General features: G+C 32.4%; 2 protein-coding genes across 3 annotated transcripts; one reads left to right on the forward strand and one right to left on the reverse strand.

Moving 5' to 3' along the window:
* Positions 1–23,496: 23,496 nt before the first annotated feature.
* LOC136982844 (uncharacterized) lies at positions 23,497–30,661 on the reverse strand. 2 transcript variants are annotated; one of them, XM_067279371.1, is made up of 5 exons: positions 30,410–30,661; positions 28,139–28,246; positions 27,919–28,071; positions 26,281–26,423; positions 23,497–24,563 (listed from the first exon to the last, which is right to left on the reverse strand). In XM_067279371.1, the coding sequence occupies exons 1-5, from the start codon at positions 30,564–30,566 to the stop codon at positions 24,378–24,380; spliced, it is 747 nt and encodes a 248-aa protein (XP_067135472.1). In that variant the 5' UTR covers positions 30,567–30,661; the 3' UTR covers positions 23,497–24,377. The 2 variants fall into 2 exon arrangements, with proteins under 2 accessions (XP_067135472.1, XP_067135473.1); XM_067279372.1 differs by lacking the exon at positions 30,410–30,661 and adding an exon at positions 29,067–29,099.
* Positions 30,662–34,009: 3,348 nt separating this feature from the next.
* On the forward strand, positions 34,010–55,704 carry LOC136982845 (vesicular glutamate transporter 2-like). Its single transcript, XM_067279373.1, has 12 exons — positions 34,010–34,080; positions 43,020–43,257; positions 43,588–43,706; positions 43,777–43,891; positions 43,952–44,039; positions 44,114–44,200; positions 44,278–44,414; positions 44,487–44,636; positions 44,717–44,849; positions 44,915–45,025; positions 55,130–55,257; positions 55,341–55,704. Exons 1-12 carry the CDS (start codon positions 34,058–34,060, stop codon positions 55,596–55,598), a joined length of 1,587 nt encoding a protein of 528 aa, XP_067135474.1. The 5' UTR covers positions 34,010–34,057; the 3' UTR covers positions 55,599–55,704.
* The last annotated feature ends 3,388 nt before the right edge of the window (positions 55,705–59,092 follow it).

Consider the following 59,092-nt stretch of genomic DNA (forward strand, 5'->3'; position numbering starts at 1 on the left):
GTTGCTCTTTCTATTGTTAGAGTGCGATTTTTCGAGAGTTATTGCAAAATGTTCTTTAATTCTGGTGATTATCAACCCTTGCCTCAACCTTTGGGGTAAGAAATTTTACATTTTATTGACATTTATTCAAATAAGAGATTCATTCGAAAAATTAATGGATTTAAAGAGAAATTTCTCGGTGCAAATTATAATTAATTCAATTTAATGTAAAGATTTCGAATCTTCGATATTTCTGGAGAGTCGAGCCCGCAAGTAAAATGCTTAGGAGCAGGAGGCCCGAATTATATACGAACTTTCGGTATAAACCGGAATTCACGTTATTTCAATTCAAATGTTTTCCCCCGAAGGCCTTTACAAATCACATCCCAAGGCTTTTTGAGGGCTTAGGATGTGATTTGTAAAGGCCTTTTTCTTCTCTCAAATAAATTTAAAAGCACGAGGCTCTAAGGGGTGTTTGTTTAGCTTACAGTTAGATAGGAAATTTTGTCAGGGATTATATAATAATTTTATAAAAGCTTATGAAAATATTCATTGATATATTTTTGTACATTTCATTTTAAAATCAGGAGAAATGTTTCGGAATTAATTAAATATTTATTGTTTTATGAATTTTCTCTTTGCATATTCAGGGCGCGGGTGGATGGATGTACGGGGTTGGTGAATCCAAACAATTTGGATCATTTTAGATTTCGTGGCAAGAAGAAAGGCTTCTTGGAGCAGGAGGAACCCGTACAAAGTGGATTTGAAAAGTCCATCTTCGAACATCGTATTAATCCTGCTTATAAACGGGCTTTGAAGAAGATTCGGCCATTTTACGAGAACTCGCGCCATCGTTTTAACAGGTAAACTATATTACTGTTTATATCTATTTGTATGGCATATTCTATCATTATATACAATCAAAGCTCGATATTGGTACTAAATCGAGTTGGCACTATACCGAAGAATCTCGGCGATAAGAATTACATATTGTAATGTGTTCTACAAACAACTTTGAGTTAGAATTAGGGGAGGTCCTACATTTTTATTAAATAGTAATAACTTTAATAACATGTTTTTCAAGTATTATAATTTTTCTTTAACTTTTATAAATGTTTATTGATGAAGTTTCATATATTTGGTTTCAAAATTGTATATATATTGTATTGTAAATTCTTTCTTACCACGTTTAGCGAGCGATTGGTCGAAGACGAGGAGGATCACGAACTCAATAATGACATTACGGTTCCTCCAACAAACATCAAAGTGAGTAAAGGGCTCGCGGAGTATGAGGATTGCGTGGAAAATCTACGTGGAGATACAAAGGCATTCAAAACAGTCGGATCGTTCTTCAAGGCTGTATGGAAACCAGTCAAGAGGTAATTGATTTAGCTTCATCATTCGTTTGCCTCTAAAATTCTCACTAAATGGAGTGTGGTGCTATAGCGTTTTAGCGAGGTTCAGCTGTATTTTTATACAGCTGAACCTCGATAAAGCGCTTTCAATATGTTTTGATAGAATTGTAGTAAGTACTTATACTGTTTTTTCTACATTCAGATCCGTTAAGAAAGTGTGGAAAGGTGTTAAAAGTGGAGAAACAGAGTATCTCCGGTTTGAATAAGGCTCCGTTTGCTTGCATCTTTGAATCGAGTATAAGATCGATTTGCTTGATTTAATCCGAGTTCGTATCGGGTAAGTGTTTATCGTAACATTTTTTGTATTTTGTATCAACACTTAGGAGATTTTGCACTCCCAGTTTAGAAATTAAACACAATTTCTATTCCCCGATGTACCGCCAACAGGATATTAGTGGCCAGGTAACAGAGCAGAAAACGTTTATGTATTAGTCTGGAAATACATTATGTTCTTCGTGTGATTGAAATTTTACATACAGACAGCATAGGCTTTTAGGACATCAGGCTCTCTATATATATATATATCCTTGTCCAAGTATGGACAAGAATATATTCTGGAGGTGTACTAATCTCGTAACGCAGTTCCCTGTGTTTTAGCAAATATTAAAATAGAAGTTAAAATTTTCAGTAAATTTATATCAATATGAGTAGACGAAGATTTCTGAAGTAATCAAATTAACAATAATAAATGACACAACAGTATCGAATTAATAATTATGCACTGAATAATTTCCGTTTCATTCGTGTGCAATTGTTTTTGGAAGAAAATAAACTTACTGATTTAAAAATTATTTAAGCAATTGAATATTTTGGATAAAAATCTTGATTATTTTCATTTTATTTTTGCAGATTTTTGAAGAAAGTTTGAGATTTTCATCTCTGTACAAAGAGTTTTTTTTAAAAATATCTATTTTCCCTTATTGGTATTTCTTGTTTTTTTTTGACTTCCCAATTGTGACTTATCCAAGTTTGACTAATTTTACTGATTGCGACTCCTGAAAATTGGACATTTCTCCTAATTGTGACTCTACCGAATTGGACATTTCTCCTAATTGTGACTCTACCGAACTGGACGTTTTTTCCTATTTGCGACTTCTCCAAATTCGACTTTTTTTCCTAATTGTGACTCCTCGAATTGACTTCTCAATTGTGACCGTACAAATTTTCACTTCCAATTGTGTCTTCTCGAAGTTAGACTCTTCCCAATCGTGTCCATTCTTCGCCAACCCGTATCCTCGATTATTCACCGATTTTGTCCATTGTTGATCAACGTTTACACTCAATTCGTGTCGAATTCGGCTGCAAATTGCATCTAAGTGAATTTCTCAATAATAAGCAACGTCAAATCTACAACGTTATCCAAGTCCATTGAATATTTGATGAACACGAAAAGACAAAGAAGAGTTAAAGCAGAAAAGACAAGAAGAATTATTCTGAAATTCTTTGTGAAGAACAATTTAGTGAATAACATGATTTTCAAAGAATCATCAGAACAAATGAATTATCTCTGTAAACAAATTTTGGACTTTTAATTAATAAAGACTTTTTTTAATTCGATTTTGCATCAAATCATTTCAAAATCATAAGAAATTGTCACGAATTTTGCATTTTAAAATTAAAAGTAAATTTAAATACGATTAAACCTGTATACAATTACTCATTTTTCAAATAATCTGCACGATAGAGGTGTTAGATTGTGCGAGGCCATTATTAAATACGTCTGGATGTATGCAATGTAAAGGACGTATCACGCGATATTTAAGTTTCTTTCCGCCCTGTGAGCAGTAACAGAGCCTTTTCTATGAAGTCCCTCGTGGATTCGGCCAGACTCACAATGTGGTGAGTGACCAACTCCAATACATTCCCGGGATTTTTCGATCCCGGGTTCTTCAGAGGTAGTGTGCCACCTTAACCGGCCGTCTTTATTATAGATAAAGCGCGATGTTAACGTTAAGAAGCAAAGACTTTTGGCAAAAGAAATAAGTGCCAATAAAATAAACTTCAATGCATTTTCCATCATAAAACAAGTGAAAGGTTGATATTTTATTCGATATGATTCAATGACGACAATGCATTCTAGCATTGTGCAGTAGAGATTGTAGTCCTTCCAAGATAAGTTGGCAGTTGTCAAGCCAGACTAAACCATTTTTAAACCATTTATGGGGGAGGAGTACCCAATGCTCCAGGTCTGCAATTTACAACTAATAAAACAGTCTCTCCCTAAAAGTGGTTTAATCTGGTTTGAAACTACCAACTTTATGTTGGAAGGATTGATGGAATAAACTCAATACATGAACAATCTATTGGGGGAATGCCTCCCAGGAGGACTTCTATGAGAATTTGGCCTCTATTTAGATGCGAGACACTGAAATCCCGGAAAATTCCCGTGGTTATTCTGAAATCCCGTGGTTATTCTGTTGTTGAAGTGCAAACCTGCGACCAATGGCCAACCAATGTTTAATGATTTCAGCATTGTTCAGCTGCATTTTACATTTAAAATACATTGAAGTTTATTTTATTGGCACTTATTTCTTTAGCTAAATGTGGATGCTGCGATTTCAGCTGAAATGCAGCAAAAATATAAATTGTAATATATATTACCAGGGCCGGATTAACCCACTTTGGCACCCAAGACATTTTCTTCTTTCCGGACCCCTCCCTCTAACACAAGAAGAAATATAAGAACATATTTTCTTTAGATTTTAGAATTCACAATAACCATGTAAAAAGCAATGTATTTTTGTTTATTTGTTTATTATATACAGTTGTGCAACAGAAAAGTAAACTATCTTATTTACAAGTCTTTTCAAAATAGACAGTTTGACAGGGCCCTTCAAAAAACCGCGCCCTAGACATTTGTCTTATTTGTCTATGCAATGATCCGGCCCTGGTCATACCTGATGTGTCAAGTCCCGTTTCATACAGTCCGGCAGCCCGCATTGTGGATCTTAAAAAACCAAAAATGGGTAAGATTAAGACAGTTCTCGATAAACGAAACCAGCTGCCATGTTGCAAGTATGATGAAATATACGATAAGCACGAAGATCCTTAATGATCTTAGGTAAGAGTTAGCAATACTGAAATACGAGCGAGATTTGTGCGCAGATTTCTTACCACACTTAATTTAACAGAAAAATTTATCGCAAAACGATTATTGATGCTAATGTCTAAAATTCCATTCAATCGATGCAAGATGTGTGATTACCAGAGTCCCTTCAGCCGCCAATTTTAATCTTTAAAATTGGCTGTTTCCACTTTCCGGGACGAAGACCCAGGGGATTTGTGGGAAGCGCGTGTTCGGGTTGTTTCATTGTGTCAAATTACACAGAACGAGGCGCTTGACGTGTAAGTGCGTGAGTGCGAGAATTCGAGTTAAGGTTAAACGGTGTATATCTTCGTGTACAATGACGTTATGTCCGTGCGTGTGTATGTGTGATCGAAGATCATCTTTGGCATGTCTATAAACAAGAAAAAACAGTAAATTACGATACGCGAATAAGATATATTAAACAATGAAACGAAAGAGTTCTTGCCATCGGAGATTTCGGAAAAAATTCACTTGTACGATAAATGGCCACTTCGTCCTCTTTGTGGTAAAGTTAGAGAGGAAGATTCTTCTCCCTCCCAAATGTTCCTACAAAACACAAAGACAGTGAGAAAACGAGAAGTTCATTCATTTATTACCTAAGGTCAACATTATTACCTTTATCAGATAGTCTTCCTTCCCGAACGGTGTCATGAGGAGTGAAGGACCTGGCCTAGCCTATCCTAACCTAACCGGAAGCTCAATCCTCATAACAGCTGTTTAGGAAGAAAGATCGGCCGAATGTTGCGTCCGGTGAAGAAACGTGTCACGTCCGGGTGGTCACAATCGGGAGTCAAATCCGTTGTCGTCGTCCGAGTGTCAAGTTCGGGAGACAAGTCCGTGAGAACATCCGAGTAACAGAAGGTCACGTCCGAGTAAAAGTGTCATGTCCGGATGAAAAGTGTCGCATCCGGGTGCAAAACTCGAGTTAGGGAAAATCGAAGAGGATCACCGCCTAGGCCAAGGGAATCTCAGCCACCCGCAGCAACAAAACCGCGGTTCCTCTACTTCGGCGGCTCTCTCCTCCGATTCTTCCTCGTTCCGACTTCTTAAAGGCATTGGCTCCATCGTGATCACGACGAAGAGGCAGACCCCGCGGAAATAGGAAGTGACATCGAACTTCGAGAAGAAATGCTGTCTTTCCCTACGTCTTTCACAACAAGGTTTGTGGCCGGCTGATCCCTGACGACCTTGGCCAAGTGGAATGGACTCAGATCTCCCGCCTCCGGAAGAGTTCCACATGCACTCGGGGAAGGTCGTCATCACCCGCTGCCTCTCGCTCGACGGTCTCAAGCGACACCGAACTAATCCATTCGGCAAAGATCCAGTCGAGCCCACGGTCCTCGAACGTCTCATCGGAGCCGTCCGAGGCGTCCCCTCCCTCCGGCGCCACCGCATTCTTCCGTCGGAACCTCCGGCGAAACACGCCAACATCTTCATTCTGAAAAAAGAAAATTTGCAATTAGTCGATTAAAACAAAAGCTTAAATTAATGCTTAAATTCTCCCGAGAAAAGCAAAATGCTCACCGCACTTCTCCTTTTAAATCTAAGAGATTCGAATCCGAAGCGCAAACTGTCGAACATCGAACGATGTGCCGAGATGTCTTCTGGGACCGATTCTCCAAGTAATATTAAATAAATACTTACGTATAGGGTCAATATGGACTAAGACTTACCTGAAAAATGTTCAATCTTCTTTCGAAAAGTCCGCAAACAGCAAAAAATAGCACACAATTTACGAGCGCAACAAAAACGCATCCGATTCCAAGCAGAAACATAATCGAACTGCGAATCGTCATGTGTGACGAATTTCGAACAAACGTTAAAAAACGCGTCAACAATGTTAGAATTTCGTAAAAATTAGAATAAAAAATCAATTTTATTTTTTTAAAAATTAATTTATAATTTTTTTGCTTTTTTAAATTTTGCTTCAATCATTTTCTTGTGTTCGCAATTTGTTTGGTAAATAAATTATCTTCTGCACTTACGTGTACATGGTGCTGAATGTCCACCGTGGAGAGATAAAAGACGATCTTTTTAAATTCTACGTCTCGAGGCTTGATCATCTCCGAAAATTGCCCGAAATTCGTTTGAATAAGTTGATAAATATCTTTTTCGTCCATTTTCAGCCATCGCATGAAATAAATCAAATTCTTAGAATTTCAATTTATTCCGGCCGATATTATTTCTCTTTTCGGAGAGATTCGTCGGTGGCCATCGGGGTTGCACGTTTCGCATATTAATGCAAAATCAAACTAAATAAAGTTAATTTTCAAAAACGAAAAAACCTTTCTAATACGGCCGAACGAAAATGAAGTTCGAGACAACAGGAAAACCGACAGAGAATAAACAGATTGAGTTAGGGAGGAGCGACGATTCTTTCTCCTTGAATTTCTGACTTTTAAAGCAGGCGTGTCAAAGATACGGCTCGCGGGCCATGACTGGCCTGCGAGACAATAAGTTGCGGCCCGCGACATCAGTTCAATAATGCTATTTGTTTATTTTTTATTATCTTAATACCAGAAAAAGTGCGATATTTTGAACTTGTTTAAGTACAAAAGATCGCATTTAAATAATACTTAATAAACAAAATTGTTGAACTCTGTTATTATTATGTTGGGTTTAGTGAGTTATACCCGATTGACAGCGGTGGCTGTGTACTGTGGGACCAGAGTCAAGGCATAGTAACCAAAACAAGACAAAAATTAACAAGAATAGGATTCATTAGAGAAAAACGTATACTTAAAAATTTAATACAGTACTTCGTATTCGCTTGTGCCAACGATCGATCTGACACCTAGCGGTATTAGCGCGAACTACATAATGGCGGCTGCTATGGGTATAAAGTCTGTGGTCAGAAAGAATTAGAAAGTGTTTAACCTACAATGGTAAATAATAAGTATTGCTGTGTATTTGGATGTAAGTCAAAGGTGCATCAAACTCAGTACATATGCACACATTCCCAAAAGATAAATTACTGAGAGAAAAGTGGGAAATAAAACTGAAGTTAGGAAAGCAATCAACGAAATCTACGTACGTTTGCAGTTTGCATTTTGACAAAGACGATTAATATTTGCCAGGTAATAACAACATTTCTTATAAGTATATTTTAACTATTATCACATACGATACTTAAGTTTTCATAGGTTTACCATGTGCTCGTCATTATTTAAAACCTAATTCGCATCCAATTAAAAACATACCGATATCGAAGTTTGATACAACATAAAGTAGATACTAGCTCAGCCAATAATTAGTCTAATTCACAAAATAACACCTTTTACTTATAGCTGAGATAATTTTATTGAGAAAACAAACGTTTGATACAACCACTCAAAAATTGCTGAGCAAAGGTCCATTCGTGCACAAAAAAAACAAGAAATACGGATTAAAGGTTTGTTTCGTAGTTTTCATATTTCAACTAAAGCAGTCATCAGAAGTAATAAAAGCCTTATAATTTATGTCAGATGCGTTTCTTTAATAATGCTATGCCAAAACAAGATCTTATATAGTAATATTCGTCTTAAACTGAACAGTAATACACTGACGATGTATTTTCTTCACAGTTTATAAATAAAATCTCGCTATGTACAATACCAAAATTATTACTAAAAATATGTTTGTCGTCTTTTTTAGTGAATTTTGGCATGTTTATTGCTATCTGTTTGGTCCTGTATGCTCTCTGTACGCAATTGTCTGAGTTCTAAAGAGAACAGGTTATGGAAATGAAGCAATGCGGTAAACGAGAGCACGAAGTTTTGTTGCTGTAGGATGTCCGAACATTGTTGTGAACGCCTTCCTACAAAATCCAGCTGACTATGGAACAAGAAAGTGGCCTGGAAGACCGTCAGCGTTAACCAATCGCCAAAGAAACCAAGCAACATCTCTTGCATATTATGACAAATGCTTCTCTTCGGAAATAGTGGCATGTCTGGACCTTTCATGTATTTCCAGAACAGTCCAGTCTTAATTACTGTACCAACAAAAACATTACACTTTACAAAATTTAAAAGCTTCTCTCTAACTGCATTCGCGTGTGTCATCTGCTGGTCAGCGCAGATAACCTTAGGTGAGAAACGGAACAATGTTGTTTTCTCAGACGAAAAGTTCAACTTAGATAGACCAGATGAGTTCCGATATTATTGGAATCATATTCGTGACAACAAGTACTGTAGTATTTTTAAAAGCATCAGTTTGAAGATGTCAGTGATGGTCTGGGGTACACTTGCTGCTGCTAACTGTGATGACTTCTCCATTATATCAGGCTATGCGTGCTGAACATTTGCTAACATAATCATTGCTATGTACAGTACGTCCGGAGAAGAGATCTTTTTAATTAGATAACGATCCATGCCATCGACCTGCAAAAACCAAGAAATTGTTTTCAGTTAATAATGTTACCTTTCTGAGCTGGTTAGCACATAGTACAAATCTAAATTCTATGGTGAATCTATGAGGCTTATTGTCAAGCAACATTTATGAAAGTGTTGCTTGAGAATAAGCCCCACAGATTTGCTTCAATTCGATACAAAGGAAGAACAAACAAATTCCATATGGACTTCATAGGAGAACTTGGGGAAAGTTTGTTACAAACCTTCGCAGTCTCCTTGTCGGATAGATTGCTGCAAGTGCTACGTAACCCTCTGAGGATTTTTTTTTTTTTTTTTTTTTTTTTTTGCAAATCTTTACGCTTTGAGATCACATGAACGCAAAAAAAAGTAAAAAATCCAGGAAAAAAATTTCGTGGATATGTATGTTGACATGTATATGGTTTAATATCTCAAGATGAGGTAAAGATTAAGGAAGGAAATTTGGCATGGTAACTTTTGTATGGTGCATTGATGTTATTAAATTTTGGTGGTTAAAAGTCAGAGGGGGGAAGATAGAGTTGGAGCTTGTGTCATATTTATAGGGATCGTCGTACTTAATGATGATTTTACTCGTTAGTGACATTTACAACTTTTTTATAAACTTTCTTCATCCTCAAAATTAAGCGATTTGCCATTTTATAATAATTAATAATATAAAATCTCATAAGAAATGACGCCACTTCCAATTTAATTATTAATAGTATGATTAATAATATAAAAGTTATTTTTTTCAATAAAATTTCTTAACAGCCGTGAAAGTTACGCAATTCGTTGCTAGATTTTTTTACACATTAAATTATGTAATTGTTTAATGAATTTGCTTTAGTCTTTGTTTAACTCTCACAGCACTCTTAGTGCCCACAGGGCGGAAAGAGTTAAAAAAAAAAAAAAGTCAATTGCGATTTTACTTTTTGCAAGGATCTAAAAACACGAGGCCCTAGGGAAAAGCTTAAGTTGACTATGGCTAAAACAATCATTGTTTAACATTGTAGGGTTCCTCGTTAACAAATAAAATAACGGAACCACTAATTGTTTTGATAAAGATTTTTTAAAATTTTTTATTTGATTCCTGTTAATTGTTACACTGATATAAAAATTAGAATTAATTCGTACATTATTGTAGATCAAGATATAAATTTAAACTTAAATAAATAAGCATTTCAATTTTTAAAAGGAAAATGCTTTTCATTTAGAAAATGTTAAATCTTTACTGTAATATAGCCTGCATTTAAGTTACTAAAAGGTGAAACAACTAAATGGAAATTACTTTAATTTTAAATTATTCTTGAACACTTTATTGATTTAGTGGTTTTAATTATCTAGTTCTGATTATTTATTTAAAAACTGAAAATTTTAAGTAAATAATCAAAATCAGAAACATAATCGATAATTTAATTTATGCGTAAAAATATCGCAAACGATTTCAGTTTTGGTTTGGACTTTCTATGAGAAATTGACCCCTATTTGGGTGTTAAATGTGTGAAGGAAACCGAAAAACTTCACATGGTCTGCCCGTTTGTCGGGCGCTAACCAGCTACAAACTATCAGTGTTTAAATTTTATCCACTTGACCACTGTTCAGACCATTCAGTATCACTATAGAGAAGAATAATATGACGGCCGGATGAGGACAGAGAATGTTGAAGGCCGACGCTTCAGTTTGGTTCATCTGTCCGCCATATTATTTCTCTGGTATATTTTTTTCCTCTTTCTGGCTTGTGGCATTAAGAGAGCCTTATTACAGCACGCCCATTATGGGTTCAGCCAGGCCCACAATGGGGCGGCCGGATGGGGAGGGACGAGGACCGACATATCCGAACGGATCACACCCGAAAAATTCTTGGATTTTTCGACCCGTCCGGATTTGATCCCGGCTCCCCCAGAGCGGTAGGCTGCCAACTTGACCGCTCGGCCATCCGGCCGTGATTCCTTTAGGGTACTAAAGATAAATCCGGGAATTTTTCGTGGGTAGTCTGTCCTGGATTATTTTAGGTTCCGTTTCTCACCACCCGGCTGCTCTATTGTGGGCCTGGCCAAAATCACAATGTGTCTGAAAAAATCCTCTTAGTTACCAGAGGGCGAAAGAGTAAAAAATAAAAAAAAAATAAAAAATACTGACTTGCAAAGGAAAATACTTTTCATTTAGAAAATGTTAAATCTTTACTGTAATGTAGCCTACATTTAAAATTAAAACATTGATTAATTTAATAAATAATAATTTTAATCTATATAGTTTATTTTTACTTTTCCTTCGTTCAATTCATCTTGCAAATTTTAATTAGTTAAATGCTATCATTGAATTATATTATACAGTATATATTTTAATACATATTTTATTAATAAAGGTTTAGTTTACATAATAATGTTATTTATATAAAAACTAAAAAAGAGGATAAATAATATGAGAACAGTATAGGTTTGCTGTTATGTAAAATTGATAAGTGAATACGATTTTTCTTTGACTATCTATATATATAAAAACGAATGTATGTATGTCTGTATGTCTGTTTGTCCTTCATGCATTACCTTACCATTTATCCGATTGCCATGAAACTTTGGGAAGTTGTTTAATACATTCCCGCGAAGGTTTCTGGTATATGTGAAGACCACCATTTCCCCCCTTTCAAAAATATATTTATATATGGATTAAGGCTTTTATGTCCAACAGATGGCGCTAACTTCCGACGACCTAAGTTTGCTTTTCTTTGAGGCATTATGTTTTGCTGTGAGAATTGACTAAAGCAGATCATTTTCTATCTATCTATATAAATAAAATATAACGTTTGTTTGTTCCTACCGATTCCTTTGAAATTTTGACACCACGTTGCATTCGAATACACACGTGTTTTTATATAATATACGTGTCGAAATTCCCCCCACTGGGGAGAGAGGGACAGGATTAAGGCTTACCGTGAAGAACTCGGCTTCTATTTATACTATTTTGCATGCGGTTTTTTGCGTTTTTAATTGCGTTTTAATAGGCTACGTCAACAGAATATACACTAAAAAGGGATTTTTCGATATTCCCCAGCAGGGAAAGGGACGGGATTAAGGCTTACTGTGAAGAACTCGGCTTCTATTTATACTATTTTGCACGCGGGTTTGATCGCGTTTTAATAGGTACGTCAAGAGAATGTACACTAAGAAGGGATTTTTTGAAATTTCCCCCACGGGGGAAGTGTTATACATTTATAATAGATACATTTTGAGCTACAACAACGCGTGGCCGGGTCAGCTAGTATGTTATAGATTTAGCGATCGAAAAGGTTCACTATCGTTTCTAATCTTGAAACACGGTTACTTGGTGCAATAGATCAGTGATTCTCAAAGTGGGGGTCGTGAAAAATATTTGGGGGGTTGCTGAAAAATTGATTCTAGATCAATTTTTTTCAAATATTTTATAAATTTACTATGGATTCATGTTTAGAAATACAGTGGTACCTCGACATACGAGTGCCCTAATATACGAGTGTTTTGAGATACGAGCCGCCGAGCGAGCGATATTTTGCTTTGAGATGAGAGCAAGATTTGAGATACGAGGAATCGCACACTACACCACTGCACACGACCCCAACATGCGGGACGCATGTTGGGGTAGTGTGCAGCGTCTAACGGTTTCTCCCACCTCAGACTAGACCTCAGTCTGTGTGCTTGTTTCCCTCGTTTTCGAAGAATTTTTGATAAATTGGGTTCGCGTTTTACGCTTTTTGTACATTTACAAAACATTATCACATTTATTTTTATAACCATGGGTCCGAAGAAGATGATGATATCTATTGAATTAAAGCGTGAAATCATAGAAAAACATGAGCAAGGTGTGCAAGTAATTGACTTGGCGAGGATGTACGGGCGTAGCACATCAATGTGCTTAAACAGAAGGAGTTGATAAAGCGTATAATGCCAGCTAAGGGCGTTACAATAATTTCTAAGCTCCGGACGTCTCTCCATGAAAAGATGGAGAAACTACTGATGGTGTGGGTGACAGAGAAGCAGCTTCAAGGAGAACCTTAACACAAAGCATCATACGTGAGAAGGCACGAGCGATTTACGGTGATTTGCTGAAGCAGATCCCACACACTTCCACAAACAAGGAATCGGAGGACTCGTTTAAAGCCAGTCAGGGTTGGTTTGACAACTTTAGGAAAAGGACCGGCATTCACTCCGTCGTCAAGCATGGTGAGGGAGCAAGTTCGGACGTGAAGGCAGCTGAGGTTTAAATCAAAACGTTTTCCGAACTGATAGAAGCCAAAGGATACATCCCCCAGCAAGTCTTTAACTGTGACGAGACAGGGCTTTTCTGGAAAAGGATGCCAAATAGGACTTACATAACGGCAGAGGAGAAGACGATGCCAGGTCACAAACCCATGAAGGATGGATTAACTCTAGCACTTTGCGCCAATGCGAGTGGCGACTGCAAAATTAAGCCTCTGCTAGTATACCATTCGGAAAATCCCAGAGCCTTTAAGTCACATAAGATTTTAAAAGAAAAACTGCAAGTTATGTGGAGGGCAAATCCGAAGGCGTAGGTCACCAGGAAATTCTTTGTGGAGTGGATAAACCTGGTGTTTGGCCTTTGTTAAAAAATATCTACAGGAAAACAACCTACCCATGCAAGCCCTTCTCGTCCTCGACAATGCCCCTGCTCATCCACCAAATCTCGAAGATGATTTACTCGAAGAGTTCAAGTTTATAAAGGTTCTCTACCTACCACCCAACACCATTCCTATCCTGCAGCCCATGGATCAGCAGGTGATTTCTAATTTTAAGAAGTTGTACACCAAGCACATTTTTCGGCGCTGCTTTGAGGTGACGGAGAACACAAACCTTACCCTTCGAGAGTTCTGGAAGGACCACTTTAACATCGTGATATGCCTAAGAATTATTGATCAGGCCTGGCTGGGTGTTACAACGAGGACCTTAACCTCTGCATGGAAGAAGCTGTGACCTGAGGCTGTAGCTGAAAGAGCCTTCGAAGGATTGGAACCCGAAGTGTCAGTGGTAGAGGAGATTGTTTCTCTGGGAAAATCTATGGGTCTGGAGGTGGATAAGAGAGATGTGAACGAACTCGTCGAGGAACAGTCTCAGGAGCTGACAACCGAGGAGTTACACGATCTACATTCGCAGCAGCATACGGTGGTTCAACGAAAAATTAGTTCTGAAGAGAAGCCAGAGATGGAGGAGGTTATCTCTACAAGAGATATAAAGGAGATCTTGGAAATGTGGGAGAAAGTTGTGGAGTTCGTGGATAAAAATCACCCCGAAAAAGTTGCAACTGGTCGTGCATCGGAGTTGTTCAACGAAACTTGCCTAACTCATTTCCGCAATATCCTGAAAGGGAGGAAGAAACAAACCTCTCTTGGACAGTTTTTTTAAACGATCTGCAAGTGAAAATGAGCAAAGCGTGACGAAAAAAGCGAAGACCAGTGACAAAAATTAAGCGCTTCTGTAAGCACTTCACTTTTTCTTTTATTATGTTTTTATAGAATATGTATTTGTTATTTATAAACAAATGTTTCTTCTTGTAAATACATTTTTCTTATTCAAAAACACTTAACAAAAACAACTGAGGTGGTGTTTTGGGAGCTGGAACGGATTAATGGCATTTCAATTAATTTCAATAGGGAAAATTGCTTTGAGATACGAGCAATTTGAGATACGAGCAAGGTTACGGAACGAATTAAACTCGTATGTCGAGGTACCACTGTATATAAATACAAACGTATATATAGAATAATTTTTACTTAAATAAATTGCACATATCTATATATATAAAAATGAATGTATGTCTGTGTGTGTGTGTGTGTGTGTGTGTGTGTTTGTCCTTCATGCATTACCATACCATTTATCCGATTGCCATGAAACTTTGGGAAGTTGTTTAATACACTCCCACAAAGGTTTCTGGCATATGTGAAGACCACCATTTCCCCCTTTCAAAAATATATTTATATATGGATTAAGGCTTTTATGTCCAACAGATGGCGCTAACTTCCGACGACCTAAGTTTGCTTCTCTGTGAGGCATTGTTTTTCTGTGAGAACGGACTAAACCAGATCATTTTCTATCTATCTATATAAATAAAATATAACGTTCGTTTGTTCCTACCGATTCCTTTGAAATTTTGACACCACGTTGCATTCGAATACGCACGTGTTTTTATATAATATACATGTCGAAATTCCCCCACTGGGGGAGAGGGACAGGATTAAGGCTTACTGTGAAGAACTCGGCTTCTATTTATACTATTTTGCATGCGTTTTTTGCGTTTTTAATTGCGTTTTAATAGGTTACGTCAACAGAATATATACTAAAAAGGATTTTTCGATATTCCCTTGCGAGGGAGAGGGACAGGATTAAGGCTTACTGTGAAGAACTCGGCTTTTATTATACTATTTTAGACGTGTGTTTGATTGCGTTTTAATAGGGTACGTCAACAGAATATACACTAAAAAGGGATTTTTCGATATTCCCTTGCGAGGGAGAGGGACAGGATTAAGGCTTACTGTGAAGAACTCGGCTTTTATTATACTATTTTAGACGTGTGTTTGATTGCGTTTTAATAGGGTACGTCAACAGAATATACACTAAGAAGGGATTTTTTGAAATTTCCCTCACGGGGGAAGTGTTATCTATATATATAAAAACGAATATGTCTGTCTGTCTGTCTGTCCTTCATGCATTACTACACCATTTATCCGATTGCCATGAAACTTTGGGAAGTTGTTTAATACACTCCCACAAAGGTTTCTGGCATATGTGAAGACCAACATTTCCCCCCTTCCAAAAATATCTTTATATATGTATTTGTGAACTGTTATCTATATATATAAAAATGAATGTATGTCTGTGTGTGTGTGTGTGTGTGTGTTGTCCTTCATGCACTACCACACCATTTATCCGATTGCCACGAAACTTCGGGAAGTTGTTTAATACACTCCCGCGAAGGTTTCTGGCACATGTAAAGACCACCATTTCCCCCCTTTCAAAAATATATTTATATATGGATTAAGGCTTTTATGTCCAACAGATGGCGCTAACTTCCGACGACCTAAGTTTGCTTTTCTGTGAGGCATTATGCTTCTCTGTGAGAATTAACTAAAGCAGATCATTTTCTATCTATCTATATAAATAAAATATAACGTTTGTTTGTTCCTACCGATTCCTTTGAAATTTTGACACAACGTTGCATTCAAATACACACGTGTTTTTATATAATATACATGTCGAAATCCCCCTGGGGGGTGAGATGGACAGGATCATGGCTTACTGTGAAGAACTTGGCTTCTGTTATACTATTTTAGATGCGGTTTTTTGGGTTTTTAATTGCGTTTTAATAGGGTACGTCAATAGAATATACACTAAAAAGGAATTTTTCGATATTCCCCAGCAGGGAGAGGGACGGGATTAAGGCTTACTGTGAAGAACTCAGCTTCTATTTATACTATTTTACATGTGGTTTTTTGCATTTTAATTGCGTTTTAATACGGTACGTCAACAGAATATACACTAAAAAGGAATTTTTCGATATTCCCCAGCGGGGAGAGGGACAGGATTAAGGCTTACTGTGAAGAACTCTGCTTTTATTATACTATTTTAAACGCGTTTTTGATTGTGTTTTAATAGGGTATGTCAAGAGAATGTACTGTACAGTTTCAGTTCAGTTCAGTTTTATTAAAAGGTACAAATTAATGTACATCCTGGCTCCGAATGTACTGTACACTAAGAAGGGATTTTTTGAAATTCCCCCCACGGGGAAGTGTTACACATTTATAAAAGATACATTTTGAGCCACAACAACGCGTGGCCGGGTCAGCTAGTACATAATAAAAAGAATATAAATATTTAAATACGAGCCTAACCCCCTCCATCCGGGATGTTTTTCGACACACTCATTCTTCGGGGGGTCCTTTGAAATTTTTAAGTGCAGAAGGGGGGTCGCGGTCCAAAAAGTTTGAGAAACACTGCAATAGATCAATCGTCTTTAATCAAATGAAATTAGGCCGGATGGCCGAGCGGTCAAGGTGGCAGCCTACCGCTCTGGGGGACTCGGGCTCGAATCCTGACGCGTCGAATAATCCCCAGGAATTTTTCGGGGGTGGTCCGTCCGGATATGTCGAGCTCCGTCCCTCACCACCCGGTTGCCCCATTGTGGGCCTGGCCGAACCCATAATGGGTTTGCAAAAAGAGGCCCTCTTAGTGCCCACAGGGCGGAAAGAATTAAAAAAATAGAAAAAAAATCGAATGAAATTAAGTACTGTATCTGAAATTTATTGATATTAATTTAATCTAGAATATAAACAAACAGAAAGAACTCAAATATGCTGCACGCCTAATGATTTTTACTTTCCCGGCTGTTATATATGACAGAGGGAAAGTATAGCGAATGGTAAAAAAAATCGCTTCCCCAAGTCTTTTACCTTTTGGACACAAGGGACCTTGAAACGTCGAAAAATACAAGAAAATTGTTTTTTTCCTGTATATATGGATGTTAATATTGTATGTATATGTGTGTATGTGGGGAGAAGAATTTTGTTCATCTTTTTTGAAGTTAATAATTCCTGTGTTTTTTGACGAAAATTTCTGAAATTTTGCAGGAAGATTTTATGTATTAGGGAGATTTGTGGTATTAAATTTTGATTGTTATAGGTCGATGGGTGGGAAGATGGAGGAGTTGTGTGTCATATCTCAAGCAGGGTCGGACTTAATGACGATTTTACTCGTTATTAGCATTTACAATTTTTTATAAAACTCGTCTGTACCCTCAAAATTAAGGTTTTTGCATTTTATAATAATTAATAACGTAAATATTTAAAATCTTGGCAGACGGTATTTAACTTTTGTTTTTAATATAGAAACTTTGCGAATATCTTCGCTTTGTTTCCGTCTTTTATACCAGCGACAGTTTTTATACTTATTTAAAAATTAATAACATTAAAAAGTTTTAAAAATAAAATATCATAACAGATGACGCCACAAGCAGTTTTAAATTTTATCGACGGGAGAGTTAAGCAACTTGTTGCTGGATTTTTTCTTTAGTTTATTTTCTTCGGATATTTCCGTTTAGTTGATTATTATTTTTAAAAATAAAAAAAAAACTGCATTCTCTAGAACAGGAGTTTCCAACCTGGTCATTAGCAATCATCCGAGGGCGTCCATCGATTTATCTGGGAGGTCGGTAAATTACTAGGGTTTGTTGTTTGTTTGGAATTGCTGTTGGAAATATATATATATATATATATATGTGTGTGTGTATAATTTTTGAAGTGCAGCGAGTAGCGAGCACGCTTTCTCGGCAGTGACTCAAATTGACAAATCGCTAAAACACGTTTTGTGAAGTAATGACTCGGCGGATTCGAACGAAACCTTGCACATTAATATAATAAAATGGTGTGTCGTGACGGAGACTAGATCTTAAAATTCTATCCAGAATGAAAGATATCGGGGGTCAAAGGTCATCTCCATATCAGTGGCGTGTCGTGACATTTGATGAGAGGGAAGCTGTGTTTCTGTAAGAAGCCGACTTCCAGGGGCAATCAGTTAATTGCGCGTCAGTAATGGTCTAGGGTCCATTCGTACATGGGTGGTGGCTGTAGAGACAAAGACGACAAGTATCTGACAAAAACCGTTTATTTTAACATAAAATAAACATACACTATGTACAAAATAGTTTGCTTTAGGACAATCGGCCGTTCGGACGTCCTGAGCGTCGATGTGGTTCTTCGATGGTCGATCGAAGGGACAGTGGCGTTGACGAGTCTGTAAGGCACGGGGAGACTTCGTCCGTTGGAGTCGGGGACACAGTCTAAGTCCGAAGTGGCACGGGTTACAGGTTGGCAAAATAGATGATAAATTGTATTTTTTTTTTTTTTTTTTTTTTTTTGCGCGTTGGCACACGGCGTTTTGGTTATTCGGAACGTTAACCGAGTGCGAGGTGTCTTCGATTGTCGGAGATTATATCAATCTCCGTTCTTTCATCCATTTTGATTGGTCGTTCTCCCTCAATCACGCTTCCCGAGTGGTTGGTCCCTGGTTACTAAACGTAACGGGACTCTTACCTGGAGAGTGAGAAAAGTCAAAATCGAAGATGAATTCGATCTTCCACCGATCATAGGACGACTTCCTTCCGCGATTTATAGTTTCTGCCTGGCAGTTTGATATAAACAATGGGTGTCCGACTACAAACGACTTTCACCTATGTTTTTTTAAACTAATGAATTTTTCTGTAAATTAACCGTTTTTTCGCGTCTTTCGTGACGGGTCAGACCTGTCCGGTACATGACATTTCCATAAAAGTTTTAAACAAATACTGGAAATGACAAAAATAAACAATTTATGTATTTTAGTTGTAAAATACAAATAATACATACCTAATACAAATTGATGTGATACAAACAATGATAGAAAAACTTGTTTTTTTAATTTTTTATAAACTAACTCTATTCGGCGATTTTTTCCGCAAAGTCGTTAATTACTTTATCATAAAAGTCGCTGGTCGTCGACTCCATCAACGTATTTAAAAGCACTTTTTCTATCGAAAGCAACGCTAGCGACAATTTTTCCTCCCACCGAGTTTTCTGGCCAATGTATGAATTCGTTCCGTGGTCGAAAAACTGCGCTCAGCAGACCCACTGGTAGATGGTACCGTAAAAATTAATAATATTAAATCATATAATTCTTTTAGTACGTCTTTGTTCGGATCGACATTAATTATAATATGTTTTATGTTTAAGAGTTACTTGTCAATATAGTCCGGACACGAATATTGCGATTCGCTACGTAATTTAGATAAATCAAAAAATTTCCCATAAAATTTATTTAATTTAAGGAATTAAAACACGCTTGGAAAAATTGTTAAACCCGAAAAATATAACTATTTTTTCGTTTTCTGTTTATTCGCAAAAACACACTTTACGTTAGTGAATTCACATTGTAATGTGTTAAAGTGTAAATTGTGCAATAATCGGAAACCTTTGTGGAAGGGAGAAACAATTTTAAAAATATTTTTTCGAGGTAAATATTTCATAATTTTCTCTCAATATATAAGAAAAAATTTCATATTTTCAACCATATACTTTAATAATTTTATTAAAATGAATAAATTATATGGTAAAAATCTTAATAATATATTAAACATAATTAATCGTTAATTGTAGGATAATTAATCATCACTGTGCTTAGTGGAATTCTGAAGCTAATCATGCTTCTGGAAAGCTTTAATTACAATTAAAAATATACGGGCTAAGTTTTAATATAATCGAAGTTCTTTATTCGATTCGATATTATAAAAATAAATTTTAAAGATTCTCAGATTTAATGTCTTTCTCACTAATGAGTAATACATTTTTAATTAATTTTTTGATAAATCTATGAGGATTATTCATTTATCAAAAATTCAAATAAATCAATTTTAAGTCCATTATTAATTTAAAAATTATTATATAATTTAATAAACATGTTCATCGTAATGTATAATCAATAAAACAGATCGACTTAAGTCCTAAATAATTAAAAAAAAGTGCAGTAAAATATGATTAATAACTGCATCATTTTCCTGCATTTCTAAATCATTTTATAAATATTTATAATAATTTCACGACATTTTGGATATAAAAGTATGCAAAATATTTAGGCCAACGTATGCATTACGGAATCCCACTAGACACGGGTCTCGGATGCTCCAAAATTGGAAAAAATTGTACACTTGCAACTGTATATCATAATTTATAAATAATTCTATAGATGCAATTAGATATTATTGCTTTATAATGCAGAATTATGCAGAAGGAACCCCAATCTTCTGTAGGCCGAATTAGGTGCCTTAGAGGGTCTTAATCAGCCACTGCCAATGCATGATAAACTCTGAATTAATCTAACTAAAACGAAATACGTTCCTAAATTTAATTTTAGAATTGATTTTTGTGTATTTTAAAATTTGCATAAAACGTTTTTTAGTTGACTTTTTTTGTTATTTTTAAGAAAAAACAATTTAAAACATCTTGTAAAAAAATAATATAAAAATAAAGTTTAAACCAAAAACCTAATAAGAAGATTTTTTTTGATATTATATGCTGTACAGTGAAACTTGCGTAAACAGGAATTGTCAGGTACCGATTTTTTCCGTTTTGACAGGTTTCCGTTTTATTTAACTTTCGTTTTAGACAAGTTTTTACTGTATAAATGTATTATAATTTAATTTTGAGATATATAATTTTTATAAATGGTTTTAAATTTGGAAAAAAATATACATTCTGTTTTTTATATTCTCCAATCATGTGATTAATTTGAAACTTCTGAAATTGAAATTGTTTGGTAAGCATCAAAAATTTGTGTATTGTTTCTATTTGCTAGAAGTCAACTTCTGCTATAGAAAAGTATTGAAAACATGATTCAAAAATAGAAAAGTTAGTTTAGTATCCTAGAGATGTGAATATCTTAATAGTCAAAGAATTTAGTTTCAGAATTGTCCATAAATTACGTAACTCTATTTTTGTTTTTTCGATCCTCCTCCCACTCCCCGGTAACATTTTGTAACGCTATCGTACAACCCACTCCCAAAATTACGTAAAACATATCCTCGATCAATTCCCCTTAATTGTAGCAGGGAATAAAACAGCACGATACACCGAATTTGTTACATTATTTTATTCATTACATGTATATCATACAAAGCACTGGCACAACAATAAGGTTCGCTACGTAACACTTTAGAAAGAAAAATGAGTTATTCTGTTACCCAAGGGTTGAGAACCTAGCATTACGTAATGTTTTTGTAAACAGCTCCATCTCCTCGTAACACAACGTAACGATTACCCAGCATACACATCCACCCATATACGCGTTATGTAATTTAATGATAGCCCTTATTAAGAAAAATTTACCCTGAAAAAATTAGGATTTAACCAAACCTAATTTAACACTAGAGTAGTCGTCAAATAATCAATAGTAATGTTATGACACAACTAGACTATCAATAATATTCTCGCAATCTCTCGCTATTATTAATCAAAGAATGAAGAAACACGTGTAATTAATTATTAGTATTTTAATTAAGAAAATTATAGCATTGTAATTTATTATATTAAATCAATTTTTTAACTTAAAAAAGGAAAAAATACTTTTTTATAAAAAATATTTTATTAAAATATATAGTTTTTAATCTCAAAATATACGTTTCATTTGTACAAAATTATATATTATATACATTAATACTTTTCACATAAACTGTATAAATTCTTATACGTAAATTCTTTTTTTTTTTTGTATTTTAAACCGTCACCGGAATTGTAAGAAGTATCGAGAGACAAGAGCATTGATCTCGTACTCTTCATCTTCACACAAATCGAATGTAAAGTAAGAAGAGAAATTTTACGATTTCGTTCTGGCAGTTCTATAACAAAGATACTTTCCATTTCTCAGAACACCATTGAGATCAATCTTACACAAAAACCATAAAAATTTTATACGGTTACCGTTCTATTTCGTGTTTACAAACACAGTATAGAATTAATGAACTTGCCTTGTTATAGCATCAAATTTTACTTTAATTTTTAATACTCTATGTAGCATACATGAATAAAATAGCTTTCAGTAAATAGAAAGAAGATTAAACTTTCGAAAGCAAGAAAAAAGCATAAGAAACTGTTTAATTTCTATAAATATGTATGTCTATATGTATATATATATGTACTTGTATTTACATGTGCGTGCTTATGTGCGTGGTTTTCATTTATAATCTGTAAATATTCTTCATAACGATTAGGCTAACATTCTTTTAAAGAAAAAGAAAATATTTTTTCTTTTTACTGATATTTTTATATTAAAGTGTATAAAATATACACCAATAGATCTAACCTTTCAATATATTTGTTTATACTTCGTATAAATCGATATATAAGCTATGGAATTTTATTTCTAAAAATATTAAACATCAATATAATACAACAGACCTGAGAAAATATGCGAATGATTCCCGATTCATTCTTATTCGTATGAAATTTATATAGAGTATACCGAATATATAGTAGAACACAGCAGCGCAACCAGAATCTTCAAATAGGGGGCAAAACTTTCATTATAAAATTTATAATAAAAATAATTACTTTTTAATAATGCTATTTAAGTATTATAAAAAAAAAGTAAGCAAGCATGTGCTGGTTTTTTTTTGTTTTTGAAAATTGACAATTGTTTGTTTCTTTTTTTTCAAATTCTCTTTAAGGGTCACTCACCCTCTCGCCCCTGCCATGATTGCGCCATTGGGAGAACATATAGCATCACCCTATAGAACAATTTCTAAAGAACAACTCCTGTATATTTCTTAAGACTGAATATACAATATAAATACAATATCTACAACCTTTCAGAAAAATGTTAAGGATAAACTACTGGATTTAAAATCTAATAGTTCATAGTTCAACATTGAAATTTACCGAGGCGTTATGCTAGTAACGCCTCGGTAAGCATCCAAGTGCATTTCAGGTTAGATTAATTAAAGATTTTACATTCGATAAACAATTGAATAAGCATAATTACCACAGAATTATTAAAGTCTTTATTTAATAAGAATTAAGTTTATTTTAAGATAACAGGTATGCGAAAATAGCAGGAATAATGTATCTTTAGATATATCATCTACAATTTTATTATACTTGTATATGATGGGTATATGAAAGATAATCGGGTTAATTTTTAGGAATCGAATCATTGTATTGTTTAAAAATTAGTTTATCTAGCTGTAAATTTTAAGCTGAAATATTAGGTTTGTTCAAACAACAAAAGAAATTAAATATAGTCAAATTTCTTAACAACGAACCCTTCGGAGATAGCTGTTGTTTCAAAATTATTTTGTAAGCATGTTTGTTAGAAGATAAGTTGCTAAAACATAGCTGCTGTTTAGAGATGCCCTCTATTCGAATTCTTTATAAATGTGCCTATAACGAAAGGATATCTTTTAGCAAACAAAATAAATTCCAACTGCAATACTAGTCTGTTTCTTAAGCTATTTAAAAACCGGTATACTACTATGCAACATAATTCATAACTTATTTTAAATATTTTAATTAGCAATTCAATAATATAAATTCAGATTCATCTACTATAATTAGTTTTAAAATTACTGTAATGTTTTCTATGAATATGACAATAATATATCATAGATTTATATTTGTGAGATCATGTAAAACAGTTAATTACTTTTCATAACGTCTATTGGTCCAAAAGATCAATAGCAACTTGCTAGCGAAGCAAACATCTCTTTTCTTCGACTAATTACAATTCTTAATTAATCACATAATTTGATGCTTCAGGCTTGAGAACAGCCTATATACTACAAAAGTAATCAAGTATTTGTATATATTAATTATTAGTCACACAATGAAAATAAATTCTAATTTTATGCTATCGAGATCAAAAGTATTATACACAATTATACGTTTTAACGATGTCGAAAATTCATTTGAACTTATTGTAAATTATCGCAACTAAATTATAACCTTATAATTTATTTGCGATAATTTGATTAATACTGAAATACTGTTTAATTATCTCTATTATCGTCAGATCGTCTTCTTAGTGTTGATAATTCAGATATTTCTCCCAGTTCTGCCGATCCACCATTCCTCGAAAAAGATCGTAAACCTTGATGAAAAAGATTCCAGCCTTTAAGTCTACTTAATTGAATATAAGGAAGAACGGAAAATATCCAAAGATATAGAATTGACACCTGAAAAAGATTATATTCAATTATTGATTAATTTTTACCTGTTACTCGATCATTGAATAATGCATAGACACATTCTAGTTTCGAAGGTGACTGACTAGAGGGAAAAAACAATTTTGAATTATGCGACAAACGAAGCAAATGCTATTGTTACTACGTGCAGTTACGTGCTGTTAGATTGTAGAGTTCATATACATTTACTTTTGCCTAATTTACTGTTCAAATTTCTTTTCTGGGGGGATAATTTCAGGAAACTATTTAGAAAAAAATAACAATTTTTTGAATGGATGATGTACGGGGATCCAATTTCTCGTAATATAATTTATCTAAGTCTATGGCGATTTACTGTCGCGCAACAGAATATCGTATGTGTGTTCCTAGACTAAGTAACTTCAAAGAATGTTCAGTAGAAAACCAGAGGTTATGCTACTGAATACTCTTTGAAGAATTCTGGATGGTTGGTCTCTTTACCTTAGTAAATAAATACAGATTTTAAAATAAACTTAGAAAAAACTTTAAATATGACAGACGCACTTACACACATGTACAGTACTCTACATACAATATCCAATTTACTCTTCATCCACAGAAATACAGGATGAATGTTGTGTTTAATATTATAGGCCTAAGTATTATTATTTATGTTTAATTCGTATTAGAAATCGATAATTATATACCACTTTATGCAAATAAGAGTTCAGAATGTTGGATCAAAATTTTGTTGATTTCACTTTAATACCTACTGTAAAATAATTATTATTAGTTTATAATCCAAAATATTTAATTATTAACACATGCCACATAATCTACGTACAATATTTATAGAGGTATTTACAATAGATTGAAGGAAAATTGAATAATTCTGTGAAAATGTAAATGACGAATTATTTTGTTGGAAACTCTTTCTTGATTACTTCTTTTTGTAGTTTCTTGCGATATTTTGGTTTATTTATCCAAAATTATGCGTTTAAATTCACTTTCAGAAATGTAACGCTGCTAATTCTTATTGCTGTTGTTTATTGTATTATATTATGTCTATATGGAAATTTTATTTTATTTTTATTTGGAAGAATCCCTTTTATGCTCATTAAAGCATTGATCTATTTAAATAGACACACAATAAAATTTTAAATATGAACATGATAGAAACTATATTGTTCATATATAAAAACTTTAAAATAATTTTAATAAAAGAAAGAAGTTACTTATGAATCATCTAACGTTATATAACACTAACTATTGAAATTTTTGATTTTATTAGAATTTTAAATTTTATATATTTTCAGATTTACTTGACATCTCGTTAGAACTGTCGAGTATTTCCGAATAATGCAAAAAGTACATCATTTTCTCCAACAGTTCTAGTATTTTCTAACTCATTTAGTGTTTTTCCTTGTCGTAAAGCCCTGGTTATTGTTTAAATGTTGGATAATTCTTTTAAACATCTTCAATCTGTTTTCTAATATTATAAAGTTTCAGTTCATAAGTATATATATACGCATATAAACATACAAATAACTAATATACATTATCTAAGACTTGGTCTGTTTTTATAAATAGTTTGTTTTAAAGATAAAATTATTCGTCAGTCCTTGAAGAACATAATGTTCTGCAGTTTATTCTCGTATTGACTAAAACGTGTAATTAGCCACTGCATCATACTGTATAATTTAGGTTCTTTTTTTTTTTTGTTAAAAAAAGTTATATAAAAGAAAATTACCTGTAGCCAGTATGCCCAGTTATGAACGTACCACACTTTAACTTCTATAACAAAAAACAGGTTGTAGGCAGTGGTTAAGTGATTGACCAACTCCGCCATGTTTCCAATCACGTATAATAATGGCGCCGTAGCTGCTACGGTTCCTGAAAAAAAATAATAATAAATAAATAATAAAAATTGAACTACCATTTATCGTTGACCTCGGTGCTTCTCCACCCAATCGTAAAATCAGGCCAAGTTCAAAGTAAATTCTCTACTCCCTATTCCTCGCTCGTCCCTGACACGTTGACGTCATCGACCCGGAAACATTTGATTTCGTGGAAATATTCAAATTGTCTCAAATCGCCTCTTCAAACTTGTTATTATTCGACCTCTGGTCAATGTTAAACAAGCCGGCGCCATCATCTTTTCGAGAATTAGCCAGTTGCGTCACTGTTCATGAAATGTAATTCGTATTCTCACCCTCTTAAACGTTGACATCATCTGCTAACTATATCCGGTATGAAGTAATCTCGAATTTTTGTCAGTTATCCGATTTCGGATTGTAGGACACGTTAGTTGGCCAAACGGATCGAGGAAAACCAATACAAGGAGGATTTTATTGTTCTTTTCGATAATCTAGACTAGAAACAGGAGTCTTTTCTTACACCTTTACAAATAGAAGAAAATACTTATACCGGGATAATATCGGATTTCTTGTTTAAATTCCCCAATAACCATTAATCTTATTCTAATGTCTAATCTTATACTAAATAAAAAAATATATATGAATTAAAGCAAAGGGATAAAAAATACCTGAATTGCAAAAAGGGGGGCTTGTTTAGAAGACAGTAAAAATGATTAAGTGAGAAAATAATAATAGCTTAGGAAACTTTAGAATGCTTTCAGTTATGTTAAAATTATGTATAATTATAATAAAATTTAAGGTTATTTTGTAATAACGTAGTTTTGAAATGACTGCGGTTTATAAAATACCTTTTAATTACGAAGACCGACTTAAAAATTATAATATATTATCATTATCGTGTCACCATATGTTTTCAATCTGATGTAATTAAGATAAATGTTTAAAAATAAAACATTTAAATTTCACATTCTTATTCATATATAAGCTTATAATACATGATTATAAGCTTATATATGCAAGCAGTATACACTACCTTTATTAAATTTTTTCCTACTAATATTAAATGTCTGTAAAATAAAAGTAAAAATATAAAAATAATACCATTGTTTAAAGGTACAACAATACTTCTGTTCTTCCATGAGTTATAATGTATTCTTTTCCAATGATATAATAAGTTATAACGCTTGGCTATAAACTATGTTAACATATTTTAAGTACTTAGAGTATCATTTCTTTTGGTGAATACGTTGTAAGTGATAAAATTACGCACAATTCGTTTACACGCAAATTTAGATGTATTGAGGTATTTTTTATATTAAAATAAAACTAACACCGAAAGTATTAATTTATTCACGAGGAAAAGCAGAAATTTGGTATAATAATTAGAAGAGAAATGAAAATTGAACAAGTCTTATTAATCACTTTTTGTAAATTACAAAAGGACATTCCACCCTCAGAAAGAGTGTGTTAATTGCATCGATCAATTATTATTTAATTTTTGCATAAATTACCTTGCAATGTGAAGAGTGGAGAGCGAAGATGACGTAAGACAGATGCAGCATTTTTGCGGGATGCGGTTGCTATGACTACCGTGAGAAGGAATAGATTGAGAGTGGACTGCAAAACGCAGACGGCGGATGTGGCGATCTTGCAGAATTTTCCGACTGAAATTGGAAGATGAGTTTTTTGTTTGTCTGTAGGAAGATTTTTCTTACAGAGGCGAGTACTTACATTCATAAGTAGCGTTGGCGAAATTATAAAAGCATTCTTCTTTGGTTTCTCTTCCTCTGCGGATTTTCACGCATCTCGACCACAGTCCAGCATGTCCGCGAGATTCGACTGAAAAGAGAAATATTACAACATGAACGCCTTTCTTCTAAACTTATAGATTTAAATAAGAAAAAAACGTGACTAAAATGCTTGGAATAAAATAAACAATTCTCTATTGATTGAGATAGAAAAATTAACCAAAAATTATATAACCAACTGCTTTCACTTTCGTAATTTATCACGTTCAAGCTTAAATGTAGGTCGCCGATTTGATTTCTTGGGTATTACTGTATTTACCTGCTAGCACTCTTTTGAACATTGTCACGTGACTTCAAAGGTATGTTCACATTTTTCGAGGTTATAACAGGTACTACATTCGACAATTATTCTCAATTTTCGTAGGCTACAAAAAACCGGCTCGTACATAAAAACTTTCGGAACTGTTTCAGATGTTTTAATTTCGTTACATTCAATTCGATTAACGTGTCTTAAGTATTTCTTTTTTAACTCGTTATCTCGGAAAAGTCAAATTAGAGTTTTCTAAAGAGCAGAAAACTATACAGACTCGTGACCATCCACAATTTTTCACTTTTAATTTCACCTATAGGAAGTGTTCTATCCATTCGACTTTTACAAAGGTAAGATATTTCACATGACGGTAAAAAAAAAGAAAAAAAAATTATAGAGAAGGAGCGATGAGTCGGGTGGAGCGTCTGATGGACGCCAAAGAATCGATATTATCTCGGCACTGCGCGTAACCCTCGGAATATTTGGCGCCAGACCTGGCATAATTCGCGGCCGGAGGCCTTGAGATGCCCACAAGTCTCCCATATACGGGACAAAAGACCTGTTTACCTGTCGCCGGCCAGGAATCGCCAGTCGCAAATACCTGTCATTCTTTACGTGACCCGTTTGCCTTAAATGTCCTCCAACGAGCAGACTCGAATCGAACGATTATTCTTTCCTTAGTTCCATTGTTTCGTGTTGGATAGGAAAATCGAGTGGATCTATCAGCCGGCGATCGAGACTTCATCGTTACAATTCGCTCGCGAATAAATGTAATCAATTTTAAGTTAAATAGATGGCGTGACCTTTACGCGAGTAAAAACGTGACTCCCGTCAACGCGTCACCATCCACAGTAGTAGCGCGAGTAGTAGTATCATACAAATAGTAGAGTATTGTTGTAGTAAGGATAGGCAATTGAGGTGCATACTACATTTAATACGGTTGTTTTAAAGCGCTTTCTGAAAACTACCGAGTAAAAAGTTTTAAAAACCACCGATAAAGTCTTACATTACTTAATATAAGCGTAATATCGCGACATAAACGACAACAATTATTATTTCTCTAAATATTAAAGTTAAAAATTAAGATAAAAAAAGTAATTTTATATACTATAAAACACGTTAAGCAGAACTTACAATATTGAAAGTACTGTAGTACTTAGTAGTTCTATTATTAAACAATGTTTATGTTAAAATAACTTTATAAAAATCTAAATTTTCCGTACTTGTCCACGAATAAATTTATAGTTTTTTTAAAAAATTTATTAATATAGATTCGTTTGGATTCTCATAAACGACATCGACAGAAGTACCGAATATAAATTCAATATTAAAAATTTATTGTTGTTGGTTTTTGATAACGAAAAAATTTGTAAAATCGATTTTCTATATATTTTTAACGAAATTTATTAAATGCCTAAGCGTTATTCGTGTATTTTGGAAAAAAGTGTTTAGAGTGAATTATAAGCATCTTAAGTTTAACAATTTTCGTCTCATTGGCTAAAGTAAGTTATTATTTATATAATAAAGAAAGAAAATACGAGCTTAAAGTCGTTCCCAAAATATATCATCTAAAACTAATAATAAAAAATAAAAATAAGAAAGAATCTTACGTTGACAATGCATAATTTTCCAAAAATTTTGATACTTAACTGATGGTTCGAGAAAGTTTTCGAACTGGTTATAATAGTTAACGCGTTCGTATTGTAAAGTTTGTTTGCGTTACGTAACGAAACATTCTGAAAATAAACAAAGCAAATTCGCTTTTGTTTGTGCTTAACTATCGTTTAACGAATAAGTTTCACGTTTCTAATAGAAAGAGTCGCGCGTTATCGAAATTTAAAACGGCATCGTCATAAAAGTAGAATCATCTACGTAAAATTCAATCTATCAAATCGGGATATTCCAATGAGGAACCGATCACGTGATTGGAAGATATTCTCTCACCTTCCTGGCTGCGACCGAAGTGATCGACGTTGGTCATGTTATAGCGGAAGTGCCAAGAGGTCCAATAAGTACCGGCCAAAGAAGCGAGTTGAGCCACCAACATGACCAGTTGGCAAGAGACGAAGAGGAAAAACAGCAACTTTGTCTTGATGGTCATGTTTGCCGTGTAAAAAGCGGCACGTGCGACGATTATCGCCCGCACTCATTTAAACTACGTCATCGAGTAGCCTTCCAATAAAAACGTGGGTTATACGCGGGGTGCGAGGAAGGGAAAATACACTCCTCGCCGTCTGGTGACCTGCCTACTCTCCAAAGACGTTGTATTGCAGATATCTTTACACCTGGCTTCACGTAATTCGAATAAAGCTACATCTTGTGCACGATGTGTGTATAAATACGTGCCTAAGACTCACATTTTACGTACTACTACAATAGAAACATAATAACATCATTATAAACGAACTATTTCCCTTTTTTCGATCCGAATTTTCTAATAAAAATAAAACTTTCCATTTAATATAAGTATGATGCAGTACAGTTGATTTTATTATTTCGTCGGCTACAACGACAACAAATCTATTTTCTCGATATTAAATTCTATATTTTAAACTAAATTTTAATTGTCAAATGCCCGTATTCGCAACCAAGGATCGAGAGTTACCCAATTGACGTTCACTTTACTTTTAGTACATAGACGCTTACTGATGAACTTCTAACTCTAACGCTTGATCCTAGATTGTGAATACGGGAAAAAAGCGCATGTTTATGAGAGAAAAGTACAAATTTGATTTAAAAAAAAAAAACATATTATTATAGTTACGAAATCATTCGATAGATGGAAACACTAACAATTATTAGTGACTCGCATTAAACTCGGGTTTGGGTCGATATTTCGTTAAACGACGCGAAAATAAGTTCTCCGAGTTAATTTAGAAGGAACGAAAAGGCAAAGATGATGGCTAAACTATAAGCCTGCAGCGAGGTTTCCGGGTTCCCATCGTCATTTTAATTGCCAGAAATCACAAATAGATGATGACACGTCGAAAGGACATTTAATTTTCTACCATAATCGAAGTCTAGATATCGAGAAGATTCGATTACCAGTTCTAGGTTAGATTATAATTGATTGCTAGAGTAATCGTTTACGGATTAACAGATAGATAAGTTTAACAAGTCAAGCAATTTATAACACAGTTGAAAGCAAAATCTAGTTGAAATTAGATATTGAAATATGTGGCAAATTCGGACACGATTCTAGATAATAGAATGGATGAATGTCGTCACGTGGCTAATCGTGTGTAGACGTTAGCAACTTCAATGGGAGAAAAACAATGAGGAACTCTTTCATCTTCCGTAAATTTAATTTTATCTCCCATGACGTAAATGATACTTACCGATCATTAACTATTTGAAAAAAGAGGGATATTCGCTATGAATATTACTAGTGAAGAGAGATACGTTATAATTAGAAACACGAATAATTTATTCGTGTTTCTAATTTCGTGTTTCTAATGCTATCGGATCAGATTAAGAGCAGAAAAAGAAAGACAAAATAGAGTAAAATCAAGATAAAACCCTCATAATTTGGATTAAAAATAGAAATAAATTATCCTACGGTTGGCTTTGCAAGCGCCGTTATTACACTCAGATCAGTTGCATACTCGTAATTCTAAGATAATGCTTTACTCTTCTCCGCCTTTTTACTATTTCATCAAATAGTTGAGGTAAAGAGGCTGAGGATAACGCCATTAATCTAATCGATGCTATCCTCAGTCTAATTGCCTGATCTAGCTGATAGAAATATGTATTCTATGAGAATTTTCCCTTGTTCTCAATTCTACTCAATCGACTGCATTTTGGCGAAGATCCCAACATGGCAAATAATTTCATTTATCGATAATACTGGTGAATGATTTTTAGACGCATAATACTTATGACAATTACTTATTTAATCTTCCAAATTTAGCAATATTCTCTCGATATTTGATTGGAAAAAATCAGTTATTAAATGACGATCGTTTATTTATGACGACGTTCATTTTTAAAAGTCAATAAAGATTTTTCGAATAGATTTTCTTGGATTTTGTGTGCTTTGATCTTTACTAAATTTAACAAAGAAACACCATGTAGATTCAGAAGACAATGAAAATCTAACAATTTTGGGCTACTTTGAATAATTTGATTAAAATGAAAAACAAACTTTTCGTTATCAATTTTCATGATTTCTTTATATTTATAGCTGTTTACTGTAACTTGGCTGGAATAAATTCGAAGGATTAAATACTCAGTTTAAAGAGATAAATAATATCATACCTACCGATTATTGAAGTAAATTAGATATGCCTCTTCCATAATTTGGAATTTTGAAAAACTCGCGCCATTCCAACGAATAAAAAAAACTGTGGTAAGGTATAACTAAATCGATGAACAGAAATCTACCTTTGTCTGTCTTATTTCGCACACTAGGATTGAGTACGTAGGCCAAGTGTGTTTAATCACGTGACTTCCATCAGAATTGTCCATCGTGTGGAATGAAGAAGCAGAAAATTCAATCTCCCGAACAATTTGTTAGACGCTTCACGTTCTTCCTCCGTGAGAACGTCACCTCCTGTCCGAACTATCAAACGAAAATGGAAAATTTTCGTGTTTTTTTCGTTTAGCGCCGTCCCCTTACGACACGCGGCAATTTTTATATCGTGACGTACTCACGATGAGGTGATTCACGTGATTTTTCGAATACAAAAAGATAAAGTTAAATTTGATCATTTTTTTCTTTTTTATTTCATTTGAATGTCATATGGCTATTGAGTGAGCATGGTGGGTAGCCGCATCTTGATCTGACATTTTCTTTTACTGCCTAGTAATATAAAAAAATTTAAATCATGTGACTTCCCTTTAGTTCGAAAGTAAATTTCTTTTTTGCACGAATAGATGGACAGCGTTATTGTAAGAAAGACAATTTTAAATGGTCATTACGTTATTTTCGAGATAAAAAATGTTTTCCATTTTAAACTGTCGCTTGTTTGATTCGTGGCTGAAGTTTAGTAACACAATTCGAAAAAGTCACATTATCTATATTTTACAGTGAATACAGTATCCGAATTATCTGAAATATCGCACAGAACCGATTATTATCGAGTTTAGACGTAAGCATCTATCAATAATCTGGTCCGTTTCGAAAGTGACAGATGTCGATTTATCAGGTAACAACTCAAGAAAAGTAATTACTCGACCAAGTGTCGAAACGGTTACTTTCAGAAGCTCGGTATCCTCCGAGCAATAAAAGAGCCGGGATTAGAAAAATATGACCAAACTCCGCAATAATTGTATCTGATACAGTTTACTGATCCCCGTCGAGATCCGAAGAACAAATTCAAGTAATGAGCGATACTTTTTCCATTCGGAAATGAATTTAATCGCGTTATTTCTTCATTTAAATGAAAAGAAATGTCGATGTGGTTGATGGAAACGTAAAATACGTGTTTTAGTATGGCGGAAACGATTAAAAAAAAGAAAAATCAGCAAAGAGGCGGAGAAGCAGCAGGTAGACGGAGGATGGACGAAGTGAGCATGCTCGCAATTTTCGGTGGAAACCGAACACGTGAAAATCGGCTGCACATTCGTCCGCTCCACTCGCTCGAGCTGACCATGTCGGCCGATGACGCACCCCGGTGAGTGACTTTTTTTTTATAAATATTTACTCTCCTCCGACTAGGTGAGCGCTCAGATGTCGATTCGTTAAATTCGAGTGACTCAGTCACATGACGAGATTTAATTAAATTACTCGAATTGGATCTCGTGATCATAACATTGGTGTGATTCTTTAATGCAATTCTTTATCAGAAGATTACGGATACGTCAGGTAAAATTCCGTTTCTCTTAGTTTAGCGAATCGAATGATGCTTCACGTGATGCAGTTGAAGGATGTTCTTCGAATTTAATTTAGTATTCCTGTTTAATCGGCGATCAATGATAAATATATTGTTTTAGGATTCATCCTTCCTAACAAGCTTAAACCTATCGAAAAAGATTGGAAAGGTGTTAGAGTATTTTTTTTAAGTTTTAAAACCTATAAAACGAGAATATACCTAAAGAATGATATTGGGTCGTGTATCTTAAATTTATGATAATAATTCTAGATAAAATAATAATTTTCGAGTTAAAATAATAACTAATTATGAAGACTCTAATTAATTTGATAATATTAAAATAGAGCAATTCATTAACTACACAGCACGGGTAGACTCTTTAGCTATTTATTATAAAATAATTATTATTTTAATTTGTTGTTATTGAATTATTTTTAGTTTTAATACATTTTAATATTTAACAATATTTTCTCATACTTTCATAAAAGTCAAAATGTAGCTAAAACTCTCAGGAAAATGCGGGTAAAACTATTATTTCAAATATGATTTATGCCAGAAAGTTTGTCAAGGTGTCTGGCGGCGATTGTTCGATTGGTGGCGAAGAAAGTGCCGAAATAATTCAGATTCCATTAGGTGTAGTCCTTCCCTATGAGCTATTCATTTATATTAAACAGGACAAGCGGCGATTCTGATAGTTAAATATCCGTTCATAAGGAGCTCTTCTCCTCTATTCATTCAGTATCGATCTGTGCAATATCGTCTCATTAAAGACCACCTAACTACACACCGCCCTATTAAGACGACACCTTAATAACCTACAATTCTTTCATTAATAAACATCGGCAAATTCGTTTAAAGAATTTCCAAAGCCTCATATAGTCGTTGAGATGATCACGATGGAAAGTGATGGAAAATATTACATATAATTTTCCTATAACTTTTTAATTAAATGAACATCGCTTAATTATAATCCTTTGTTAATTTAATTTAAAATTCAAACTACAACGGGACTTTCATCATTTAAAATATAAACACGTTGTCGAGTAGGCATTGATAGATACGGGCCCATAAATATTGGAAATGTCTCTAAAACGCGTCCATCTGTGAAATATAAAGATATTACTCTTTGATAAGGTGTTGACAGAAATACTGATGTTATAGGCTTCGATGTTATTGTTTGATAAGTGTTTTATGTTGTAAATATATTTTTCGGAGTATTAATAGTATTACACGCGAGCCTATAACATGTCAATCATTAATAATTTTCTAAATATCAGATTATAAAATATTTAATAGAGTTTGTCTATTTTTAATAGTGAATTTAACAGCTCACATAACTATTAATTAATCAATAAATCGCAAAAATTTATTAATCAGACTAGAAGACTAATCGAGTTTAATGTAACTTATATAAGTAAATCGTGATATTTATATAATGTAAATTTAATTGAGTAAATTTTGTCGAGAGAAAAGATAATTTCGCAGGAAGAATTTTTTAATAATTATATATAATAAACTTCATTATTAAAGGAATTCATTTATAAATATTTAAATGATTCCCATCTGAGGTATCCACGAATTAGAATTTATATATAAATATTAGTTGTTCCTGGAAATTTATTCATTACTTTAAAATTTGTTTCAGCACGCAAAAATTACATAAAATTATAAGTAATTTTACTATTTTTCATTTAAAAATAATTAATTTTTATTATTTATATAGTTTTATATTTTTTACCGGTTTTATTCAAACGGAACATCACCTGTTTCGTGATAGTAGTCTCTTATACACGATAAAACTTGTAGCGCAATAAATATTTTAAATACTTTTTGAAAAAAATAGTAAGTACCGTAATTTTCTGAAAATAAGACGTTTCTGTAACGAGTAATTCTTAAAACATATTTACGCATCTTTATAAAAATATAATATAGAAAATTTCGAATCTATAATGGGATATGTTTTTCGTATCCCTCGCCACTTCAGACAAAATGGCGGAAGAACATAAATTTATTTTTCCCTAGGTGTTCCTTACACTTAGAAACAACGTCAATAATATTTATTCCAAATGAATTGTTCGAAAATATAAAATGTAACAATAAAATTGAAAAAAAAACATGTGTAAATAATAGGGCTTCGGATATATTTATGTCTTAAATAAAATAAAAAATGCGACGAAATTTTTAACATATTCACTTTGTTTATATTTAAAACAACATAGAAGAAAATTGATAATTTTTAAAATTATTAATTTATTTTTGTAAATATAACTAATTAAAAAGATTAAATCCTATCGAAGCGAGCATAGTTTATTTTAAAGATTTCTTACGTTATCATGTGTTATGTTAATAAGAAGGAATTTACCGTAATCTGAAATTGTCTTAATTACACACGCTTACTTTATAAATTATAAACGACGAAGAAACAGCACCTGTTCCTTTCAGGTTTCCACCCATATCCTTTTATAGTGAATAGTATCTCCACTAGTAAACAAGTTCAATTAAAAGGTAAAAGAAATCAAAGAAAATAGCACATTTTATTATCGTTTCTTTAACTAACATCACGGGAAAAAATAGGAAATGTTTATATTTCTTAATGGTTAATGTCATTTTGGTTGTCTGAAGTAAAGCTAAAATCAATTGTTTTCGAATTTTCAAGCACAAATTTAAAGTTATTTAATTTTTTTTAATATATTATAAAAGCTTAATGTTTAAAACGTTGTATAAAGGATTTTTACAATTATTCCATTAAAGTTTTAAAATAGTCAGAAAATTTAATGAAATTTACGAAATAAATTGAGACATATTCTTCACGTCTTTATGGTTTTTTTATATCAATTTTAAAATTTTCGTTGAAATCCTTTAGATATTTTTAAATTATTTAAAATATTGTAATGATTTCAGTTTTTTGCAGAGTTTGAATAATTTTTTAAAACTATATTTGTAATAGTTTAAAATAAAATAACATATTTAAATAATCCTAACGTTAATGATAATAAATAATATAATAATCTACATTTAAATTGCTTTCTAATCGCGATAAAAATAGTTATTGATTACGCTTTAAATTTAAAATAGAATACTACTAACATTTTTCTCTTGATTAATTTAATTGATTGCGTTAGTCTCTCTCTCTCTCTCTGCTTATTGACACAGATGTTATAAGATGAAACCGGTCTCTCACTTGTCTAGTTCAACAGATCTTTCTATGCTCTAACACACCTGGGTCTCTTGTTTATCACCTGAACTATAGCTTTCAATTTTATTTTCCTATTGTATGAATCATCATCATCAGCATTGTAAGTTTCTTTTAATTTTTATCAAGTGTAGTAAAACCTTCAACGTAATTCGTGTAACAAATATGCCTCTATTATCTCAACAAACAATAATTTTAAGAAATACTCACGTAAATCTATAAGCCATTTGTCGAGAATCACTTCATCACCTAGAAAGAAACCTTATATTAGATAAAACATTTCAATCAAATTTTATTATTTTAAAGATAAGAATATTTAAGACTTTACATATAATTTAATAAAATACATTTTGTATGGATGTAAATATTACTCTATACATAAAAATCCGTTAAGCTTATATCTGTGAGAGCATAACAAATGGAATAGTCATTTTAGTTCCTGTAATGCGTGCTTTCCATCCTAACTCAGTCAGATTGAGGTGAAGCCGAACAAACTCTTTCAACGTGTTATTTATTTCTTCAAGTTCATCGCATATACAAAAGTAAACCTATATAAATTAATCATCGACCTAAAAATGTTTAATCTATGGACTTTACGACTTCGTGAGCAAATTCATTACGTATCGTTACCAAATAAATGAACCTGATCAGACACAATGAAAGAGCAGTGATCTGCGTGGTCATGTCTGTCCAAGCATTCTAAAACTTTTTCTTGAGCCCTCAACAAGAATTCTTCTCTCTTAACGATGACACCCAACTAAACGCCGTTGCTATGGCAACGTATCAACAAAGTCGGAGATCGAACAAAGATGCGTTTCTGGCTAGCGATAGTTGTCTAAATGTTTTGTTTTCTCATAAATTTATCTTTGTTTAATTATTACAAATGCAATTTTTTTAAAAAAAAGTCTGCGTTATGAATTATAAAAACTGATAAGAATATCTATTATTTTCTTATACAGTATTAATCTTATTTAAATGCACATAAATTTAACATTATTTCTGCATTGTAGTTATTATTTTATTTCTTTCTAAAGTTTTTTTACGAAAAGTGTAAAGCGTGAAAAATTATTACTGAAAATGTGCAAGAGCAAATTCTCATTCAAACTCTATACTTTGTAAGTAAAACTAGTTCCTAAACAACGATGGTAAAGAGTGCAATTTCCTCATTAAAATATCAAAATTTTGTAACTAAAAAACAGTGTTAAAATTACTGTTATTTTCTATAAATAAACCCTTATCGTTATAATTTTTAAGCCATTTTAGTTTTGTCAGAAAATCATTGTTGAAAAGCGGTTTAGCATGAAAAGCGAAATCTCTAGAGAGGAAAAAAAGCATGAAAAGCTCTAGGAGACTTAAATTCGATCAAAATTAACATTTAAGGATCGATTCACGGTGATGATTATACACAATAAGAGATCAGTAAAAAAAAAAAAACTGTAAGAAAGTTGAAATTTTTATCTAAGTTAATTAATCAGCGGGATATCCTATTTTCGATTCTTCACTTGCTTTCATGTGGGTAAACTATCATTAATTAATATTATTAAATGATTAATATCCAAAACCGCATGGATTTTTAATTGAATTTAAAAAACTAAATTACATTTAAAAAATGGATTTTAAATAGATAAATATGTATTTTTGAGAAAATTTAATTTTTAACCTTCCCATCTTAAATATTCTGCTCGAATTCTTCTTATCGCTCAAGAGGAAATCGAAGAAATACCGCTCCAGGATTTTTAACAGTACTCTCTAAAGCAGACAATATTCCTTCTCAAATTTTATCCTTACCTAATACACACCTTACCCTTTATACACTTTGTAATTTTCTAGCAGGTGTTTATTTTCTCTATTTTTTTAGCAAAACATTATATATTGATCGATATGAATTCATTTTTACCAGAAGAACTGAATAAATTTCCATTAACTATTCAACGATTTACTTTTTTATGAATTATTTTTAATTTTGTTTTTAACGTAACAATAAGTTTTTAAAATGCATAATTTAAGATTTAAATCTAATTAAAGGAACTTTTAATCATATAGAATCACATTTTATATACATTCCTATCTTTTTTCCGTACAAATAAGAATAAAAAATAGATGAATAACTAGAGAAAAAGTTGGGAAAAACAAGTGATTGGCATGATCTTTTAAAAGTCAGTTCGAGGTTTGTGAGAACTGCAATTTTAAAAATAGAACTTCCCCATTCCATTTATTTTATTTTATCTTCTTCTTTACTATCATTATTATTATTATAGAAAAGTATTCTTTGCTTCTGAAAGTGTTCAGATTTGTGCGATAATGAATAGAACTTTTTCAAAGAAAAAAGAAGAAAACAAAGCTCTTCTAGAGTAATACAGGATAGAATAGATAAAAAATTACTTCTTACATTAATCCATGTTTTTTCTATGTAATTATTGTGTTTATATAAATGGCCCACTCATCTAAGGAAATGAAGAATGGACATTTAAAGATCGTCTTTTGTTTGTTCTCCTCCCAATTCTCAACACAAATTACTAGCAGAGATTTATTGATGTGTTATAATCATAGATAATCCAATAATGTATGCTAAAAAAAAGAAAAAAAATATATATATATATATTAAAAACGATTTATAAAATTTAAACAAAAGAAGATAGCACAAAATTTCTTAATAATTTCGGTCGGCTATCCGGTAATACCTATGAGTATTATAGGAAGATGGATTGACAGGGATCTCTTGTTCTTTATGTTTGTGGAAGATTCGTAATGTATGGGATGTCGAGTTAGGAGTGATAAGAATCAATCATCCAAATAAAAGCAGAACAAAGTTTAATTTAGTTAGCCAGGGTAATTTTTTGGATATTTTTTTAATCTGAAAATTCGATACTTCAAATAAAAATATACTAGAAATCGACTGTTGTCAGAGATATATACTTTAAAACTTTATAAAAAAAAACTTAACTTATTTCTAAAGGTAATAAGTTAGATTAACTTTTTAACTTGTTGGGATATTATCCTATATCAACAGGTTTCTTGGCAATGTAGAATTACCTCAACATTCAATTCAACCAATAGATGCCAAGTGATTTTATCTTCAATTATTGCACCATTCAATGACCAACATATGGCGTTGACAGCATTACTTCCTTTCGCATCATCCCATCATCGTGTGATTTCCGTTTCGTTTTAACACATTTAAACACTTAAAAATATAAATTGCACACGTATATTTAAATAATATTTCTATATTCCGTGACTTTAATATAACGTTTTCTGTGGATTAGAAATAATTATTTGGTTTTAAATTTTAACAATTATAAATTTTAAGAAACAAATTAATTAATCACTTGGAAAACTGGAATGTTAGATTTTCTATTTAATCCATAAAACGCGTATTTTGTAAGAATATCGACTCGGCATATTTAAAGAATTATGGAGGCTGACAAGCGGGAAGATAATAGAAAAGAACGTTCGATATGAAAGCAGATCAAGATATTTTTATAAAATAAAATACGTGGATTATGCCTATATCAATATAAATTACGAAAATATTAGACTTATTCTTTAATGAATTATCTTGTATACAATCAATATAATAACGTTAATGAATTACATTGATATCGTATAAGAAAAAAATATTTCTCATTTCTTTTCCATTTCATTCGAAGAAAAATAAATAATCGCAATCGTAATTAATCAAAAAATTCTAAATAATCATTTGTAATGTAAGTAAATGCTTTATTTAATGAAGAAAATATAATACACTATTTTAAACTTTATAATTGTAGTAGATAAATGATAAGAATTCTTGAGAGTATAGACCTATTAATTCCTAATTCAAAAATTAATTATGTAGATATTATGATATATAGAAATCGTTATTTTCTTATAGTTTAGTTACTAATTACATTGATACTCTAATCGGAGAATCTATTTTTTAATTTCTGTGAAATTCATCCGTTTAACTTTCTCTCTCTTCTACCTATTTTTATAATATCTTGTATCATTGTAATTGTGAATTTAATTTTAGATCCTAAGATATAATTTCTATCGCAAAAATCTGCAATGCAAATATCATAACATCATTTTACAGTATTAATTATTGACCGAATCTTTTAAAAATAACAATAGAAGATTAAACGAAGACGGCAAAAAATTAAATAGAAAAGATTAAAAAACATAATTTCTAATTGACTGTAGTAATGATACTATTTTTATAAAAATTTAATTCTTTTAGTTTTATTATTTTTGGAGATATCTATTATTAATTGCATTCTACTTTTTTTTTATTTTTATTAAAGTGAAAATGTTCTATTATTTTAAAAATATCTTCTATATTTTGAAATTATTTAAATTGATAAATGTACAAAAATCTGTTAAGTTAAAATACGTAAAATTATGTTTCCTTTTGATAGGGAATATGAACATATATATATCTGTGGCTTGGTGTAATATGTACCAATATCAAAATCTTGTGTAAATGAGCTATGAATAGAATTCAGTTTGAAAACTCGTAGGGTAGATGTACCAGTTTTGGCCAGTGTACCAGTTCTGGCCAGAAAACAAATTTAACTTAAAAATATAATCACCACATATTCAAATCTGTCCAATGAAACAAACTTTTATTGTTAACTGTTCACACAGTTAACAATAAAAGTTTGTTTCATTTGTGATTATATTTTTAAGTTAAATTCGTTTTCTGGCCAGAACTGGTACTACACTGGCCAAAACTGGTACATCTACCCTATATTCTTTACAAGAATGTAATGTTGGCATTGGTGCAGATTGATAAACATTTACATTGGCACTCCTTTCACTAAAGAAGAGTTTGATACGATGGATTGTTTTGTTAAAATGGGGTACAGCTAAACAGCTCAATACGTGCATCTACTTACTATTTAAGATAGTCTACTGTGAAGTGCATCATCTTTCATAGATGTGTACATTGTTTAAACTCACAAAAACCACCTGTTTCATTCTTCGGAAAAAACTTTTTCGATTATTTTTAAAAATTTCGTTGATTTTTTTGCCTTTAAATAAAACAGTTTTTTTGAGTTGCATTAAAAATGGGAGTTTTCTAATTAGTTTTTCTGAGTGACCGGTTTTATCATACCCGTTTGTTCGGGGTGCTTTGAAACTTTTTAAATGACACTTTTTGAAATGAAAAGGTAAACCACAGAGAGGAAATGCGTTTCATTTACGATATAGATCCAATAATAATCCGTACTGAAATTGTGTAGATAAAATATATCAACTTTTTGTCAATTTTCAATTAAGCACCCTGTCTTATCCAACTTTCTCTTGTATATATATATAATTACAGCATCAGAATCGAAGATTTGTTATATGTTATAGCTTAAAATCACACAAATCTAAGTCGAGCCCTGTATATTCATATATATTCTATAATATAAAGGAGAACAATTATTCTAAAATTATAGCATAATTAATCATTTAAAAATAATTTATTTGATATAATCAAGACATCTTTTTCAGCTTATTTTTACTTCATTTTTAAATATATATATTCTTCTTTTTTGTAACTTTAATACGTTTGCAATTATAGGAAGAAAGAAGATAAGCAATTACTGATACAAGAATCGTTCGAACAAGATATAGATGAAGGAAAAAAGAAGAATCTGCAGAGATACTGGAGAGAAATAGAACCTAAATTAAACTGTTGTAATCTTTCAAAGCGTCATACAGTAGCAGCATTGACATCAATCGGTTTTGTTATAACCTTTGCCATGCGATACAATCTCAGCGTGGCTATCGTCCAAATGGTGGGAAATTTTACAGATCAGGTGAATATCCATTTAAAAAACAAACAAACTAATTTCCTTTACTCAAATCAAACCTATAAATTTTAAGTTTTTACATTAGAAATGCAACCTTAAAAGATTTATGTAAACTTAGTTTGAAAAAGCAGACGGCATTAATCACCTCTTCTGAAATATAATTTCGCGCATGTCGTTGCCTGGGTTACAAGAGTTTTATAATAAATCTTTTAAAAAATAATATTTTTATATACTCTTACAGTTACAGTTATCTTTTTTAAATAATAATCTAAGGGTGTTAAAATTTTTAAGATGAATGTTACGATAATTAATTGAAATAAATATTTATTTCGTAAGGGACCAGAATTTAAATGGTCACCAGGTACAATAGGTATGGTGGATTCGTCTTTTTTCTGGGGTTATCTTATCACCCACGTTCCCGGTGGATTCTTTGCAGCTAGGGTTCCCGCCAATAGGTAAAAATGATTTAGGCATTTCGGTTATAAATGTATAAATATTTATAATAAAATTTGAATATATTTTTAGAATGTTCGGCACAGCAATAGCTATATCATCGTGTCTCAACTTAGCTCTGCCGAACGCGGCTCACATTAACGTTGGGATGGTTGTGTTCATCAGGATCCTGCAAGGATTGGCCGAGGTAAATCCCGAATTAGCAACGAACTAGCCTATTTTATCAAAAAATTACTTTTACCCTTAGGGAGTTATATATCCGGCATGCCATGGAATATGGAGATATTGGGCACCGCCTCTTGAGAGGAGTCGCTTAGCAACAATTGCATTTTGTGGTAATAAATTCGTGTATAAGTTTATTTCATTGTTTAATATATAACAATGATGTTTTCACTCTCCTGCGAATTAGGTTCTTACGCCGGTGCAGTTTTAGGAATGCCATTATCTGGCATGCTGATAAACAATCTGGGTTGGGCATCTTCCTTTTATTTTTATGGCAAGTATTCATGTAGAAATATATAATATAACCTTTATTAAATTTTAATCGGCATTAATTGCTTTACAATGAAATAGGTTTATTAGGTATTCTATGGTATATCGTTTGGCTTGCTGTGGTTTTTGAAAGGCCATCAAAACATCCAACAATCAGTGCAGAAGAACGTATTTACATTGAGCACAGTCTTGGAAATGTTGCACAATCTTCTCCTACCGTAAGTATAAATTAATTCGTAGATTAAACATAAATATATCTTTTGTGTTTTGCTTGAAATAGTAATTTTTAGTTAAAAACTACTCCTTGGAAAGCCATCTTGACTTCACTCCCAGTTTATGCTATCATCGTTGCTAATTTCTGTCGTAGTTGGACGTTTTATCTTCTTATGACATCTCAGGCAGTATATTTTACTGATATTCTTCATTTCCAACTTGACCAGGTTGGCACTCGAATTTTTAAAAATAAATTATAGTTTTAGAATGTATTCGTATATATAATTAATATAGAATTATTATTTAGTCCGGAGCGCTTGGGGCTTTGCCACATTTGTTGATGACAATAGCAGTGCCGACTGGAGGATATTTAGCTGATATGCTATGTAAAAAAGGAATTCTAACTACTACATCGGTTAGAAAAATATTTAATTGTGGAGGTTAGTTTTGTAAAATAAATTTGCAAATTTTATTGCCATTAAGAATAATGTCAATATATTTTCAGGATTTGGTCTAGAAGCCATTTTTCTACTTGTTGTTGGATATACTAGAAGCCATGCAGCCTCAGTTGTGGCATTAATTTTGGCTGTTGGTGTTAGTGGATTTGCAATTACAGGTAGTATTTCTTTGTTATAATGTTAAAATGTTGTTATATAACGTTAAAATCTAATACTCTTTTACATGAATATTATTATACAGATAATTTCATGTAACAGTAATTCTTTAATTTAAAAACTGCAGTACATTATACATTATACTCTATTAGTTACTTTATTTAGACATGTTTTTTTAAATTGGCTTTCTCCTTTAGGCGTTAGATGCAACATCTATTGCAGTCAAAAAAACATTGACTTTCTTTAATAGTATCCTTCCTTCTTAGGTCTTTTTTTTCTTGCTTCTGTCCAATTATAAATCTGTTTCAACAATATCTCTTCTATTGTTATCTATCGGTTTTATATTGCAATCTTTAATTTTTTTTTAATATATGATTTTGTCGAACGTGTCTTATCCTTTACTCAATATCTTTGTTTTCTGTGTATTTAATATTTGTCGTCTTTTTGCTCTTTTTGCCTATGAACACTGAAGAGGACCTGATTAATCAAAAAAATTATGGATTTGATTAGGAAGACAATGGGATGACCGAATGGTGAGGATTCTCTCCGGATTCGATTCCAGGTTCCTCGCAGCGGTAGGCTGTCACCTTAATCGCTCGGCCATCCATCTTTTATTCTACTTTTATTTTAGTATAAGAGTCTGATTTAAAAAAGCATGTATTTACAAAATCTAGGATTTTACATAATTTATCCTTTTGTTTTCATTATTATCTTTAAATGATATTTGAGGATTTTTTGACACCTTTTATCTTTATCTGTTCATCTTCAATATCCGAATCGTCACTTTCACTTTCATCTGACGTTAGTGCAATATTCATTTCAATGAATGTAGAATTTTCAACTATGTATTCTATATTATAATATTCTGGGAATAGAGTCTTACGATGTTTTTCGGAAGCTTCCAATTGTGGTAGGAACCTTTGTACTTTGGATAATACGGAACTTCGAATTGGTTTGATTATAGATGCTTTCTTTTCAAATATTAGATTAGAAACATATTCTGCATCCGTAACGGAATGATCAACTGCCAAACTTTGACCGTTTACGTCTCTTCTCCATACCCAAATAGCTTGGCCATCCAGCTGTCGATCTTTTTATTACATCAGGTCTTGTTTCTCATATTTTAAAAGAGAATACTATTGTTTTGTATGTTCTAACTTTTGTTTCTTGATATTCCAAATTATTCTGTTTAAATATTGAATTTCTCAATTTTTTATTGCCTTTAATACTTGCGGTGTAACCTCTCTCACTAATTCATTTCATAATTTAATTGTAAACCCAGATATTTTATAGATAATACCTGGCCTATTATTTTAGTCTTCAGTTTCAATTTACATGTAATGGAATTATATATAGGCTGTAATGGTGTAATATAGGTTTTGTGTAAACAGAGGTGGCCCTACAGAAAATCGAAAAAGGCGATGCATAGGGCCTCGCGCTTGTAAGAGCCTCGAAAATTTGGTAATATATTTATTAATATAATATATATTGGTAATGGATATTTTTTAATAGTTAAATCATCAAATTAGTAATTATTGAAAATATCTACATATAATAATTATACGTCATCTGTTGCAGATATCGTACAACATTGCAGATACATATGATCATTTTCAAAGTTAAAATTGATCAAGAACCACCTTCAATCGACAATTTGCGTGTTCTAGTACACCATCGAAACTTCTTGCTGCGATTTGAACGTGTTCCATCATATTTCCATTCAGTTTACATATATACAGTATAATGCCCCTGTTGCAGCCAAGTTTTAGCCAAAATAGTCGATCTTGCTTCAGTGTAGGCACTACAGTTCTATAATTAGCTGATCACACTGCATCAAAATGTTGTTTTATAATATTTGTATGAATAGTTATCATTAATTATTTTAATTTAGGTTTCAGAGGTTTTTATAATTATAACTTTCTTAGAATTCGTAACATCATTCTTCCAAAGATTTTAAAGAAATACACTATTTTTTTTAGTATACTTTTAGTCTTCTTTCTATTCATTCCTCTTCCCAATACTCTTCGTTTTATCACACTATCAAAACACTCACCTTAATTTCGAAAATCTGCGGACGATTGTTTGATATATCTCTGTCTTTAATTCAACATATTTTACTTTGAACTGGTGTAAAAATTGCATGCTAAACAAATACTAAAGAGATAAAATGGTCTTAATCACTAGATTTCGTTTCCGACCGTACTTACAACGTGGAAAGGTGTTTGTATTTGGCTATGGCGGATTTTATGACGTGCCAGCTGCAGCCATCGGCATCTAATCTCGCATTTGGTCACTCTCTATGTACAGATTCTTTACAAAGTTGTTGTCCTCCATATGAACCAATGGGAGAAAGAGAGTGACTCCGCATCCTGGTTGCGACCGACATATGCGGTATGGTTTTACCCGGAGACAACCATGAGGATATTGGGATTATCAAACTACTTTACTCCATTTATGTTGTTTTTATAGTTAAAATTATTTAAAATAAGATGACTTCTTTTTTGTGATTGAAATGACATGCTTTTGCCAGCTTTTACCTGAAGAATACCATCAGTCTCGACAGTGGCCATATATGATAACGCCCATGATCGGTGCACGATCATGGGCGCGCCATTTTGTTTACTGAAACCGACTTGCATACCGTTTGCGATAATTTGCCAACGTTTACCAAAGGTCTGTCAACAGAGACAAGAAGAACGTGAGTGTTTCTAATTTTGCTGCAACGTTAGGGCAATGGAATACGCAGAATGTATTAGGAGATACTTTTCTTACTTTCGATCTTGTCCATTGAAAGAGATATTACAACATAACTGAACTTTTCCTCTGTAATTGATGAATTCGTAGTACAGGTGTCCCTTGCTTAACGCGAAATTTGATTAACGCGCGAAATTAATTGCGACAATCCCTTTATATACGCGACAGAAGCTTTAATTAATGCGGCTTTAACAACCATCTTTACTTAACACAGCTAGGCCTATGTTTTTCTAGGCAAATAAGATGTTGGTGAATTTGCTATTTTCGTGTCGAGAGTTATTTCTGACTTACCGCTAATATGATAGTGTATTCTTTGTTTAAAAGCGCTTATTTTAAAACTTTATTTTATATTTTGTTTGCGTAAAATCGAATCGAAATGTCTGCAGAGAAAATGCATATCGGCCATATCATGTTTGCTTTTTAATTTTCGTACGCTCTACAAACAATAAAAATACTCGTAGTAAATATGGAGAAGCTGTTCCTAAACGTCGGACATGTCAAATGTTGTTTTAAAAGTTTCGTTCGGGAAATTTTGAACTAAAGAAACGTGCGGATCTCTCAAAAGCTGTTGGAGAAGAGAAATTTCAAGAGTAAATTGTTAAAAATCGACGAATAACTCGTGGACTTGCTACAAATCTTAGTGTGTCACCGACATGATGATTGTGTTCAGCATGCAATTAAGCGAAGGAAAAATACTGGATGGAATGTAATTTTGTCTGACCAAAATAGGTAGCTCTAAGGTTTCATTTTATTTTTAAATTAATTACTCCTTTTTATCGTATAAAACTTTTTTACGGATAACAAAAGTAAAATAAAAATATTTATTAACCGAAAATATTTTCTAGCGGGTCGGAATTGTGAGGTATCATGTACTGTACAGTCAAACCTGTTTTTATGCGGGGGATAGGGACCGCATTAAAAAAAATCTCACGAAACTTCACGAATGGCTGTAAATAATAGTTTTCGCAACACAATTAAAAAAATAATTTTTTTATGCGGTCAACAGGGACCGCATAAAAAAAGTCTCACATAGAAAATAACTCAAAACCGTACGAAATAGAATTTATTGACAACAGATGTCAGCACTTGACTGCATCGTCTGGTCTATCGTCTGTTTTACATATTTTTGTCCAGGTGGTGTTTTGTTGACTTAAAAAGTAAATTATTTCATTTTCCGCATATTCATGCAATAATATTACTATAATAAGTGCATTTATGCTATAATAAGTTTATTTAGCTATAATAAGTCAACGTGAGACATGATGAATCGCACGAGACTAGTCGCCAACTATACCGCACAAATTAAAAATTCGCATTAAAAAATCGCACAAATAAAAATCGCACATAAAAAGAGCGCATAAAAACAGGTTTGACTGTATTTGATTAACGCGATTTTGATAAACATGGTAGCATTGGGAATGAATTAATCGCGGGATACCTGTATTCTTTATTTTCAGGACATATTTCCTTGGGCTGCAATTTGAAAAAATTGTAGATTTATAAATTCCTGTTAGTCTTCCGTCTATCAGTTTGTCTGTCCTTCCTTAATATGGAGAAAGGAGTTACATAGATGAAAGTCGAGACCAGATATGGAAAAATTAGGGGCAGAAGGCCCAATTAACTATACACGAATTTCCGATGCAAACCGAAAGTCACGTTATCTTAATTCAAAAATTTTCCCTTGAAAGCAGTTAGATAGATGACCTGCACGACTCCATTGCTAACGGCAATGGAGTCGTGCAGGTCAATTACTCAATTACTAGTGCTAGTACACGACTCAATTACTAGTGCCTTGCCCCAGTGCATGGTTCTTTTAACCATGCACTGGGGCACTAGTAATTTAGGTAAAGAGCGTATATTTTAAATTAAAAAAATTATTAAAAATTGCAGCCCGGCATTGTGACGATGTCACAATAAATAATTGCTGGTTTATTAAGTTAAGTACTTTCTGTTGATCAACATAACTAAAACACAAACACACGCGCGCACACACAAAAAAAAAATGGAATTTGGATTAAGTTATGAAAGGAAATGGAATGTGATTTTTATTGAATGCAAAGGAGTCTTCGGAAGGTAAGCAGATAAAAGAGAATATATTAATATAATGTGATTTAAAGGAAGAAGATATGAAATTTTATTTTAGTAAATTATATAAATAAAGTAATAATTTAACAAAATTTGATAAACATCAAACGCAAGACGATTTTAAAATAAGAAAGAGAGGAAGTGAAAATATTTTAAAATAGAAGATTGTCAGGCATCGGAGAATTTGTAATGACAAGAAAATATGCTGGAAAATCACTTACTGTAGTAGAATTAAAATTATTGATAGAATCGTAATTCTACGTAACTTATATAACAAGGCTATTGAATGTGAAGAAATTCACAGAATTGAAAAAGGGTATAATAATTCATACATTTAAGAATAAAGAAAAACTTAAACCAGAAAGTTATAGAGATTTATTAACAACTGGGTTAAAAAAATTTTAAATCGAAAACCGAACAGCAAATATATTTACATTAAAGGTTTCTTCATTAATATTGCTTAAAGTTGCTCCAATGTTCAGCCAAATTATTGTAAATGCAACAACTTTAAGGTACAAAGTAAAGCTCGAAGCATTTTTCTGTGACGATGCTTGTTTTCTTGATTTATTGTCATGGTGACATTCCTTCATCCAAAACTTCCTGTAGTTGTACTGTGTGTAATGTACACTTTATTTACATGTTGAGTCTTATTATCAAATCTGTTTCCAGTATTCTTATGCTACAACTTTCAAAGTTTACTTTATTTAGGTGTTTTCTCGGAATTTTACTTTTTAAACTGATTTCACCAGTTTTTTATAGGATGATGGCATGTTTTTGCTTTTTCATTTGTTTCTAACATTCTTTCGAAGTCCCGTGGAAGAATAAAATATTACGAAAATAGTATACCGTAGTCCTACGTTAAATAAATTTGTTGTATTTATCCTGCTTCAAACAGTCTTTATTAAATTTATGCGGCCAACCTTTGAATAGTATAATCGACGATTTGGATTCCGTACTTCGTACTATATCTCTATCATTGTAGAAGGATGAAAAAGAATTTAATTAATTTATTTCATTGTGAAAAATTTTTACTTTCGATACTCAACTGTTTCTCTGTCGAATTAATTTTTGAGATGTTCACTACAGCATAGACACATATGCGACGTCATTGAGTGCCGAAATAAACTAATCGTACTAAGGATTATTTCTATTCATTATCAACACGTGGTTTAAAACTTACAATGTTTACATTAACTTTGAAATATTGGATAGATGGACTAAGGCAACGATTTGTTAATCTGCCTCCCAGGAGGACTTTCTATGGGAAACTGACTTCTATTTAGACGTGAAGAAAACTCGAAAAACCACGCAATCAGCGTTTTGGTGAGTTGCGAATCTGTGGTCAATTACTAATCGTCAACGGTTTTACTCATTCGGTCACTATTGGACTAATCTTTGAAATAAAATCATTTATACTATACTGTAAAATAATAGTAGAGTCTTATGAATACAAAATAGTGAATACATATATAATAACTTATATTTATTTATTCACCTAAATAGCATTAAATACTTACCAAATTATATTAATATAATTTAAGCATCAGTTAAAGATTAATACACAATGGCTCATTTCATTTTGTTTTACGTTTAAAAAAAGAACTGAAAAATATACCGAAACCTAAACATACGAAGATGCAATTTCAAGAGAAATATTGTGATATCGGGTTTAAATTATTTGTTATGTAGTTAAGCAAAAATGGGAATAAAATTTCATCATTTTGACTTTTTCATTTTATCTACAATATAGATTTAGTCTACGATCGTTTTCTACTCTGCTTCAGATGCACAACTACCAAAATAAGACTCAGTACACAATAGCAGGTCATAAATCTTTAGAGGGGGTGCAGAAAAGGAAAGATTATACCTTACATAATTTTCTACCACCTGCGATGTCCGGCTTTACTAAGAAAAATCCTCACAAGGGAATGTAACTGCGCCCTGAACACCTCCCTAAATACCCCGATATAATACATATTAATGTATATTATGATAATTTTTTGTTTCCATGTACAGTATTTTCTCTGAAGATGTACTCGACTACTTCATATTTAGAAGATATCTTGGCAAGTAGAACATCGTCTTTGATCTTGATTTTGTTGTTGTTGAACAAGTAGGCTATACAAGAGTTTTGGAACGTGCAGTTGAAAAAAACGTGCTGTATCTAATAAACTTAATATTTTTTACCGTAGAGATGAAACTGTCGTTTCTTCTAAATGCATTACTTATTAATTTGTTATTATTCATTATTCTTAAAAAATACTTAAGTTAAAAGTTACAGATCCGATTATCTGTTTTATAAAGGACCAAATCTTCTTTCACCTTCGTTTATTTCTACATCTTTTGTTACATTCCGTTGTTTATGCTTTATATACTCAATCTTCTGTCATATTTTGAAACGGATTATTTCGGATATTATCGTTTTATCTTGCAACATCAATCCATTTTTCTGTTAAGAAGTTTAAAAGAGTTTGGATAATGTAATCTGCTCCAAGTTTTCTTTTATTAAAAATTACTTATAATAATATAATTAACAAAATTCACATAATTAACTCGCGATATCATTATATTTTTCAACGAAATATATATTTTAATTTATTAAACACTTCCACTAGTAGCCCAGTAGATAAAATCACTGAACACTGATAGTTGGTCGCGAGTTCGCGCTTCATCAACGGGCTGGCCACAGAGTTTCCTGGGTTTTTTCACGTGTGTAACACCTAAATAGGGCCAGTTTTCCCATAGAAAGTCTTTATGAAAGGCACTCTCCCTGGCAGATTCATTTGTAGCGTTGACTTATCCCATCCTAATTTATTAAACAGGATTATTATTTCAGAATTACGAAGGATCAATGATCTCGTTTCCATCATTGTCTGTTTGACTTTATCATTTCCATTTGATGTATCATAATTATATAAAACAGAAATATTTTATCAATTCTCTAATATAAAATATTTATAAAGACAATATTTGATCCGATACGTAATTAAAAGTCTTTAAATTTAAAGTTGGAAGCCTTTATTCATTTTATTATTGGTCGGCATTTATAAACGTTTATAAATCATAATATACTATAACTTAATTTATAATCTATATTATAATCTTCAAATAAAGAATTATTCACTGTTTCGAATATGCTTCAATGTATTTCTAATTATTTTAGTTCATTATTCAAGATCAAAGTAACAATTTTTCTTTACTTTTCTTTTTTTTTTATACTAGAAAAAGCGGGATAAAATTAAAATAAAATTATATCAGATTATTTATATGATATAAGAAACTTGTATCCTTTTTTCTTATTTTTTAAGCAATGTGAATACGAAGAAAAGTTATTAGTTAAGGAAAAAATAATAATAAAATAATAGAAACGATTTAAAAAAATTAATAAGTTAGAGTTATATAGCGAGATATTCAAGAATAAGAATAAAGTTTAATAAGATAGAATGCCTAATTAATTTTAGATAGTTGAGACATACTTTCGCTAAAATTTTTTTATATATTTTAAAAAATAATTTTAGTTATTAAGTACGTTTTTAACTATCAACATTCAGAATTTTGATAGTTAAAAAAAGTTATAATTTAGAATTTTATTTTATTTTACTTTATTTTCTTGCTTTTAAAATATGTGATTACAATAACAGATTATTTTTATAACAAAGTTTTAAAAAATATATTTAAAACATTTGTAATAAAAAGTTTTATAAAAGAACACTTCTAAAAAAAGACCAAAACATTTTATATATAATATTATATATCTTTTAAAATATATATATGTATATATATAAAACTTTATATGTAACATGTTTCGGCCTTTTTTTGGAAATGTTTCTTTTATAGAAATATATTTGTTCTCGGACTTTTCATATAAATTATGTATGCTAATAAGTAATTTAAATGATATGATAATTCTGTCAGTCGTTTGAATCGATAATTTCTATGAGTAGCAATACTAATTTATAATATTACTAATGCTATAAGCAATCTGTTAGCATGGCTTTGAAATTACAATGAATTCGTTTTCTTGTAACTGTGTAGTTATAAATTTAGTTCTATTTTTAAATTCAAGTGATAACATTAATAAAAATTATTTGACAAGCTGAAATTAATAGATTTAACATAGTCTATAGATTTATGATAAATTCTTTCTTATTATTAAGTTAATAAACTGGAAGATTTTAATGCTCTTGTCACATTTATTCATGATTTATTCATTAATTTTCATAACAAATTTCATTTTAAATTTTTATATTTATTGTATCTCATTTATAAATAGTTTAATCTTCAGTTGAAATATGAATAATTTTTTCATTTTAAAGTAAATTCGTATTTTTTCAATTTTGTAGTTTATTTCTTTTTCAGTTATACTATTTTTATGCAGAACTCAATACACTAGCTCAATAGTTAGGCTAAATATAGTTAGGCCTATATCCAGTTTTTATAGCGATTATTACAGCTATTATCAATATATTGTGTATAAACTTAAGACCATTTGAATTCTGCTTTTAACAGAATATAGTCAATTTATTCAAAGATTATAAAGGGTGTTCCATAAGTCTAGAACCATAGAGTTATGTTGATCTTTATACTTTTATAGGTACTACAGTACATAGTGCTGACTAAAAGGGCTTGCTTAATCCCTGGGCCCTATGCAAGCTCTCGACGGCTCTGATGGGATATGCAATCAGGAAGAAGTTGCGGAAAAATTTAACAGGCTGCTTCAGACGTCCCACCAATCTGGGATTGCCAGATGTACCGGATTTTTCCGGTTTATCTGACTCTAGGAAGACTTTATTTAAAAACTGTTCCTACAATAAAGTTTTTTTTTTTCTTTTTCTCACATTTTAAACGTATTTCTGTCACTGGTACAGTAAAAATGCAAATCCTGCGTGTTCTGGAAATTAAGCATCCTAGTATCTTTCGGGAAGAATTCATTTTGTCATGGGTTTTATCTCCAAGTACCTAGCAACGCTACATTAGTCCCAAACAGTGATCTGGATGGAGTCTGCTAAACCCTTTGGCAACTTCTCACAGACTGCAAATCTCTACCAACAAAATAACTTAATTCGTTCCTCTTTATTCAACACTGTGCTTTTACCTATAAAAGAATAAACAAAGATCAACATAACTCCTAAGCTTCCAGACTTATCGGACACTCTGTATATAATGAAAACAATGTCTCGTTAACAAGTTTAATTTTCTGTCGATCTTGATGATTTATTTTAAAATAGATTAAAAATTAAAGAAATAAACTATTTTTATTTCAACAGGATTTAACGTAAATCATTTAGATTTAGCTCCACGTTACGCCAGCATCCTAATGGGTATGTCAAATGGTGTTGGAACAATTGCTGGAATCGTATGTCCTGTAGTAGTGAAAGAACTTACTAAAGATGGAGTAAATTTTTTTATAATAGTATAGAACGAAATTAAATTCTTATACGATTTCATTGTAAAATTTACATGATTTAATCGTTCTAGACAGCTAAAGAATGGGAGAACGTATTTCTCATATCCAGCATCATTCATCTGGCTGGAGTAGTATTTTATGCAATTTTTGCATCTGGAGAATTGCAACCATGGGCAGAGCCACCAGCAGAAGAAGTTCTTCCATGGAATCCTTTAGAGGGAGCTTTCAAAAATGATAAATGCGACAATCAAAACGGTTCCATCCCGATTGCATTAACCGAAATCAAACAAATCTCTTATGGCACGACAGACGAAGCCAAAACTCCATAAATTTAATGTAAATATCGGTCATACTTGTTGTTCAAACTTCAATGTTAATCTATGAAAATTATACTAATATATTATGTAAACAATGTAAGAATTTTATTTGTGTATAAATATATATCGATGTTGTATGTTTAAAAGTTTGCAATTTATCATTTTTTCCCATTAGCAAATACATTTTCTTCTTTTTATAACGTATATTAACTCTTCACGTCCACAGACACTGCGAGAGTCTTTTTAAGACTCAGCCAGGCTCACAATGGTAGAGACCAGGCAGGATACAACATTTCCAGGATGAACCACTTCCAAAAACTTTCAGGAGTTTCTCCCAGAGCAGTAGGTTGACACCTCAACCCCTCGGCCATCTGGCCATCAGTGGCATGATCTAGAACAGCAGTGGCGAACCCGTAATCTGCGCGATGATGAAGGAACCCACATTGAATGTTCAGAAAGTAATAGGTTTTTATAAATTATAAAAACATATTTAATAATCGTATTTTAAAACTCCATATATGTAGTGTGAAAGTAGGATACTAAAGCTATCGTGAAAAGTCATAAAGATCACTAGTTCGAATCTCAGACAAAAAATTATCATCAAATAAACAGCAGCAGATTTCTCATTAAATGAAATATTTGTTTTCCTTATAATCACAATTTTAAAAAAGCTTTTTGCTTTTTGGTACAAAGAAAACCTCTCTAGCAAGCCCATTATGGATAAGATCAAACCCATAATGGAGTGTCGGGTAGTGAGAGACGAGGCCCCACTTATCCGGACAGACTACCCCAACAAACGCCTGCAGTTTTTCGATTCCGGGTCCCTAGAGTGATAGATGCCCCTTGGCTGTCCAGCCGTGTCAAAATCGCATTGTTATTATTATTATTAGTTTTTGTCTATGTTTAGGGTTTGTTATTATTTTTCTGGTATAAATTATAAAATGAAATAAAATAAAATTTGTAACATTTCTTGTTATTTTTTAAAATTACTTAAGTTAAATATTTGACCCACGCGATTTGAAGTAACTAACTTTTCGAATTCAACTTTGACCGATCTTCGGAAAAAAGTTTGCCATCGATGGTTTATAGCGTTCGAGGGAAGTCACACACACAAAAAAAAAAAAAAAAAAAAAAAAATGCAAATGGAAAATTCTAGAAAAGTATGAAAAAGAGGGCCCACCAGTGGCAGAATGGATAAAACCTCTGAGCACTGTAGGTCGTGGGTTCACGCCTCGCCAATGGGCTAGCCATGTGGAATTTTACAGGTTTTCTTCACGTCAGTAATGGCTAAATTGAGGCCAGTTTCTCATAAAAGACCTCTCGGGAGGCATTCTCCAGCCTCGGCAGATCGCACATATATCGCGTTGCCTTAATCGAATAAAACTACAAAAAAAAACTACGTCCAGCAACGAGTTGCATAACTTTTCCGGCTATTATGAAATCTTATTTAGAAAATAAGTTTATAATTTTAATTACAATATAACGTAATAAAATTCTGTGTGGCGCCATCTGTTATGAGATTTTGTTATAAAAATTTTTGTAGTTTTAATTACTGTAAAATGTCAAAAAAAGGTATAAATGTTAATAACGAGTAAAATTGTCATTAAGTCTTACCCTATTGGAGATACACCCGATCCACTTCATCCTCACCCGATCCACTCGACCTTTAACCATCAAAATTTAATAGCATCAATGCCCCTCATATACAAGACACCATGCCAAATAATCTTTACCCTATTCTGAAATATTTAGCGAAATAGACGCTAACGTACACATCCATGAAATTTTTTTTTTGCGATTTTTTGACTCTTTGGATTCAGGAGGTCTTAAAATGTGAAGATTTTCAAAAACTCGGAAGGTCAAATTTGACATGATTCCAATACTTTCCTTGTATACACATAACGGACAGAAAAGTAAACTGAGAGAGGCGTAATCAAAATTATCATGCGGCTTGATTGCTCAATGGTGTTAGCCAACCAAAGATGCCGCTTACTTAAGGTGACCAGATTTTACATTTGTGAAGCGGGACAAAATTGACAGCGGGGAGAGTGGTTGTCTTGTTGAAAAAAGTCGTTTTAAAGCAACAAAATTGGGTGTACTATAGATTACCACCTATGGAATTTCAGAACTTTGATTATATATTTGAATTCAGGGGACCGAGACGAGTTCAACGGTACCCTATTTTTGGACCGGAGATGAAAAATAAAAAAGTTATCATACTTTTTCACTTACCATACTTTTTTAATGCTCTCATGAAGACGGCACCATAGTTGCTAGTACTGCCATTTTGCGGTAAAGTCTGCAAACCATGACGTCGGACTACGGTCATCTCCAGTAGGGTTAAATACGCGATACGAGAGCGGAGAGAGCGACGCGACTTCCGATCATCGCGCGATCGCCATTTCGGTTAATGTTACTTATGGCAGCGAACATGGCGGCCGTTCCCACTGTTTGTGCTCTCGACTGACCTCCCGGAGGGGATCCGCCGGCAGGCCGCCATGTGCTAAACGTCACTAGTTATTGATTCACGGTGGTTCTTGAACAAAGTAAAAAAAAGGGGGAAACGTCTACTAAAGGCAATTTTAACGGCAAGCGACGCGACTCCCTATCATCGCGCGATCGCTGGAAAAAAGTATGATAACTTTATTATTTTTCGTCTCCGGTCCAAAAGTAGGGTATCGTTGAACTCGTCTCGGTCTCCTGAGTTCAGATATATACTCAAAGACCCGAAATTCCATAGGTGGTAATCTATAGTATCCCCACAAAATTTTATCATCAAAGAACGCAAAAGTATTATATATTTTTAAAAATTTAACATATGTAAAATTTACAAATATAATAAATATATAAACTATTATAAATCTTTAAAAACTATTTATTCTTTAGCATATTTCTCATTTGAGTGAATTTTTTTAATAGATTGCTGTCATTTAAAATGTCAAGAAATTATTCCTAAAAATTTGTTAAATTATATTTCACACATAATATGGCTTTCAAAGTCTCAACACTTAATTGTGATTTATCAGATGTCCACACTTTATTTACAGTACAAAAAGAAAAAAAAAAAAAAAAAAAATACGTTCAGTCGCGGCATTAGTTCCTGATAAGATAATCCACAATTTTTAATGAATTATTGTATGGAGCATAGTTTGTTTCAAAATGATGAAATATTTATAACCATTTGTTCTCTGTTAAGTTTTTTGATAATGCCCAAGATTTAACCTTTTTCCTTATCAATATATATTTTTTAATAATGATACTTCATTAAAAAGATTATTTTCTCAAATATTACTATCTATGTTGACTAATGTGATCGAATGATTTTTGCACATCTTCCCAATTAAGTTCTTGTTTTAATATAACACAATGAAAATGTTCAATATCATTGTAATATACCGTCCATTCTGCTAAATAATCTAAGCAGTTACTATAGAACTTTTTGACGTGATTCATGAAATCTGCGCGATTTATTGTGCCTTGTCCTTCTAACTGACTTATACTATTAC

Source organism: Centruroides vittatus, unplaced genomic scaffold, assembly GCF_030686945.1.
Source record: "Centruroides vittatus isolate TY-2023 unplaced genomic scaffold, ASM3068694v2 contig_866, whole genome shotgun sequence".
Taxonomy (NCBI): Eukaryota; Metazoa; Arthropoda; class Arachnida; order Scorpiones; family Buthidae; genus Centruroides; species Centruroides vittatus.

Coding starts and splice junctions, on each gene's coding strand:
- LOC136982844 (XM_067279371.1), bottom strand. CDS start 30,566: ATGACCATCAAGACAAAGTTGCTGTTTTTCCTCTTCGTCTCTTGCCAA. Junction 26,424..27,918: donor TCCACTCTTCACATTGCAAG/GTAATTTATGCA, acceptor ATTTTTTTTCAG/GAACCGTAGCAGCTACGGCG. Junction 24,564..26,280: donor ACTGGGCATACTGGCTACAG/GTAATTTTCTTT, acceptor AATCTTTTTCAG/GTGTCAATTCTATATCTTTG.
- LOC136982845 (XM_067279373.1), top strand. CDS start 34,058: ATGTCGGCCGATGACGCACCCCG. Junction 43,258..43,587: donor TGGGAAATTTTACAGATCAG/GTGAATATCCAT, acceptor TTATTTCGTAAG/GGACCAGAATTTAAATGGTC. Junction 43,707..43,776: donor GCTAGGGTTCCCGCCAATAG/GTAAAAATGATT, acceptor ATATATTTTTAG/AATGTTCGGCACAGCAATAG.